Raw genomic sequence first — 72089 nt, forward strand, 5'->3', positions numbered from 1 at the left:
TATATTAATCTGTCATATATCTTTTTTATTTAAGTTTTTGTCCCATGCGTTTGCTGCATTTAACCTTTTCTAACTTTCCCCTTTTTGTCCTCTTTTTACAATTGATGGCCGTGCGCATCGCTCCTGGCATCAGCGGCTCCACCTTGCAGCCGGCATCTATATGTACTGTGCTCACATCTGGGCTAATGCCCGGCGCGTGTGCTCTCATACATGATGCCTGTACTGCTCTGTAGGACCTGCTGTTGCGGGGGCGCATGCGTCGAGGGCGCCACTGTCATTGATTTATTCCGGTCACATGACCGGGCTCAGGGGCTATTTCAAGGTCCTGTGTGGACCTTTCTATTAGACTCCTCTTGATAAAGCAGCCTGAGGCACTGTGAAACGTGCGTCAGGGGTGGCATGACCTGGTTCTCCTTCTCCTCCCTGCTCCAGTAAGCTCCATTGTGGTCAATCTTGATATTGCCTTGCCACTGCTCGCGGCCGGTTATTACATTATAAAGGCGCTCCTTTTCACTGCCTTTGTGGCATTTGACTCTGTATTTTGTCACATATAAATTACCTGTAGTACTTTTTTCTAAATAAAGTTTTGATAATTTTATATGCAAATTACCGCATGCTCTCATGTTTTTTCCTGGATTCTACAGTATATTTTTGAGCTTGTGCATTTGGCGTTGGTGTTTGGGATGCTCTTCCCCATCTCCATTGCGCCATATTATGCTTAAGGGGTTTCTATTGTCCATGTCTGGTATGCTGCATGACTCTCCAGCACATTCCATGTCTAGTCTCAAGGTTCTGCCTTGACCTGGCTCTGGCCTTCGGCCTACGCTCCGCTGCTAGCCCTGTACTCTCTCTGACCAGGCTCTGTGCTTCTGCCTATGTTCCGCTCCTTGTTCTGTACCTTGTCTAGCCTTGCCTTGTTTCTTGCCTTGCCTTGTTTCTTCATGTGCCCTTTGCACGCGCCTGGCCTTCCTAACCTCCTGTCTGTGCCTCAGCTGGGCCCGCCCTAGCTGTGACCACCTGCTTGTGCCTCAGCCGTGCTCATCGGTCAGTGACTTAGCTGTGTCGCCTGTTATGCCTCATCCGGGTTCGCCTCAGTCTTGCCAGTCTGTCTGTGCCTCAGCCCGACCAGCTAGCCAGTGCCACAGCCGTGCTCTCTGTGCTTCCTTTTGCACCCATGCTGTCTCTGCACTGTGCTTTGCGTGCCTTCTTAGCATGCACAGGCCATAGCCTGCTTCTTGACATACCTCCCCATGCTTCTCTAAAGTACGCGCAGGTCTTGCCATGTACCCTGTTGTTCCCTCTTGCATGCACATGTCCTAGCCTGAACCCTGTCGTGCCCCCTTGCATGCACAGGCCCTAGCCTTAGCCTGATCCCTGGCGTGCCCTCGGCACGTGCAGGACCTTAGCCTGAACCCTGGCGGCTCCTCTAGCATGCCCAGAACCTTGTACCTTGAACCCTAGCATGTCCCTACACACGCACTGTGTTTTGTACTTTTAACTTTGAACCAGGCGTGTCCCCTACACATGCACCTTGCCCTGGACCCTGGTGTGCCCCTAGCACGCACCCTGCCTGGAACCTTGCCTTGAACCTTGGCGTGTTCCCTAACATGCACCATGTCTTGAGATCTGTCATGCCTCCTTTCCTGAACCCTGGTTTGCCTGCCGGATGCCCGCAACCTGCCGATCGCTGCCAGTGATTGTAAGCCTGATGACTGCGGCCTGATATCCGGAGCTGATGTCCGCAGCCTGATGCCCTGATCCTGTCAATCGTTGCCAGCTGTCCAGAGTCTGATGCCATCGAGTCCTTGCCGGTACCCAGGCGTGCCTCCTGGCGCATACCATGCCATGGACCTTGGCGTGCCCTCGCACGCACCTTGCTGTGTTTTCTCTGTTATCACGTCTTGCACCTGATGTTACCCTGAGTTTGCCTTAATGAAGATACCTTGAATTCACGTCTTGTCTTGTCTTGTTTCCTGCATGTCCTTTGTCGTCAGAGACTCGTACTTAGTGTCTACCTGAGACGGTCGTCTTGTTCCAGCAGTTGTGGTGGCTCACCCCCTTGGTCTTGCCCCTGACACTCCCTGTATAGGGGGTGGTTCCTCACAAGGTCAGCTCGCCCTAGGTGGGTGGGTGCCACGACCCAGAGGGTCCACTCTAAAGAAAACGACTCAGCGTAAGCTGACTTCATCACAGTTTCAATTGTCCTGTAGCCCATCGCAGCCTTGTGCTGGTCTGTAATTTTGTCTGTGGAGTCCTAAGACAGCAATTTGGTTCTGGCCATGGTGTAGAGATTGGAGTGTGATTGACTGAGTGTGTGGACAGGTGTCTTTTACATAGGTAACGAGTTCAAACAAGTGCAATTTATACAGGTATTGAGTGCAGAATTCTTGCTGGTTGGTAGGTGATCAAATATTATTTCATGCAATAAAATGCAATTTAATTATTTAAAAATCATAGAATGTGATTTTCTGGATTTTATTTTTAGACTTTTCCTCTTATAGTTGAAGTGGACTACGATAAAAATTACAGACCTTACCATTCTTCGTAGATGGGAAAATGTGCAAAATCGGCAGTTTATCAAATACAAATTTTCCCAACTGTATGTAGTGCCTTGTGGGTGAGAGTGAAAAGCTTATTTTGTACTCTGTAGCGCAGGGTTCCCCAACTCCAGTCCTCAAGGCCCACCAACAGATCATGTTTTCAGGATTTCCTTAGTATTGCTAAGGTGATAATTGCTTCACCTGTGCAATACAAAGGAAATCCTGAAAACATGATCTGCTGTTGGGCCTTGAGGACTGGAGTTTGGGAACCCTGCTGTAGTGGACAGGTAACCACTGCGAAGACTGGCACAAGGTGCAAGCATCAATGTAGCTGCTGGACAGATATACAGTATGATCCTGGCCGTCGCATTGAGGACAGATGGAAGTGGAGAACGTTTAGTAAGACTTACACATCTTCTCATCATTCTAGAGTCTGTAGTCTAGAACAGTGAAATGTGGATGTTGAAGAAGGCACCAGCCAAATTAATTTAAATTACCGTATTCCTACCAAAAAAAATTGCAAAAAAGATTATTTTTAACCAGGAAGACATGCATATGAGTAAAAGTTACATTTTAAATTGACCTTTTTATAAGATATAGCTTTAGCTGTTCTATAATTGGTCATTAAAATTAATAATATTCATAAAGTAACAGAAAAAATTTTATGCCAAAATTGATACAAATAATTTTAATTATACTACTTTTTGATTTCTTAGGCATGTTCTGTTACATACTGTTATTTTCTTATGAATCTACAGTAAGCCAATATTGTTATTGTGGACAGTAGCAGAAGACCTCTCACTGAGGCCAGATGCATATACTCTCTCTAGAGGTTCTTTGATTAATTGGGGTGATCCACCCTGTATAAGAGGGTCAGCACACACAAGCTTTCATTATTTTCTTCATTTACATCAATTAGAATTACGGTATGCCTGGGGCTACTCCTGACTTCTAAAAACATGATCTACTTCTATGTGATGTTTAAATAGAACACTAAAGGGCTATGACATATTTCATTAGCAAATATAGCTCTGTTACAAATGCTAACCTACAAAGATTTATCTTTAAATGCATTAATTAGGCATTAACATAAATCAGTTAAAGTCTGACCAAACAAATTTTGAACCAACTGCATACAAAAACAATTTATTCCAAAGTACAGCATTCTATTCCAGCATATAACTTTATGACAATGGAACACTTATTGAATTAATGTAATTACTTTATTCAAAGTAGTTTTTTATTTCCAGAATATTCTCTAATCAATATACATGTTACTCACAGCAGTTTGAAGTGCATACAGTGGGGGAAATAAATATTTGATCCCTTGCTGATTTTGTAAGTTTGCCCACTGACAAAGACATGAACAGTCTATAATTTTAAGGGTAGGTTAATTTTAACATTGAGAGATAGAATATGAAAAATAAAATCCAAAAAAATCGCATTGTATTAACTGTATAAATTTATTTGCATTTTGCAGTGAGAAATAAGTATTTGATCCCTCTGGCAAACAAGACTTAATACTTGGTGGCAAAGCCCTTGTTGGCAAGCACAGCAGTCAGACATTTTTTGTAGTTGATGACGAGGTTTGCGCACATGTCAGGAGGAATTTTGGTCCATTCCTCTTTTCAGATCATCTCTAAATCATTGAGATTTTGAGGCTGTCGATTGGCAACTCGAAGCTTCAACTCCCTCCATAAGTTTTCTATGGGATTAAGGTCTGGAGACTAGCTAGGCCACTCCATGACCTTAATGTGCTTCTTATTGAGCCACTCCTTTGTTGCTTTGGCTGCATGTTTTGGGTCATTGTCTTGCTGGAAGACCCAGGCACAACCCATTTTTTTTACGTCCTTGCGGAGGGTAGGAGGTTGTCACTCAGGATTTCACGGTACATGGCTCCATCCATTCTCCCATCATTGAGGTGAAGTCGTCCTGTGCCCTTAGCAGAGAAACACCCCCAAAACATAATGTTTCCACCTCCATGCTTGACAGTGGGATGGTGTTCTTTGGGTCATAGGCAGCATTTCTCTTCCTCCAAGCATGGTGAGTTGAGTTAATGCCAAGGAGCTCAATTTTTGTCTCATCTGACAACAGCACCTTTTCCAAATCACTCACAAAATCATCTAGGTGTTCATTGGCAAACTTCAGAAGGGCCTACATATGTGCTTTCTTGAGCAGGGGGACCTTGTGGGCACTGAAGGATTTTATACCTTTAAGGAGTACTGTGCTACCAATGGTTTTCTTGGTGACTGTGATCCCAACTGCCTTGAGATCATTAAAATGTTCCCCCCGTGTAGTTTTAGACTGATCTCTCACCTTTCTCATGATCAAGGATAGCCCACGAGGTGAGATTTTGCATGGTACCCCAGATTGATGTCGATTGACAGTTATTTTGTATTTCTTCCATTTTCTTACTATTGCAACAACAGTTGTCTCCTTCTCACCCAAATTCTTACTTATGGATTTGTAGCCCATTCCAGCTTTGAACAGGTCTATGATCTTGTCCCTGACATCCTTATAAAGCTCTTTGACCTTGCAATTGTTGTAGAGGTTAAGGTATGACTGAATAATTGAGTCTGTGGACAGGAGTCTTTTACAAAGGTGACTATGTAAGACAACTGTCTTTAATGCAGGTAACAAGTTGATTGGAAGTGTCTAGCTTGCCTGTAGGAGCCAGAACTCTTAATGGTTGGTAGGGGATTGAATACTTATTTCTCTCTGCAAAATGCAAATAAATTTATATAATTTATGCAATGCAATTTTCTGGATTTTATTTTTGATATTCTGTCAATGTTAAAATTAACTTACCCTTAAAATTATAGACTGTTCATGTCCTTGTCAGTGGGCAAACTTACATCATCAACAAGGGATCAAATACTTATTTCCGCCACTGTACATTTTGCATATGAACACTAAAATGTAGTTAATACTGTATATAGCTATGTTTGTTTAAAAGAATTTAGGAAATAACATGTCTCATATTTCATTTTTGGACATAACTGTGTCGACTGATATTCATTTTTTTACGCGTGGTACAGATTTGTGAGCAGAAAAGCTGCAAAACATTATAGTATGAACAAATTGGATGAGATCTTATTAGAGATGAGCAAAAAGTTTGAAATTTGAATTTGCTAATTTCACTTAATTTTCCTCAAAATGTCCTCAAATTTCAACTCTGGAAAGCTTGTAATTGCTATTAAAATACAGTACATAAGGGTCAAGAGGAGAGACACAGCCTCACAGAATGTAAGATCTTAAATTTTACAGCTGAGAGCTAGAGAGGACCCTACTTATCATAAGAGCTAACACTCTACAGTAGAGAGAAGACTCTGCTACCCATTAGAGTTTACACTTTACAAATGAGACAGAGAGATCCAATGACCATAAGCACTTACACTCTACAGTAGAGAGAGAGTCTAGAAATGGAAAATTACTTTGCCGTACAAACTGTGCTCCACTAGAAATCAGTGATCTCAGATGACAAAGTACTGACCACTACTGTACAAGGTATGATAATCTGTAAGATGTCTTCGATGCAAGACATTATGTGGTGGCCCATGCGGCAATGCAGAATAATGTTTGCTGCTCTCTAATGCTTTAACAGTGGGAAAGTTGGGTAAGTTTTTTTTTAGAACTTCAAATCAAATCTCAAAATGTTTGAATTTGCTTTAAACTACGAAATTTGGGACTCAAACTCATTCCTCTTCGAATTGATCGTTATACTTCTTGATTTTGCTACCTATCTAACCCACTTGTTACAGAAAAAGATCTGCAGAGAAAAGTGGCTTTTTGTGAGTATTTTAAGACCACACTGTAGAGTACATATTAATTTTGCCCCTTAATAGATTTCTTTTATTTTTGATAATTTGTCACATTAAAATTTTTTAGATCACGGGCGGGTGTGTCCGGATGCTGAGGTGAGAGGATGCATTGCTGCAGAGCTTCCGCCAGGCACTGGATATCATCGGCTGCAGAGCCCTGCACAGGAACTTTATCCTATCCACTGATGGGTCACAGGAAGGGAAGAAACACGATGCTTACCAGAGCACCGCTGACCGGCTCCGCGACTGCCCTGGATGCCTTTCTCCAGCAGTAGTGGGAAACTGCTGTGTTGTGGGAGCCATCTTGCCGAGAGGGGAAGGTGGCTAAGTGGCATGAGGAAGCCACAGTGTCCAGAGCTGGAGGTGAGGAAGAGCTGCACCCGGGTCCAGCACACGCTGGGTCTCAAGGGTTAAGGACATGGAAGCAGAAGGAGGTGAAACCCAGGGAATGTCTGATACTGTGGATCTTGTACAAACTCTGACTCAGTAAACGCACCATAATGCTGCTAATACTTGCCCTCAGCAGGCAGGAGATGGAGGCCATTTTCCCCTCTCTTGATCCAGACTAGTTTACAGAGATTGTGTTATATCAAAATCAGACAATGACCCTTATAGGGAGGAAAAGTGGAATGGAGAAAACAGGGGTAGTAAATTACCAAAAATCCCCTCCCAGAATAACCCCTAGTGTCTCCCATGAGGAAGACGGGAGCGATTATCTAGAGGGGTCTTCCGAAGAGGAAAAAGAGCATTTACATGAGCACTTTCCTCCGCAATGGTTAAAGTTTTTTTCTTGTTTCCACTCAAAAGAAGACTTTAAACCACTTATAACAGAGGTTAAAGACGTATGCAGGTAAGAAATTGCATGTATGAGGTTGGATTTGTAGCTTTTGACAGGCAGAATTGACTCCCTGGAAGGAGAACGTGATGCAACCAGGTCTCACATGTCTAAGCTGCACCAGTCATCTAATATGCAGCGGAAAATGCTTAAAGGTCTTCAAGTTCAACTAAATGACTTGGACAATAGAGGTAAGAGATGTAACATTAGGCCAGGGTCACACTAACCAATGTGAAATGCGGTCTGTATTTTACGGACGTAATATGGAGAAATGTTCCCGAAATAGTGATCCGTATGTCATCCGTAATCAAAGTGTGGTCGCTTTTTTTGCGCATGGAAGTATCCGTATGTTATCCGTATGGCGAGATTTTCTCTCCACGTTGCAAAATGGACATTTAACGGTTTTGAGGCCTGCAAATTATTTAAATCATCAGCCTCCAGCCTATGTATTGGCTCTGTAACAGGTGCCTGCCTCCAATCTGTTCATTTTTGACCTTGCCTTGTCTTGGTGTGTTGGTGTTGTTTGGCCAAAATGACAGACACACTTAGTTTCAACCCAACTGAGCAGGTTCTCTTCAACTGGGTTTTGTCACGCCGCTTTGGGCACCCATACCCAGTGATTGTGGATACGAGGAGGAGGAGACGAATGTGGGTCCATCTGCTTTTGAGGCAACTCCTCACAAAACGTCTTTTCCATAATATCTATTCTTCTCTGCGGACTCATCCAGAAAAATTCTTCCAATATTGTCACATGAGCCTTGCCACCTCTGATCTACTGTTGGGAACATTGTGCCCTGGGATCACCTTTCAGGACACCAGGATGTGCAAATCTGTATCTGCAGAGGAGTGACTTCTACTCACATTACGGTATGTATTCCTCAACCACATTCTCTATGTTCATGATGTCGCGCCCAAAGTATGTCTCTTTTCTTCTTTGTATAACATTTGTTGGCCTCATCTTAGCTCAGATATATTTAAACTTACATACCAGAATATTATGTGTAGTATTAACTGTATATCACGTAGGCATTATTCTTTTAAAAAGGTGTGTGTTTGTAGATATTTCAAATTATACTGTGCTCTATTGCTGGAGCTGTTATTTAGCTTATTTTTTTGAAAATCATTTTCCAATTGTTTTGGTCTCCAGCTTCCTGTCCACTGGCTTGTCGTATGCCGCACTCCATCAGGACTTTGTAATTGGAAGATCTACCATTTCTGGCATAGTCGGGTGGTTCAGCCGCTCGACCCTTATTCACATTCACGCCACTTGGCAAGTGAAAAGGTTTTAAATACTAGAGTAGGGACTGTCCCACAAGGGTTGCCGTGACGTGGCGGGATGGCTTGTACATTATTTTGATCAAAATTATGTTTACTAAATACTCTTATTATTATTATTACCTTTATGCATTATTTGCAGTATATTTTTTACTTTTAGTTCAGGATATTTGTGTTTTTTGCTTTTTGTTTTCATGTAGTGAAATCTGGTCAAGACTACATCAAGTCGTCATGCCCGAGCCCAGGATGGAAGACTGGTTGAGGATCTCAAGGGACTTTGATGAGCAATGCCAGTTTCCAAATTGTATTGGTGCCCTGGATGGGAAACATATCCGTGTGCGTAAGCTTCCGAACTCAGGCTCCCAATTCTACAATTATAAACATTACTTTTCTGTTTTGTTGGTTCTGGCCGACAGTCAATACAAGTTTATAATTGTAGACATTGGGGCCTATGGAAGAACGGGAGACTTTAGAGTCTTCAATACTTCCATTATGGGTTGGCGGCTAAGCAACAATCAGTTGGATATACCCTCACCACACCAGCTACCAGGCTCTAATCAAGAATCTGTCCCTTATGTCCTTGTGGCAGAAGAGGCCTTTCAATTAACGTGCCATGTAATGAGGCTATATCCCCGTCGCAACCTGGACCACCGGCGTAGAATATTTAACTTGCGCCTAACATGTGCGCGGCGACTTGTGGAGTGTGCCTTTGACATTCTTTGTGCCAAATGGCGGGTTCTCTAGTCAGCCATTCAGGTGAGTGAACAAAACGTCAATGAGGTTATCAAAGCATGTGTGGTCCTACAGAACTTCACCAGGATTCATGATTGCTCAGCCTCTGATGGTGTGGTGCGTGTGACGGACAATGCGCGTAGGGTGAGACCACATGTCAACCCTCACCATCATCCGCTCTCTGGTCTCAAAGTGCGTGATATTTACACTAATTATTTTATGTCACGTGAGGGGGAAACTTCATGGCAAGAGAATGCTGAGTCTATGTTGTAATTGTGTTTTTTTTGTTCTTTGAAAATATATATACATATTTCAACCCCTTATGTTTTTATCTTTTTGTAATTCCATTGGTAAGCATATGTCAGCATGTCGTGATGTAAGTGCATCATTGAGAAAGAGATGAAAAATTTAATTTGTTAACTTTTTATGTTGCCAAATGTTTTTATGTTTGGTTGTAAAACCATATTCTTGGCATACAGTTTTTGGCTAAATGGCCCAAAGTGGCCTTTTTACAAAAAAATAACTATAAGTGTCACATTTTTGTATTACACAAACAAACTTCAAGAACGAAAATAACAAAACATTCATGCAAAATTATAAATTGTGGTATGTAAGCTGTGATATTCAGTGGGCCTCACACAATCCAAAAGTGTCCAGTGTCCACAAGTGTGTGCAGAAATTCAAAATCTCCGTTATCCTCTAGTAACATTTTTCACACCTGCGACATCGAGCCTGTGACATAGCGCTGTGATATTCAGTGGGCCTCACACAATCTAAAAGTGTCCAGTGTACACAAGTGTGTGCAGAAATTCAAAATCTCCGTTATCCTCTAGTGACATTTTTCACACCTGGGACATCGAGCCTGTGACATAGCGCTGTGATATTCAGTGGGCCTCACACAATCCAAAAGTGTCCAGTGTCCACAAGTGTGTGCAGAAATTCAAAATCTCTGTTATCCTCTAGTGACATTTTTCACACCCGCGACATCGAGCCTGTGACATAGCGCTGTGATATTCAGTGGGCCTCACACAATCCAAAAGTGTCCAGTGTCCACAAGTGTGTGCAGAAATTCAAAATCTCCGTTATCCTCTAGTCACATTTTTCACACCTGCGACATCGAGCCTGTGACATAGCGCTGTGATATTCAGTGGGCCTCACACAATCCAAAAGTGTCCAGTGTCCACAAGTGTGTGCAGAAATTCAAAATCTCCATTATCCTCTAGTGACATTTTTCACACCTGCGACATCGAGCCTGTGACATAGCGCTGTGATATTCAGTGGGCCTCACACAATCCAAAAGTGTCCAGTGTCCACAAGTGTGTGCAGAAATTCAAAATCTCCCCTGTCCTATAGACACCTTGTACCTTGTTTTACATTGCTATATAGTTTGTTGGATTTCATCTACATTTCTACCAAAAATGAGGAAGGCTGGTGGAAGAGGCCGTGGAATTGGGCGGGGGTTGGCAGCTGGTAATGATGGTGTTGGTGGTGGATCTGATGGTAGTGGCAAAAGGAAAATAGGACCGAATGCAGGAGGTGTTGAGCCTGCGTCATCGTCTGGCTCCACAAGGCCTCGAAGGCTTAGTTTTCTAGGAGTTGGCAAACCGCTTTTAAAGCCAGAGCTTCAGGAAAAAGTTTTGGCTTACATTGCTGACTCAGCCTCCAGCTCTATCGCCTCCTCTTCTGAAGTTGTAAAAAATAAAAGCACTGCGTCATCATTGGAGGCTCATGTTCATGAACCACACCTTTCCTTGTGTCCTTCAACCCATCCAAGATTGAAGGATGACGCAGGCCATACTACTGATTACTCCATGGAGTTGTTTTCACATGCCATGCCTGGATTATCAAGTGAAATGGTGAATTACCCAGGCCAAGATGAATCTGACATGGAGTGCACTGATGCACAGTCACTGATAGATGATTCTGCTGGTACATTCACTCAGAGCACTACATTGTCCTCGCAGTGTACAGAGCCAGATTCTGACCCTGATGAGACTCAGGTGCCCCTTCCCGCACACTATACCACCATACACGGTGACACAGAGGAAGGTGCACATGACATTGAAGAGGAGGTGATGGATGACCCAGTTGTTGACCCAGATTGGCATCCATTGGGGGAAGAGGGTGCTGCTTCCAATAGCTCAGATGAGGAGGAGGAGCATCCACAGCAGACATCGACATCGCAACAGCTGTTATCTGGCAGGCCCGGAGCACTCCAAAGACAGGTTCCAAAAATCAAAAGAGTTGCTGGACAGCTTGTCCAGAGGGTCAAAATATCACAGCGTGCTAGGCCGCAAAATGTCTGCCAAAGTAGGAAGAGTGCAGTGTGGCACTTTTTTGAACAAAATCCTCATGATCAGGCCAAGGTTATCTGTAAGAAGTGCGCAAAGACCTTTAGCCGATGGAAAAATCTGAAAAATTTGAATACCAGTTGCATGCTTAGACATTTAACCAGCATGCACTTGCAAGCGTGGACACAACACCAAACCTCAAGTACCACATGTGCAACTGATCACAAAGAAGGTAGTCAGCAACGCTACATTGTTTCCCCCACTGTAAGCCCACCGGCTAGCACAGCAGCAAATGTTGAGGTGTTGATGCAAGGCCACAGCAGTCAGGGAATCCCACTGTTATATCAACGAAAGACTGAATCTAGGCCATCAGAAAGAACACCAACTCCATCAACATCATCAACCCTCTCTCAGTCCGCCCTGTCCACCGCTACTTCCACCATATGCAGCTCTCAAGTCCAGCTCACCCTCCCAGACACTATGAGTAGGTCAAGAAAGTACTCAGTCTCTCATTCGCGTACACTGGGTTTGAATGCCCACATTGCCAAACTAATCTCGTTAGAGATGATGCCCTATCGGTTGGTGGAAAGCGCAGCTTTCCGCGAACTCATGGCCTATGCAGTACCACGCTATGACCTACCCAGTCGTCACTTCTTCTCTCGCAAAGCCATCCCAGCCCTCCACCATCATGTGAAAGACCGAATTGTCCATGCACTCAAGCAGTCAGTGAGTGGAAAGGTGCACCTCACAACTGATGCATGGTCCAGTCGGCATGGCCAGGGCCGTTACGTGTCCATCACTGCGCACTGGGTTAATGTGGTGGATGCAGGGTCCACAGGGGACAGCGGTGGTGGGACAGTGCTGCCTAACCCACGGTATAGGAAACAGTTGGCTGCAGGCGTTCGACCCTCCTCCTCCTCCAGAAGCGAAAGCTCGTCCACAGAGCGCAGTCGTACGAGCACTCCATCTGCAGCTGCCACTGTTGCACACGAGGTGTCCCCCTATCGAGCAGCTAGTGGAAAGCGTCAGCAGGCTGTGTTGCAGATGATGTGTTTGGGCGACAGACACACCGCCGAGGTGCTGGCTGAGTACTTTCAGCGACAAACTGCGTCATGGCTGGGCAGTGTACATCTTGAGGCAGGCAAGGTAGTTAGTGATAACGGCCGTAATTTTGTGGCAGACATAGCCCTTTCACAACTCAGCCACCTTGCTTGGGTCACACCTTGAACCTGGTGGTGCAGTGCTTCCTCAATAATTATCCGGAGTTAACAGCCCTGCTCCAGAAGGTGCGAAGACTGCGCGCACATCCGCCGGTCGCCTGTACACTCCATTCGTATGCAGAAGCTGCAGCGATTGCTCCACCTTCCCAACCACCGCCTCATTATCGACATTGCAACAAGGTGGAACTCCACCCTGCACATGGTTGAGCGGCTGTGCGAGCAGAGAGGCAGGCCATAATGCATTTGTGGGAGGATACACGGCCAGGCACTTTGAGAGCAGACGTGGAGTTGACAGGTGTGCAGTGGTCGAAGCTGAAAGACCTCTGTAAAGTCCTTCAGTGTTTTGAGGAATGCACACGGCTGGTAAGCGCAGACGATGCCATCCTAAGCATGAGCATCCCACTTATGCGTCTGCTCATCCAAACTTTGACGCACCTTAAGGAGCAGGCGTCTGCAGCCATTGTTGACGAGGAGGAAGAGGTGGAGGGAATCCTTGATGACATTCAGCCATTGTCTGCTCAGGGACCTCTCCTGGATGAGGTGGAGGAAGAAGAGGAGGATGATTACTTAGGGGAGGAAGATGCATCTCGTGGGGCAAGTGAAAATGTTGGCGTGGCAAGGTCTGGTACAGGGTTTGTGCGTGACTGGAGGGATGTGGATTTGCCAGAAAGTGCTCCTCCACCCAGCACTCGCAGTGCATCATTGACACCGGGAACATTGGCCCACATGTCAGATTATGCCTTGCAGATCCTAAAAAGGGACCCCCGCATTGCCAAAATGATGAACGATGACGACTACTGGTTGGCCAGCATCCTGGATCCACGCTATAAAGGCAAATTACAAAACATCATGCCACAGGAGAACCTTGACCTAATATTGGCTACTAAACAAGCAACTCTGGTTAACCGGTTGGTTGAGGCATTTCCAGCACACAGCAGCGGTGATGGTTCTCACACGAGCCGTACGGGCCGTGGGCAGCTTGGCAGAGGTGTTCGTTGTGCACACAGCAGAAGTGGCGTTGGAGACAGGGGGTTCATGACAATGTTGTGGACTGACTTTTCACGGACCGCTCACACAACTGGTAATACTGCATCGATGGAAAGTGACAGGAGACAGCAGTTGTCAACTATGGTTAACAACTGCTTTTCCTCCCATATCGATGTTCTCCCGCACAGGTTATTCCCCTTTGACTATTAGGCCGCTAAACTGGACACCTGGCCTGAATTTGCACAATATGCCTTACAGGAGCTCACTTGCCCAGCTGCAAGTGTGCTATCGGAAAGAGTCTTCAGTGCAGCTGGATCAATCCTGACAGAAAAAAGGACCCGTCTGTCAACCCAAAATGTGGGTGATCTAACCTTCATTAAAATGAACCATGCATGGGTTTCCAAGGATTTTGTCCCACCGTCCCTTGATGACACATAGGTTGCCAGAAAAATGGCTTGCTTTGGTCCTCCTATTCCGCGAACTTGACCTATTTCACCTTTTGCAGCAGCTGAATGACCCACATCTACATATGCCACTTTGTAAACCTCCCTAAGTGGGCGGCCCCCACCATGGCCGGGGTCACCACCTAGCGCACAAAACCGTGCGAGTGCCGTTGCCCTGGACAGGTGGGTAGGCCGACTCTTGGGCGCGGGCACTGGCATAGGGTTCCTCATAGTGCAAACAAGTGTCTCTGACAATGGTGGTGCACACCCGCCGTCAGACACACCGCCGTACTATGAGGGGCCCAGTGCCAGTACCGACGCCAACAAGTGTGCCCCCCTTGCTTGGGCAGGGCCCCAGCATTTGCAATGTTTACCTCTCCCTGCTCCTCCGCTGTGTAGTCTGGCCTGTCAAATCCTTCACTGGGAATGCCACTACAAATTGATTGAACTGAAAGATGATGGTTAAGATGTAGCTATGCCCTGTCCTGCTGGCCGGGCTCTTGCTCCAGATGATCAGTGGCTTCCATTTCTTATGGACGTCGACTCACAATTACATGCAGTGGTTTTTTATCATCAGCTTTCACAGTTTTCCTACTCACAAACGTGTGACATTCCGGCGCACATTTCAAAATGTGCCCTCTCATGCCAATCAAATAGAATCGCCTATGGCCTGTGGCTTCTGTCTTTTGCACTCCAAAGTTAGGTGACAGATCATGATAGCCAGTGAGCACCATGTTTACATCGCTCCCTGTGATAAAAATTGGATTGAGATGAGTAACAGTGATGGAATCAACGGAAGTGCGATACAGCAAGACTTTATTCACAAAAAAATGTTTTCACTGTCTCAACACACAAATTAATTGAGGGTCAGCATCGCCTATGAGAATTGTGACGGAAGTTTTTCCCGTGAATAATAATTCCTAGATTTCTGCAATCAATAGCCTTTATGTCACTAATTGTATGCATCTCATTTCCTATTGTGGAGAGGCTGGACTGTATTACTGAGACAGAAATATATATGAAGATTTAAAAATAATACCAAAACTATATAGTTGTGTACGCCTCAAATGCATTTCCTTTTTCCACTTTTTAGATTGCTGTGTAATCCATACTGAGAACACGGAGATTTTACATGTTTAAACTATGCTATATATACCTGCTATCCAGTGATAAAGTACCCTTTCTCAACTTTGTACAATCTGGTCAAATCCATACTGGGCCTGAGAACATCTGAGTCTGCCTCCTGATCTATAGACATATATTTTTAATGTGTAATCTAGGCTACATATATACGTGTTATCCGGTGAAACTGTACCCTTTATCAACTTTCTACAATGTTGTTGAATCCATACTGGACCTGAGAACGGCTGCCGAGCTGTTAAGCAAGCTACAGCACCTGTGGTTTGGACACGGAATTTTTTCAGGAATGACGGTTAGGCCTAACTCCGGAATTGCGGTTGACCTGAACTTACTGGGAAATCATCGTTCTCGGGGAATAATCTGAATCCCAGATCCCCATCACTAACGGAGTTCAGCAGGTTATCTGCACCTGTAAGCGACAAAAGCTGGTCCTTTCAGTGTAGCGTGCATGCAGCCCCGGACATGTACTGGAATGCTAGACCTGTTATTGCTCGATCTCACGTGCCACAGCCTCGCGTATCCCTCTAGTAAGCTTGACGCGTACCGCGGGGCCATGCCGGAGTCTCGGTCGTTAACGGAATAAAGCTGAGAAATCGCTAGCACAACTACAAACGGACATACCACACCGCACACAGAATCAACAAAGCTTGCAATCTGTCCATCTTTTCTGTAGCTTGTATGGTAGTGGTTTCCCGGGTGCTGTCCAATTAAGCCACAGGCTCCACTCCTGGTGGTACCCTTTTGGACATTCCTTTAAGGTTCAGCTTTGCAATCATACTGCCCCCGGAAACCAAAAACTTTGCCTTCAGGGACGCTGTTTGGAGGTTCGTGGGAATAACGACGCCCGATCAGCAGTCGGCATATGGGTCGCCCTCCCAGGGTTGTGGGGTACTCGGTACCGGGCCGGTGTCAGTGGGATGTGTCACAGCAGCGGTGACCCGGACGGTGGCTCTGGGCGCCCATGTAAATGGCGTGGTATAATGGTAAAGAGTTTATATAGATAGTTTGACGTCACCTGTGGTGTTCGGCAACATAGATGTTAGGCCGACGCTGCATGCAGATCCTCTGGGACTGATGGTGTTGTGCAGCAAAGATGGTGGAGCTCCCCACAGGTGGAGCTGGAGTCCCAGGGAAGTGTAGATGTAGTGATGGGGGAAAGGCACAGGCGGTGTAGGTGCTGGTACCCAGATGTAGCGGTGCTGGAATAACTGTAGGACACCAGAGCGTGCAGTTCCAAAGCTTTACTCACAGTCTGCAGGTTACACAGATGCCTGCCTCCATGCTGTGTCCTCTGGGTCAGGACCTCTGCCAACCTCCGCGACCAGAATGGAAAGCTCCCTTCCAACACTCCAACAACAGTACCTTCCTGTACGTCTCCTTTCTAGCGCTTGTGGGGGAAGCACTCACAGGACCGTGGTTCACTGAAACGCCTCCTGTCTAACAGATGTTCCTCAGACTTTACTTGTATGGCAGACAGCTGTAGCCTTTTCCTTCTGCCTCGCACACGTCGATGCAGGGGCCTCTGAGCCTTAGTTGGGTACAGAGCATTTATAGCTGCTACTTCCCCTGGTTTCTGCTGCAGGAACGTCAGTGTCCCTACAAACTCGGAGACCGGAATCTGGACCATGCTCTCCAGCTAGGAGTGAGCCTTAACTCTGCTCATCCTCCAGCTCCCCTTCTCACGTCCACACACTTCCCCTTCCCTGCACAGAGTGCCCTAACTTACCTCCTCCCGACCACAGAGAGCAGCTCCTCAGCAGTCAGGTTCAGAGGTCTCCCTGCTGGCCTGGAGTGGGAAATGTGTTGTGTGTTGGTTTCACTGCTAGAGAGATTGACAACACACTCCCTAGGAGGAAGGCAATGCCACAGTGGCAACCGTACTCTTGGGGACGCCACAAGTGCACTGAGGCCCAGCCACTGCTGGATGATGCTGCTGGTACATTGACCCAGACCACTACATTCCCCTCGCACTCTACACAGCCAGAATCTGACCCAGAGGAAACTCAGGTTCCCCTTCCCACATACTATACCACCTTACACGGTGACAAAGAGGAAGGTGCAGATGAAAGTGCAGGTTCCTTGAGCAGGTGGGGGGGCATACTCATGGGCAATGGCACTGGCACAGGGCACCGCATAGTACGCAAAAGTGTCTCTGCCGGTGGGAGGGCCTAAACAGCCAAGTGCAGTGAGATGGAAGATGGGGACGACAAGGAGTTTCAGAGTAGTGCAGGGATTCCCTAGCAAGGAGACTTATGTAATTGTTTTCAATGTTGGGACAGCAATTTTTGGGGAGCACTATACTCTGGTGAATGATATATGGGGCCCACCATACACTGGAGCATTCCAAAGGTGGACATCAGACACTGGAGCAGCATTTACAGGGCCCATTATACACTAGAGCAGTAGAAATGGGGCCCATTATATATGGAGCATTATTTGGGCCCATAAGACAGTGGAGCTTCATCCATTGGTACCAACATATACTGTAGCATTATGTGGAGCTCATCATATACGGTTTGAAACATTATATGGGAATAATGATTCCATATGGAGAAATATATGGGCCTCATTACTCTGTATAGCGCACTAGGCACTGGTCATAATACTGTATGGAGTTATATACTGTCCGTTTTTGGAGGTATTGGAGAATTTAAAATGGATATCAGTCATGAGATGTAAGAAGTGAAGTATTTTTCATTGTACTATACTGCTATTTCTCTGCCATATCGGAGCATCATGAGTTGTGGTATGTGTTAAAGGGGCGCTCTTTGGCCCTGGGCCCACGAAAACCTGGAGCCAGCCCTCCCCCCCACAACTGTAGCCAAATAACCACCATTTTTCAGTGCGTAACTAGTATTATAAAGTTAATTAAGGTTGACAAGCTTCAGTAACAAGAATTTATGCTTTTGGCATTCAAATGGGCACTGTTGGTGTGCTTCCTGTCCTCTTCTCACTGCCGACTTTAATTCTCCATTGACTTACATTGGGTTTCGTGTTTCGGGACGACCCCGACTTTTCCCTATAGTCGGCCGATTTTGCTAGACCCGACTTTTGGAAAAGTCGGGTTTCATGAAACGAAACTTGACCCTAAAAAAACAAAAGTTGCTCAACACTAGCCATGTCATCACCAACCAGGTTGGGACAAGCCTCCAACACTGGGTGGGAACAAGTGGCCATAATGGTGAGGTGGGTTATACTCAGACATTTGTAGCTGATGTTGCCAAGGTTGGGTAGGGAGGGAAGGGGGTGAGATGTAGGTCCACATGTAGGAGGATCCTCAGACCCTGATTGAGCAAGCAATTGGGGGTGGGGGTTAAGATGCATAAGATTCCTGGGTGACAGCTGCCACCTCTCCAGAAAATAAAATAACTCATATGGGTTATTTGGGGGTGTAATCACGTCAATGAGGATCTTAATGGATCCTCGCACAAGTAGCCTCACCTCATGGGGAAGAGAACAAAGATGAAGGGCCAGGCTGCATGAGTACACCTCCTCCCCATCATCATTGGCAACTCGTAAAAGATAATTTAGTATCCCTGTGTCCACATTGGGCAGGTAACTGTGGCAGGGATCTGGCGCCTTCGTCTACCTCGCCGGGATGGCACAGCAGGCTGGTTGAGCCCTCTAGGTGGACAGTTGGGCTGCTGCTGTTGACCTGTTCATCCTGGATGGCAGGTGGTGCTGCAGCTGACGGTCCTGGTTGTGGCTCTTGTCCTGGTGGTGGTGGTTCTGGTGCAGGTCCTGATACTAGAGCAGGCTCAGGTCGAGCAGTAGAAGTCACTTGGGCCATGCTCCTTGGAGGGTCACAAGATGGGCCAGCCACCTCATCCCCTCTCCCCACAGGATCTATGATGGCCTCAGAATCTGACCCAGTCTCCCTTTCAGTGAGGTTGCACTGAGTTCTGTTATGAAATATAAAATGCAGAAAACCGAAAATTGGTATCGGGCCCTCTAAAGCATATGTGTAATGTGGTGTGAGTTTTATACTTATGATCTGAGATCCAAAATTGGAGCGAGGAAAGAGAGGCGGTCATAATAGACATATTTGCGCTTGGTGTGGGCCGCATCACCACTTCTTGCACGCTGCTGGCGCTCACGGTGATACTGGTCGTGGATGCTGCGCCAGCATCTCATCACATCTTCAACTGCAATGTGACATAAAATAAACATAAATACAAATTATGATCAAACAAGTTTTTGATAAAGTATCATAGTCATGTGGCCTACTACGGTGTCAGTTCTACCCAGGGTGGCATATATAATTGGTGCAACCAGGCCAGATGCACAGGGTCACACTAGCTCAGGGGCAAGTACCAACTCTTAAACTGGTTTGCCTAGGCATTATGAGGAGCTTGTGGACAGGGTCCAGTTCTGTCTCGGTCAAACAGTGGGTCCAAACAGAATCTACAGGCCACAAGAGGCCAATATCACAAGCAAAGGATGGAGGGGGCTACTTGGAAAATCATTTCTTGATGGCAGGTAATTTTCTAGACATAATTTATTTGCACTTACTCATTTGCTGCTGGTCCCCATGTGGCCGATCACCAAAATCGTGAAACATTTGGCGACATATGCGCCTCCATGCCGCCTCCTTTCTGGACCGGTCTGCATAATGTGGATCCTGTTGGTCCCATAATTCTGGGCGCTCCTACACAAGCACAATTAGCATCTCCACATTAATGTAGGGTGCCATGATGTTGGACTCTGTGGAGGCGTTCTTCCGGGATGTCTGGAGCGCTTTTTGAGCTAATTATCATGTCTAAACTTCCTGATAATTGCTTGGACCATTTCCTGTCACCTGCCAAAGTCGTGCATATTTCTCACAAGTCACACATCCGGTCCATGTGTAATGCCTATTTTTAGCGCACCCATAGACTTGCATTGGCATATTTCGGCTGAGGTACGCTGACAATCGCAGCATGCTGTGATTGTCTCGGCCCTTAAAATACCCGAGAAATATAAGGCTGTTGAGAGCTGCCCCATAGAGAATCATTGGTCCGTGTGCAATGCGTTGTTTTAACACCTCTCACTCGTCCGTATTTCACTCTAGTGTGACCCTGGCCTTAGAGTGAGAGGAGTCCCAGAATCAAAAGAACAGGAAAACACTAAGCTAATCCTGCAGGAAATTTTTACCTCCATACTAGGGGATACAGTCTCTACTTCCCTTAAATTTGATTGAGCACACCAGGCCCTGCAGCCTAAGGGAACTACACCATTTCCAAGAGACATTATTTGCTGCTTACATGATTTTGAAACCAAAGAAAGAATAATAATAACAATAATAATAATAAATTTTATTTTTTAGCGCCGACATATTCCGCAGCACTTTACATTTCAGAGGGGACTTGTACTGACGATAGACATTAACAATAATCACATAGATCATAACAGATACCAAGAGGAATGAGGGCCCTGCTCGCAAGCTTACAATCTAAGAATTATGGTGAAGGCCAGGTCCTTGGGGGAAATCAAGTTTTAGGATGCTACCTTTCAGTTATTCCCAGTCTTATCTTGCAAAAAAGGTGGCTCATCAAGCCCTTGCTATCTGTCCTGAATAGAGTTGAGCGATACCGTCCGATACTTCAAAATATCGGATCGGAATGGATTGGCCGATCTTTAAAAAAAGTATCGGTATCGCCGATGCCGATACCGGAAGTCCCATTCAAGTCTATGAGACTTCCGGTATCGGAATTGGAAAAACCCTTTCCTGCCCTTGTACAGCCTCTCGGGGGTCTGTACGGGCCTTCCGGGGGTCTCTGCCGGCCTGCCGGGGGGCTGTGCCGGCCTGCCGGTGGGCTGTGCGGACTGCCCGGGGTCTGTACCGGCCTGCCGGGGGGCTGTGCTGGCCTGCCGGTGGTCTGTGCACCCTGTGAGGGTCTGTACCGGCCTGCCGGGGGGCTGTGCACCCTGTGGGGGTCTGTACCGGCCTGCCGGGGAGCTGTGCCGGCCTGCCGGGGGGCTGTGCTGATGTCCGGGGGTCTGTGCAGGCAGCGTCCGATGGGACTACAAGTCCCATCGGGCTATGCCTGCTACCATGACAGTGATTGACACATTAGCACACACCGCGCATCATGATGACGTCATTTCGGCTGTCAATCAACTTTGAACTTCCGATTCCGATGCCCGATATTGAAAAAATATCGGATGTCAGTATCGGAATTCCGATACAGCAAGTATCGGCCGATACCCGATACTTGCGGTATCGGAATGCTCAACACTAGTCCTGAAGGATCTCAAAATCCCTTATAGGTAGGGGTTCCTCTTTGCCCTAACAGCCCGGAGAGAGAGTGTTTTGGTGACCTTGCGCTCCCTTGAGGATCTCCCAGCCTTTTGTAAAAAATTAAAACTCCAGGTCCCTAAGATAACAAATTGGGATGGACCTATCCTCGTGGATCCGCCACCACCTCCGGTTTGGACCCAGAAATGAAGAAAGGAGCATTTGAGTGGCAAGGATGGAAAGAGAGGAACAACAGGCCTTAGCTGACATTCCAGATTGAACTCAATAATGTTGTCCCTTTTCTCTCTATTTCATCTTGCAAAACTTAATTTTTGAAAAGTTGCATAAGTATACTAATAAGTATTAGCTGGTGCAGGCTAATCTTTATAACATTTCATAATTGTCTGTCTGTAGGTGGAAAATCCCGCAAAACGCTAATGTTATGTGCCTGGGGGAGCCCTGGATTGTTTTGTGACAGGGGATACTTTTACTTTTGTTGTTTTTCCTTTGTGCAGACTGGGTGCTGGGCTTCATCCCCCTGAAAACCTTCTCTGTGGCTACGGTTATTTTTTAATTTTTTGGGGCTTTTTCCTGGTGGGCTTGATATATTCCACAGGTTTTGCCACAGACCAAGGCTCTCTATTCCTGGAAATTATGGTGCTTCATTTCTTGAAATTTTATATTTTTATTTGTTGTCCTTGTCTTTCCCCTTTCCTAATGTTTCTTTCCTTTCCACTTATCCGGGTGAATCAACAAGATCAACAAATGCGGATTATCCCAGAGGAGATGATTCATTAAGGACCCGTCACACACAGCGAACTCACTAGTGAGATCGATGATTTTGTGACGCCACAGCAATCTCGCCAGCGAGATCGCTGTGTGACGGGGATCAGCGACCGGCCCCCCTGCCGACCCCTGCTCTATCGGCCTGGGCCATTTTTTCATCGCTGGTCTCCCACTGGCGAGCACACATCGCTGTGCGTGGCAGCGAGAGACCAGTGATCAGCGACGCTGGACGCTGGTTTCCAAGGTAAACATCGGGTATCCAAGAGCCGCGGCTCCTGGATACCCGATGTTTACATTAGAAACCAGCTTGCTCACTGGTCCTGATCGCTGGAGGGGCTATCTACGTAACAGCTTACCAGCGATCAGCCTAACGATGTCCCAGCGATACCATCCATGTCGGATCGTTGGTGGGATCGCTGGGACATAGCTATGTGTCACGGGGCCTTTACTCTATCCTAGAAAAACTGAAAAGGGTGATAGCCTCTGGTGGTCATATGTGTGTGAGTAAACTAAATAATGCAAAATTACATGCTTAACCCCTTAGTGACAGAGCCAGTGGGCAGCTTAATGACCAGGCAAATCTTTACAATTCTGACCACTGTCAATTTATGAGGTTATAACTCTGGAACACTTTAATGGATCCCACTGATTCTGAGATTATTTTTTCGTGACATATTGTAATTCATATTAATGGTAAAATTTCTTCGATATGTCTTGTGTTTATTTATGAAAAAAACGGAAATATGGCGAAAATTTTGCAATTTTAAAACTTTACATTTTTATGCTCTTAAATCACAGAGATGTGTCACACAAATTTCTTAATAAATAACATTTCCCACATGTCTACTTTACATCGGCACAATTTTGGAAGCAAATTTTTTTTGTTAGGAAGTTATAAGGGTTAAAATTTTACCAGCGATTTCTCATTTTTGCAACAAAATTTACAAAACCATTTTTTTAGGGATCACATCATATTTAAAGTCATTTTAAAGGGTGTACATGACAGAAAATACCCAAAAGTGACACCATTCTAAAAACTAGACCCCTCAAGGTGCTCAAAAGCACATTCAAGAAGTTAATTAACCCTTTACGTGCTTCACAGGAACTAAAGCAATGTGGAAGGAAGAAATTAATATTTAACTTTTTTTTGCAAAAAATTTACTTCAGAACCAATTTTTTTATTTTCACAAGTGTTAAAAGAGAACATGAACAACAAAATTTGTTGTGCAATTTCTCCTGAATACACCGATACCCCATATGTGGGGGTAAACCACTTTTTAAGTGCACGGCAGAGCTCGCAAGGGAAGGAGCACCGTTTGACTTTTTCAACGCAGAATTGGCTGGAATTGAGATCGGATGCCATGTTGCGTTTGGAGAGCCCCTGATGTTCCTAAACAGTGAAAACCCCCAACAAGTGACCCCATTTTGGAAACTAGACCCCTTAAGGAACTTATCTAGATTTGTGGTGAGCATTTTGAACCTTCAAGTGCTTCACAGAAGTTTATAACGTAGAGCCGTGAAAATTAAAAATAATTTTTTTTCCTCAAAAATGGTTCTTTAGCCTGCTATTTTTTATTTTCCTAAGAGTAACAGGAGAAATTGGACCACAAAAGGTTTTGTGCAATTTGTCCTGAGTACGCTGATACCCCATATGTGGGGGGAACCACTGTTTGGGTGCATGGGAGAGCTTGGAAGGAAAGGAGTGCCATTTTGGAATGCAGACTTTGATGGAATGGTCTGCGGGTGTCATGTTGCATTTACAGAGCCCCTGATGTGACTAAACAGTATAAACCCCCACAAGTGACCCCCATCTTGGAAACTAGACAACCGAAGGAGCTTATTTAGATATGTGGTGAGCACTTTGAACCCCCAAGTGCTTCACAGAAGTTTATAAACGCAGAGCCGTGAAAATAAAAAATAATTTTTTTCTCAAAAATGATTTTTTAGCCCACTATTTTTTATTTTCCTAAGGGTAACAGGAGAAATTGGACCACAAAAGTTGTTGTGCAATTTGTCCTGAGTACGCTGAAACCCCATATGTGGAGGGAACCACTGTTTGGGTGCATGGGAGATCTTCGAAGGGAAGGAGTGCCATTTTGGAATGCAGACTTTGAAGGAATGGTCTGCGGGAGTCATGTTGCACTTGCAGAGCCCCTGATGTACGTAAACAGTGGAAACCCCCACAAGTGACCCCATTTTGGAAACTAGATCCCCCAAGGAGCTTATCTAGATGATGGTGAGCAATTTGAACCCCAAGTGCTTCACAGAAGTTTATAACGCAGAGCCGTGAAAATAAAGTCTTTTTTTATTTCCACAAAAGTGATTTTTTTAGCCCCCAATTTTTAGACCCCAAAAGTTGGTAAATAGTGGAAACCCCTCAATTCTTGCTCCAACCCTAACCCAACAAACCCCTAACCCTAATCCCAACCCTAACCCTAATTCCAACCCTAATCCTAATTCGCCCTAACCCTAATTCTAACCCTAATTAAAATCCTAGCCCTAAACCTAGCCCTAGCCCTAGCCCTAACCCTATCCCTAGCCCTAACCCTAACCCTAGCCCTAACCCTAAACCCATCCCTAACCCTAGCCCTAACCATAACCCTAATGGAAAAATGAAAAAAAAAAATTTCTTTATTTCATTATGTTTGCCTAACTAAGGCGGTGATAAACAGGGGGGTTATTTACTATTTTTTTTTATTTTGATCACTATGATAGTTTATCATAGTGATCAAAATGAATGAATGGAATCTGCCAGCCGGAGCCTGTAGATTCCCGACGGGCGCACTGAGCATGCGCCCGCCATTTTCTTCTGGATCCAAGATGGTGGCGCACACTGAAGGATGCCGGCATGATGCAGGACCAGCGGAAGGGGACCCTGGACCACAGAGAGGTATTGGGGGAGTGGGGACCCTATTTCTCTCTCCTCTGATGTGCGATCACATCAGAGGAAAGAGAAATTAAATGCAAAATCGCGGCTTTTTTGCAGTTGCTGTTATGGAGTTAATAACGGTGATCGCAAAAGTGGGGTCGGTACAAACCGACCTGATTCATGTTCTCTGGGGTCTCGGCTACCCCCCTGCAGCCAAGACCATGGAGAAAATCCGAGACTGGGGGCCGAAATTTACTTACTCCACAGCGCTGTGAATTCACGGCGCTGTGGTTTAAGTACCATTAATTACCGCCGTTAAAAGGCATATTGGCAGTTGTTAAAGGGTTAATATCTTTGAATGTGAAGGGGCTTAACTCCCCTAGAAAAAAAAGGGCTTACCCTCCAGAAGCTGAAGTCCCAGAGGGCCGACATTGCCTTCCTTCAAGAGACACATTACGATGGGTCAGGTATTTTCAGGATTGCCCTCAAATCTTTCCCTGTCTCTTATTCTGCTTTTACCACTCATAAAAGAGGGGGAGTGGCAATCTTGATTGCAACAGATTGCCCTTTACAAGTTAATAAATTATACATTGGTCCTGGGGGTAAATGTCATTTTGGAGACTTCTTTGAAGGGCAGATCCATAATCCTATGCAAATTATAAGCCCCAAATTTTTGTCAGATCAAGTTTGTGAGAAAGGTTTTTTCCCTGATTCATAAACTTCCTCTGGCAGCTTCAGGGTGTGTGCACATGCTGTGGATTCTGCTGCAAATCCACAGCAGTTTTGGCCCTGCGGATCCACAGCAGATGTTGTATAGTACCATTAAAATCAATGAAAAGCAAAAAACGCTGTGCATATGCTGCAGATTTTTCCGCGCTGATTTACTGCGATTATAAATCCACAGCATGTCAATTCTTTGTGCGGAATCCACAGCGGTTTTACACCTGCTCCATTGTACAGGTGTCAAACCGCAGGGCAAATCCGCAGGCTAATCCGCAGATAAACCTTGATGTGTGTGTCTTATCTCTTTGTCTGTCATAAGAGGTTGTATTCATGATACTACTGTTGGGGGAATGTTGTGGATTTATAATACTTAACTTTGCTCACTATATTGAATACCCATTGGCTCAGCTTACAGTTTGCATCTGAGCATTCAATTAATTTAGGGAGCTCCTCCCTATATTGCTTTCCGCATTGCCCTGTCATTGTAATACCTCTTACAATTGTGGGCCAAAAGTATTGACACCCCTGCAATTCTGTCAGATAATACTCAGTTTCTTCCTGAAAATGATTGCAAACACAAATTCTTTGGTATTATTACCTTCATTTAATTTGTCTTAAATGAAAAAACACAAAAGAGAATGAAGCAAAAAGCAATACATTGATCATTTGACACAAAACTCAAAAAATGGGCTATACAAAAGTATTGGCACCCTCAGCCTAATATTTGGTTGCACAACCTTTAGCCAAAATAACTGCGACCAACTGCTTCCGGTAACCATCAATGAGTTTCTTACAATGCTCTGCTGGAATTTTATACCATTCTTCTTTGGCAAACTGCTCCAGGTCCCTGATATTAGAAGGGAGCCTTCTCCAAACTGCCATTTTTAGATCTCTCCACAGGTGTTCTATGGGATTCAGGTCTGGACTCATTGCTGGCCACCTTTGAAGTCTCCAGTGCTTTCTCTCAAACCATTTTCTAGTGCTTTTTGAAGTGTGTTTTGGGTCATTGTCCTGCTGGAAGACCCATGACCTCTGAGGGAGACGCAGCTTTCTCACACTTAGCCCTACGTTATGCTGCAAAATTTGTTGGTAGTCTTCTGACTTCATAATGCCATGCACACGGTCAAGCAGTACAGTGCCAGAGGCAGCAAAGCAACCCCAAAACATCAGGGAACCTCCGCCATGTTTGACTGTAGGGACCATGTTCTTTTCTTTGAATGCCTCTTTTTTTCTCCTGTAAACTCTATGTTGATGCCTTTGCCCAAAAAGCTCTGCTTTTGTCTCATCTGACCAGAGAACATTCTTCCAAAACGTTTTAGGCTTTTTCAGGTAAGTTTTGGCATACTCCAGCCTGGCTTTTTTATGTCTTGGGGTAAGAAGTGGGGTCTTCCTGGGTCTCCTACCATACAGTCCCTTTTCATTCAGATGCCAACGGATAGTACGGGTTGACACTGTTATACCCTCGGACTGCAGGGCAGCTCGAACTTGTTTGGATGTTAGTCGAGGTTCTTTATCCAACATCCGCACAATCTTGCATTGAAATCTCTTGTCAATTTTTCTTTTCCTACCACATCTAGGTAGGTTAGCCACAGTGCCATGGGCTTTAAACTTCTTGATGACACTGCGCCCGGTAGACACAGGAACATTCAGGTCTTTGGAGATGGACTTGTAGCCTTGAGATTTCTCATGCTTCCTCACAATTTGGTTTCTCAAGTCCTCAGACAGTTCTTTGGTCTTCTTTCTTTTCTCCATGCTCAATGTGGTACACACAAGGACACAGGACAAAGGTTGAGTCAACTTTAATCCATGTCAACTGGCTGCAAGTGTGATTTAGTTATTGCCAACACCTGTTAGGTGCCACAGGTAAGTTATACGTGCTGTTAATTACACAAATTAGAGAAGCATCACATGATTTTTCGAACAGTGCCAATACTTTTGTCCAACCTTTTTTTATGCTTGGTGTGGAATTATATCCAATTTGGCTTTAGAACAATTCTTTTTGTGTTTTTTCATTTTCGTTTTTTCAGACAAATTAAATGAAGATAATAATACCAAAGAATTTGTGTTTGCAATCATTTTCAGGAAGAAACTGAGTATTATCTGACAGAATTGCAGGGGTGTCAATACTTTTGGCCACAACTGTATTTCTTACGACTCTGAATGTAAATGTTTGTCTGGATTTAATGGCACTTGCTAAAATTTGTTAAATCTTAATAAAAATTTACAGTTTAAAAAAAACATTTTTTATCACATCACTAATTTTAATCTAATATATAAAGCTGAATGTGTGTATGTATGTATTTGTGTGTGTTTGGCACAGTAACACGTCTGGACCCCAAGAGTGTCCTAGGCTATGTTGTGAGGTGAAATTTTAACCCTGCGTGTTCCAATTCACCAAACAATTTACATAATGGGGAAAAAGTGTGTCTGTATCAAGCCCAGCCCCTCATTATGATGTCATAATGGTTGCCATGGCGACGCTGATGTCATCATAGGTTGCAAGCCCCGCCGCTCATTATGATGTCATAATGGTTGACTATGGGATGGAGGATGTGTGATGGGTATATGGGCACTGGACTATGGCATGGAGGATGTGTGATGGGTATATGGGGACTCAACTATGGGATGGAAGATATGTATGACGGGTATAATGGCACTGGACTATGGGATGGCAGATATCTATGATGGGTATATGGGCACGGGACTATGGGATGGAGGATATGTATGATGGGTATATGGGCATGGGACTCTGGGATGGCAAATATGTATGATGGGTATATGGGCACGGGACTATGGGATGGAGGATGTGTGATGGGTATATGGGCACTCGACTATGGGATGGAGGATATGTATGATGGGTATATGGGCACAGGCCTATGGGATGGTGGTTATGTATGATGGGTATATGGGCACGGGACTATGGGATGGAGGATAATTGTAATTTGTTATAACTAACCACAGTTAGTAACTATGCCCGGGCAGCGCCGGGCTCTTCAGCTAGTATATGATAAAAGCAAATGAGTAAACACAAAGTGCAGTTTTTAAATGATCACGTAACCCCTTCCCAACCTTCGACGCCTATGTAGGCATCATGAAAATTCATACCATTCCGACCTATAACACCTACATAGGCGTCATGGCAGAAATCGCGCTCCTGCGGGTTGGGTGACCGGGGTCACTGAAAGGTCACCTGACCCACAGATACAAGAGGACTTGTACTTCACCCCAGGGGGGGTGTCTTTGCCCCCCCCTGGCTATGACCGCTCTGATTGGCTGTTGAATGTGAAACAGCCAATCAGAGCAATTGTAATATTTCACCAATGAAACTTGGTGAAACATTACAATCCAGCCATGGCCGATGCTGCAATATCATCGGCCATGGCTGGACATCGCAATCTTTCCCCTCCACGTCAGTATTTGCTCCCCTCTCCTCTTCTTCTCTCTGCTCCCCCCGCTGTCCAATTCCCCTCCAGTACCTCCCGAGTCCCGATGTCCCTCCCGGTGTCCCTCCATCTTCCCTCATGGGCGCCACTATCTTCCAAAATGGCGGGCGCATGCACAGTGCACCCATCGAGATCTGCAGGCCAACACCCGGCAGATTAATTCATTTTGATCACTGTGATAGATCCTATCACAGTGATCAAAATAAAAAAAATAGTAACTAAACCCCCCCTTTTATCACCCCCTTAGGTAGGGAAAAATAATAAAATAAAGAAAATATACTTATTTTTATTTTTCCATTAGGGTTAGGGTTAGAATTAGGATTAGAGTTGGAATTAGGGTTAGGGTTGAAATTAGGGTTGAGGTTGGAATTAGGGTTAGGGTTGGAATTAGGGCTAGGGTTGGAGTTAGGGTTGGGGTTGGAGTTAGGGTTTGGGTTGGAATTAGAGTTAAGATTAGGGTTAGGGGTGTGTTGGGGTTAGGGTTGTGATTAGGGTTAGGCTTGTGGTTAGGGTTATGTTTAGGGTAGAGAATAGGGTTAGGGGTGTGTTGGGATTACAGTTGTGGTTAAGGTTAGGGTTGTGTTGGGGTTAGATTTGGAGTTAGAATTGAGAGGTTTCCACTGTTGAGGCACATCAGGGCATCTCCAAATGCAACATGGCGCCACCATTGATTCCAGTCAGTTTTGCGTTCAAAAAGTCAATCGGTGCTCCATCCCTCCGAGCCCCGACATGTGCCAAAACAGTGGCTCCCCCCATATGGGGCATCAGTGTACTCAGGAAAAATTGCACAACAGCGTTGGGGGTCTAATTTCTCCTATTACCCTAGGGAAAAAAATTGGGGCTAAAAAATTATTTTTGTAGAAAAATATGATTTTTTATTTTCACGGCTCTGCATTATAAACTTCTGTGAAGCACTTGGGAGTTCAAAGTGCTCAGCACACATCTAGATAAGTTCCTTGAGGGGTCTAGTTTCGAAAATGGAGTCACTTGGGGGGTTTCTACTGTTTAGGCAAATCAGGAGCTCTGCAAATGTAACATGATGCCCACAGAGCATTCCATCAAAGTCTGCATTCCAAAACATCATTACTTCCCTTCCGAGCCCCGACGTGTGTCCAAACAGTGGTTCCCTCCCACATATGGGGTACCAGCATACTCAGGACAAACTGGACAACAACTTTTGGAGTCCAATTTCTCCTGTTACCCTTGTGAAAATAAAAAATTGCGGGCTAAAAAAAATCATTTTTTGAGCAAAAAAAATTATTTTTTATTTTCACGGCTCTGCGTTATAAACTTCTGTGAAGCACTTGGGGTTCAAAGTGCTCACCACACATCTAGATAGGTTCCTAGGGGGGTCTAGTTTCCAAAATGGGGTCACTTGTGGGGGGTTTCTACTGCTTAGTAGAGATGAGCGACTTTTCCTTTTTTCGGGTCGAGTCGGGTTTCATGAAACACGACTTTCTAAAAAGTCGGGTCGAACGAAATCGGCCGACTATAGGGAAAAGTCGGGGTCCGACTGAAACACGAAACCCAATGCAAGTCAATGGGGAAGCAAGGTCAGCAGGAAGTGGAGGACAGTAAACACACCTTCAGTGCCCATTTCAATGCCAACGACATCAATTCTTATTACTTAAGCTTGTCAACCTTAATTTACTTTATAATAATAGTTCCGCATTGAAAACTGGGGGTTATTTGGCTAAAGTTGTGGGGGGTAGGGCTGGCGCCAGATTTTCGTGTGCCCTGGGCCAAAGAGTGTCAGTGAGTCCTTTTAACACACGCCACAAATCATAATGCTGCGATACGGCACAGAAATATAGGTAAAATACAATGAAAAATACTTCACTGCTTACATGACATGACTGATATCTATTTTAAATTCTACAATAGCTCAAAAAATGGGCAGTATATTACTCCATACAGTATTATGGCCACCACCTAGTGCGCCATACAGAATAATGAGCCCCATATATTTCTCCATACAGAATAATTGGTCCCATATAATGTTCCATACAGTATATGATGAGCTCCACATAATGCTACAGTATATGTTGGTCCCCATGGATGATGCTCCACTGTCTTTAGGCCCAAATAATGCTCCATATATAATGGGCCCCATTTCTAATGCTCCAGTATATAATGTGCCCCGTAAATGCTGCTCCAGTGTCTGATGTCCCCCATTTGGAAAGCTCCAGTATATGTTGGTCCCCATGGACGATGCTCCAGTGTGCTATGGGTCCAAATAATGCGCCATATATAGTGGGCCCCATTTCTAATGCTCCAGTGTATAATGGGCCCCGTAAATGCTGCTCCAGTGTCTGATGTCCCCCATTTGGAATGCTCCAGTATATGATGGGCCAAATGGATGATGCTCCAGTATTTGATGGGCCCTATATATCATTCTCCAGTGTATATTGCTCCCCAAAAATGCTCCCAACATTTAAAAAATAAATACCTCTCCTCGCTGGGCACTGCTCTACTCTGGACTCCTCAGCATTGTCATTTTAAAGCTCTCCGCACTTGTACTGTTTCGGTAGAGGGCATACAAACGTGATGTCATCGCGCTCTGTAACCTGAATGTCACTGTCAGGAAAGGCGGAAGACGTCACGGCGGTGGAGCAGGGAGAGGTAAGCATTGCAAGTGCTGTGGCCCTGAGCAAGCATGGGGGGCCCATTCGTGGGTGGCAGCACTGGCACAGGGCCTCTCATAGTACGACGGTATGTCTGACGGCGAGTGGGCCCTCCCACCGGCACAGACACTTTTGCATACTATGAGGGGCCCTGTGCCACTGCCGTCGCCCACGAGTAGGACCCCCCACCTGCTCAGGGAATCGGCACATTCATCTGCACCTTCCTCTGTGTCACCGTGTAAGGTGGTATAGTATTGTGTTACTAATGTCATGCAGTAGGGGAGATCTAATTTTCATATTGTTTTGAGCATATCTTCATTGTCAAACAGGCCTCATCCACACTCAAACAATTCTTTCTTCTGTGACACGATTCAGCATGCCATATTTTACCTTGTCATTTACTGCCGCTGAAATTCAGCTGTTTGCAGAGATAGTGCAGAGTTTAAAATCTAATTTTTGTTGCTAATACTGTGCTCCTTCCACACTATCTGAGCAGCATGACTGGTAAAATGTGAGACAGTGGTGGAAGGGGAATTAGACTTGGTGTTCAAGGTGTGCATGGGATAGATGGTAATGATTGCGAAAGCACTAGTGAACTAACAATGTCACATCCTATGCAAAGACAACTGATAACTTCTGTTATTGAATGGGCTACTTCACTACCTGTCTTTGGCAGACATACAGCAGTATGCCTTGTTGATGAGGCCCAGAAAGAGCATGTCCTCGAGTGGATGGCAAGCGCAGCTTCAAGTGGCCTCTCCTCCTCTTCCTCCACCTCAACATCACCCCCAGTAGAGTCCACAGAGGTGGCACCCAAGTAACACTTACTTCCCTCCAAGTGACAACTCTTCAACCATACAACTGACTGTAGGGAATCTCAGATGGGTGAGTCTGAAGAGATGTTCACACATTCTATGCCATGGTCTTTAGAAGTGTACTCAAAAGCTTCAGAGTGAAGAGGAAGAAATCTGCACTAATGTCAAAACTTTTTTAGCTTGGATCCAGGGCAGGACGAATTAGGGTCCGACAAGTATCCTGACCCTTGTGACGTTAACACCTAGGGGAGGTGATCCTGATGAGACTCAGGTATCTGATGCTGACATGGACTATACTGTGCTGTCAGGGCAGGAAGAGGAGGAGGGCTACTCAAAGGGCAAGGAATGTGATAACACAGAGGATGATGATGATGAGGTGTTAGATCCCAGTTGGCATGAACATAGAGGCACACAGCTGAGTAGGTCATCTGAGGAGGAAGATGAGGTGGTTACATTGCACCATACATCACAGACACATAGTGATGCAGCTACAATGAGCAAGCCATCCTCAGCCACTACTGCGGCTGTGACCAGCAGCGTTTGTGGGTCTGCAGCTCACAGGGGTGGCAAGGATTGCCTATCCCGGGCCTTTTTTGACACAGCAAAGGATGAGACAACTCACATAATCAGGTAACTTTGCAAAAAAAACTGAGTAGAGGGAAAAAGTGCATTACAGTAATTTAATGTATGAACCTTCACATGTACAATCAATATGTGGTACTCTGGGAATCCCACTGTGCTAAAATGCAGACCAGCGGACCTCAACAACTATCAGCTGCCCCATCAGTTGCATCTGCTTCTTCTTCCTCCTCCTCCTCTGTTACCATGCCAAATATTGTAACGCGGGTCTCCAACCACAGAACCTCAGGTTCTTTACCTGCTCTAATCATGCTGAGTGAGAGCCTGCCATCAGCTGAAACGGAAGTGTACATGCCTGCTGTTTTTGACCGATCTCAGAGAATGAGCACACCACACTTTCTCAATCCAACATAACATCTCCTCCAGGACCTCCCTTACGGTCCAGAAGTTTGTCCAGTTCACCGTACTCCACCCTCTCTCAGAACTACAGCCAGCCCACTGTCAAATAGTTGTCGTCATGTAAAAGATTGTTTCCTCATACACATGGCAAAGCTAAGAGGTTGAACTCCACCATTTCCAATCTGTTGGCCACGGAAATGCTGCCTTTCCACCTGGTAGATACAAATGGTTTCATGTGGTACAAATGGTTCTCCAAGTTGTCTGTTGGAGAAGAATTTAGTGTAGAATGGTTTGTGTGCTCTATACACAGAGTCTTTAAGTGCCAGAATAGCAAAATCCCCTCTCTAGTGTCCTCTGTTGTGAGTTCATTTTCCCCTTCACCATTGAGGTCTGATGAACTCCCTCTTCTGGTGAAGGAAGGTAGTGAGGCTGATTGCCAAACACCTGAGCTGGTGGAGGATGACTGGGTGATGGGAGTTGCTGACTGGATATAAGGCAGCCGACGCCCTTCTGCCTCGCTGGTGATTTCTCTGAGGGATTCTAGGAGACCAGTCTGATTCCTGCTCCTCAAAAGCTAAGTTTTCTGCCTTGCTTTTTGCATTTGTATTTTGGTTTTATTTTGCCTTGCTTTCTGGATTCTGCCATTCCAAGCTGGGGTGAGCTGAATTCCTTTGTGTCTTTTTGCTCTGTCTTCAGAAAATTCCTGAGTACTGACATAGTCTTTTTGAAGCCTAGCATCTTCAGGGACTTTTTCCCGGTCAGTCTGTTGGCTCTTGTTTTGATAGGGTTTTGGCGGATTACAGACAGCAGCTTTTCTATCCTGTCCTATGTAGTTAGCTTGGGCCCCATCATTTGCTCAGTCTATCTTTCTATCTGTGTTAGTGTGTTTTCTTCTTGCTTCACCGTCATTATATGTTGGGGGCTGCCTATTGCTTTGGGGTCTGCTCTGGGGCAGTTTAGATTTCCCTTTCTGCCTTTAGGCTATGTAGTTCTCCAGCTGTGATCGAGGGGTCTAGGGCACCGTAGGAACCCCTCACGTCTACTACTAGTTGTTGTTGATAGGTTCAGGGGTCTGCAATCCGATAGCTGCCAACTTCTCTGATTTTCTGGACTTAGCTAGCATTTCTGTTTTTGCCTCCTATGGTGACTCGTTCATAACAGTCCTCATTGGAATTACACCCCTCTAGGAATTTATCTCAATGTGTATTGATGATTTTGACTCCATGCGTGGTTTCAAGAAACAAGCAGCAGTGGATTTTGCAGAGTCAATATTTCAAATCTGCCAGTGTAGGGCTGAATACATTGCCTCATTACAGAGCATGTTCCACAGGGGCTTTTGTCTGAATTACGCATTTCAGAGATTTACACGGAAACCCCAGTGTAAGCCCTCAGCGCAAAGCACAGGAGGAATGTGCCAAGCCTTACTACAATCTTTGTGAGGCGGAATGGAAAAATAACCAGCAGGTCAAGAATTGTCTTTATTTTTTATGCCATTCATCATGCATTATAAAAGATATTGTGGCTTTAATGTTCGGGTTACTGCGACTACAGTGATAACCGTTTTACATTTTTTTGTGTTTTGCTGCTATCACACACTAAAAGACCTTTTTTTTTGCAAAAATAAAGTCTTTGCATCACCATATTTTGAAAACTATAATTTTTCTACAGAGTCATGTGAGGGCCTTTTTTTTGTGGGATGAGTTGACATTTTTATTGGTATCATTTTTGGGTATATTTTGGAGGTAAAATCAAAGATTGTATGTCACGTTTATTTTTTTTATTGAACTCATTGAAGGGGTTAAATGACAGTTTAATAGGTCGGGCCTCCACGATACCAAATATGTGTTTCTATTTTATTTATTTTTTATATAAACATACCCATATTTTGGTCTAATATTTTTCTTTTTATGTTTATTTATTTTTGTATTTTTTACAAATATTTTTTACATTTTGCTTTCCTTTTTTATTTACCTCTTTTCTTAGTCCCTCAATGGGACTTTAATTTTTATTAGTCTGATCTCTGGTACAACGCACTATACCAGTAAGTCCTTCACTGACAGAAACCTCTTAAGGCCCCTTTACATTTAGCGATGCACCAGCGATCCGACCAGCGATCCGACCTGGTCAGGATCGCTGGTGCATCGCTAAATGTTCGCTAGTGAGCTGTCACACAGGCAGACCTCATAGCGATGCAGCAGCAATGCAGCAGCGACGCAGCGCACGATGCTCACCTTTCACACACAGCGATCCTGACGTCCTCCCGCCGGCCTCCATGCATCGCTCGTCGGCGCCAGCAGGAAGCGCCCGACGAGAAATGGAGCCGGACATTCTCGCGAGATCAGCGATGGACAGCGGGGGAGCCGGTCGGAGGTAAGTATCACACATAGCGATATCGCTAGCAATATCGCTGTAACGTCACAAAATCGGTGATGTTATAGCGATATCGCTAGCAATATCGATATGTGTAAAACCCCATTTAGACCATGCTCTCAGCATGAATCATAGAATCATAGAATCATAGAATGGTAGAGTTGGAAGGGACCTCCTGGGCCATCTGGTCCAACCCCCTGCTCAAAGCAGGATTCGCTAAATCATCCCAGTCAGATGTCTATCCAGCCTCTGTTTGAAGACTTCCATTGAAGGAGAACTCACCACTTCTCGTGGCAGCATGGTTTGACAAGCTCCTGGAGCTGGCTAACCTGGAGGTTGTGGCAACCATCAGGCTTTTTCGATGGTGCCACCCCCTCCCTCTCCCAACCTTTTAAATGCTTCGATCATTATTGATTGTGGCATTTAGGGAATTTAATGGCCCAGGGTGGCGCAGTAGCTATTATTTACGCCGAGCTCCCAGCGGCATTCTTCATTTTGCAGGAACCCTTTCTCACCCATGACATAAACTTTTGTCAAATGTTGTGTCGGGGTTAAAACAGCATGTTTGGTTTATTTCAATAATTGTGCCATAGGTGTCTCAGAATGCTTTTAGAGAGAGTGGAACCCATGGCAAGGACAGAATCAATTATCTTTTTGTTTTTAAGAAAAATGCTTTTCTCTTTGATCCTTGTGAGTATATGTGTTAGAGATTGCGGATTGCACTAAATATAAATAATGATAAAGTGCTATAGCAACCCGGGGTTCACCGTGCAGAGTTGTTAAACCGCAGCTAGTGAACAATAACAGAGCGAGGCTGAGAGGAAGCACTTTAAACACACAGAGTTAAACGTCACTCAATGTGAACAGAGCGCAAAGTATCTAGCTCTGTTACTCCACAGAGCGGTACTGTACAACAGATCTCTTAGGCTACTTTCACACATCAGGTTTTCGGCGTCAGGCGCGAGCCGGCGTCGTGCCGGAATGCCGGATCCGGCAAATGTTTTGTAAAACCTGATGTGCCGGATCCGGTTTTCTGCCGGATCCGTCTTGTTCTTGACAGACAAAACCGGATCCGTCTCATCCGGTTCATCCGTTTTTCTATCCGTTTTTCGACAGATTACGCCGGATCAGGTTTTTAAAATTGACCCTTGTGGCCTTCCGAACGGGATTGGCTACTGGAAAACTATATATAGCATGTTCCTACAGCCCTTCTTTGACAAGTTGTAGAGGAGAAAGTGCAGGTTGGAGAGAAGAGCAAGTTACTGGCGAAGATGGATGTTGTCATTGGAAATATTACCACTAGATGTTCTGTGACGGTTTCAGTAATGAGGGACAATTTTGCACTATACTTTATGTCACCTCAAGGCAGAGTACACTGGCAGGATGACAGAGTGTGAAAGATTTGTGCCCTAACCAAACTTGTGTACCTTCTGGACCAACAGTATATACCTTTGCCAACCAAAGTTGGCTATCTTGTCATGGTCTCTATTTTTAGGTTTAGGCCACAGGTGTGTACCTGGTTGTGTTTTATGCAAAGTATTTCACCTTTTAACAAAAGTTGTGTACATTGTTAGGAAATCACCAACAATAAACACAACTTTTCAGGTGAAATACTTTGCTTCAAACACAACCAGGAACACAACTGTGGCAAAAAGCTAAAATTTACCCACAGTTATATACCTGGTTTTGAATACCTTTTTACCTTTTAAATACCCTGTATTTAACCTTTTTTTTAAACATATTTCGCCGCAGAAAGAAATGACAGACAACCAGTGTAAACAATAATTTAACTTTTATTTAAATTTTTTTTTTTGTGTAAACTGTTTTTAAAGTTAAAAAAACTTTTTTAATAAAGGTTTGAAACCAACCAAATGGGCATTTTTATTACAAAAATAACATTATAACTCGGTGTAGTGTGGGGTGGAAATACTGCTGGAGGGGCTGCGGGATACTTCGACAATGGGAGTGTGGAGAGAGGACTGGGATCGTGGTGGGGAAGGAACAGTTAGAGGTGATGGTGTGGAAAAAGCTACAGAATGGGTGGACATGTGGGAGGCAGAAGAGGTGGTGGGCAGTGGAGTGGAGGGTTGGGCAGGGACTGTAGGAGCAGATGATGTTGATGGAAAGTTGTATGGGGAAGGAGTTTGGTACGGGGAAGGAGTTTGGTACGGGGCAGGTTGCTGGAAGTGGGGAGATGTCTGGTACTGGGGAGGTTGCTGGTACTGGGAAGGTTGCTGGTACTGGTGAGGTTGCTGGTATGTAATAGGAGGGGGAGGATGGAAAGTGGCTGGAGGGGGTGCAGATGTAATAGGAGGGGGAGGATGGAAAGTGGCTGGAGGGGGTGCAGATGTAATAGGAGGGGGAGGATGGAAAGTGGCTGGAGGGGGTGCAGGTGGAGGAACTACAGTGGTGGGAGGTGGAGGTTGGGAGGTAACCTGCTGTAGAGCACCGTGGCACGAATGCATTACATGCATCTGCTGGGTAGGAGATAGTGTTGCCATGCGCTCCACAACAGACCTGAAAAAGGTGTGGTTTGGCGAAGATCTTGCTTCTGAATGCATGGTTTGCAGAAGTGTCTTCACCTCCAGAATGCTGGAGTTGATCTGCTGAAAGCCTGCGGAGATTTGCTCTGACAAGACTTTTAGACAGTTCTGGAAAGATGCATTCAGATGCAAGAACTGTGGCGCATAACTCTTTTCCTGACCCCTCTGCCGCTGCCACCCAGTACCCGCAGGTGTACTAGAGGTGGCAGGGGCAGAAGGGTGGGGTAAAGGGAAAGCGATCTCCTCACCAGCAGCTTCATGTAATGTAGGCGGCCACGATGCTCCTGTGCTGGTGGATGGGACAGATGGGTCGAATGTGTGGGAAGGCTGGGAAGGTGCAGATGTACCGGGGCGGTCGAAGTGTCCCTCGGTGCCGGTCTCCTCAGGGATCGCCTCAGAAGGGTCCAATCGTGCAGGCTCCCGAGTGCTGCTCACCGTGCTGTGGAATAAAGAGAAAAAAAAACAATTAAAATACTGACATGGTATGGCCCTGGCTGAAAAAAAAAAGTTACATCTAACATTTTTTTTCACATGTGGTGTGTAATATTTACCTTCTAGTGACCATTGTTTCCCGGAGGAACGACAGGGCTTGTGCGTACTTGTACTTGCTCCTGCGTCCTCCAGATCCACTCGGGGCCCGCATCTCTTTATTGAACTCCTTCTTGAAACGATCCCTCACAGACCGCCACCGATTCACAATTCTGTTCCCTGAAACGAGAAAGGAGTGGTTAGTATACAACATCAGTGTTTCACAAACTCCAGTCCTCATGGTCCCCAGGGGTCATGTTTTCAGGATTTCCATAGTAAATAGAAATCCTGAACACATGATCCGTGGGGACCACGAGGACTGGAGTTCGGGAAACACTGGTTTACATCAAGCAACCGGTACTGTATATACTTACGCTCTTTAATCTGGGCCCGAACATCGAGGTCCTCCCAGCGGCCCACAAGGAGCGAACAGATTTCCTCCCAGAGTCGTCGGGTAACGATAAGGTCAGAGTGGCGGCGGTCAGCCATATTCCAGAGCGGCTCCCTTTCTCTGACGAGATCGATGAGGTGGTCCACATCGAGTCCTCCATCCTCACCGTCAGAGTCGGGAGCACGCTGTGAAGGCTGTTAAAGAAAAAGACAAAAATAACATAATTAGCCTCCACAAAAGAAATGAAATAAAAAGTGCAAAAAAACAAAGCAAAAATATTTATACTTACACGCTGGTGACCGCCGCGTTGCTGTCGCCGACGACCCTGGGAGGCACTGCGAGGACCTCTTGGCCGAGCACCAGATTGGGAAGACTAGAGAAGAAAACAAAAAATGTTATGTCTTTGGATGTAGGCATTTGTTTGCTGTGTGTGGTCTGCAGAACATTGTTTTCTATGTGTTGTGTGTAGTGTGATGTTGTGTTTCTGCGTTTGATGCAAAAAACTTACCAATTGTGAGCCCACTCCAAGTGTCTGTCCACCCCTTCCTTCTTCTTCTGGGAGCTCCTCTTCATCTTGTGAATCCTGTTTTGAAATAAAAGGCAATGAATAGACATATATTACAGAGATGATGGATTTTGGAAATAAAAACTTACCGTCAAACGCTGACGATGCGAGGGAGGGCTCCCAGAAAAAGATGTGCTGTCCTGTTGATGGCCAGACTCCATGGCTGTGGGTATTGCTGCTGCTGTTGCTGCTGCCAGTGATGCCATTTCTGCTGCTGCTGCTGCTGCATCTCTTGGGCGGCTGTTGAATAAAGAGAAACAAAGGGCCAATGAATATCTTGATATTCAATAGCCCTAGTTTGGAGGAATGGGGGATTTGATAATTACCGTCTCTCATCTGCTGCTGGCCTCCCCTCCTCAGCATGTTCCATTTGCTGCTCCATTTGGGGTGGTGGTGGTGCTGATGGTGCTGCAGTGGTCTCCTGCCTTCTCCTGCTGCGCTTGGTTGCTTTCTTGGGTGGCATGTTGGGTGTGGCTGTGGGTCCCACTGTCTTGCTTTTATATATGTCTTGTGGGCAGAGCTACTGAGCATGCTCAGACCAAAAAAACGGATCCGGCCACCGGATCCGGCTTTCGCCGGATCAGGCGCATTGCGGCGCTCATAGGCTTTCATTGTGTGAAAAAGCCGGACGTGCCGGATCCGGCGTGTCCGGCTTTTTCGCCGGAGACAAAAAACGTTACAGTAGCCGTTTTTTACAGACGCCGGATCGCGACACATTGCCGGATCCGGCGAAAACCGGATGAAACGCATGGCCATCCGGCGCGATCCGGCGCAAATGCAAGTCAATGGGTGGGAAACCGGATCCGGCATTGCATTTCGCCGGATCCGGTTTCTGTCAAAAGCGCCGGATCGCGCCTGACGGCGAAAACCTGATGTGTGAAAGAGGCCTTAGAGCTATTCCCAGTTAGACAACCAAGGAGTAGCGCAATGATGACCCTAATTGGGGTGCCTATCGCTACCCCCCCAGGGAAGTCTAAGCTGGTGGTTGTGCTTGCTCTGAAACTCAGCTGTGCTAACCGCACACACGACTGGAGTCAAATGCTAAGCCAAGTGGGAGTTCCCACCCTACAATGCCTGCCTAGACACTCAATCGCCATTATAGTAGTGGCACGCGTGCACACAGAGTGGTAGCATGTCCACTCAAACACACAACACAAATGACACTAGCACGCCGGCGTGTGCCTCTGAGAACTTTTATACGTAAAGCTCATGTCCAGTTGAACAGGACCTTGCTTGTGGGACAATCCGGAGCTGCCACATAACCAGAGCAGCTGACAACCGACCACCAAAGAGACGCCGCCACATCACGAACATGCTTAGTAGGGTGATTTCTGGACTTAGCCTCCAGAGCATCTGTTTGCCGCTGCCTATCACTGGTTACAAAAGACTTGGCTGGAACATCAGCAGTAACCAAGCGAACAGCACAAATGTCAGGAACACCGCACTGCACTTGCTCACTGAGCCAGTGCGCGTGTCCTGAGTACAAAAACATTGCTCAAAGATACCTGTGGAGCAGGGCAGCAGCGGTGACGATGCGTGCTTCAGACTATCAGGATCTGAAGCACGTGACTGCTGGGGACGTGACCTAAGCTCCACAGTGCTAGGAGCTGCAGGGAAACTCCTAGAAAAGTAACTACGGGATAAGTTACCAAGGGGCATAGACAGAGACGTAAAACAGATCAAGCCGGGTCAAATCACGAGAAAGCAGGACAGTACCAAAGGGTTAGACAGAGCGAATAGTCAGGACGTAGCAATAGATCAGAAAACCAGAACGGGCAATGGACGGTACAATAGGGACAAACTGTAACGGAGTAACAATAGCCAAGCCAGGAGGTCAGAACCAGAGAAGACAATAATACCAAAACGTGAGACAGAGAACTGAGTGAGGGGACAGACTGGGTCATACACGGGAATCAAACAAGCAACGCAGTATCCACGCACACCAGGGGGGTCAGACACACAGCCAGAATAACAGTATAGCTGACAGGGAATCCTAGTCTGGAGTGAGTATAAATACCTCTCCCAGATCCAAAGAGAAGCCGGCAAAAGTTAACCTTGTGAGAACAGGACATTAACCATGTCCTAACCATGACAGTACCCCCCTCTTAATGTGGGGCCACTGGACCCCAGATTTCTCAGGGTTTCTGACATGAAATGCCCGCACCAGTCAATCACCGTGCACTGAACTGGCCGGAACCCATGACCGATCCTCAACGGAATATCCCTTCCAATGAATAAGGTACTGAAGTCTCTGGCGCACCCACCGTGAATCAATGATGTGCCTCGTACTTCAGTTGACCCTCTACCAACACTGGTGGAGCCACAGATGAGGGATCTTCTCTAGCTGTCGTCACAGGTTTTAATAGGGACCTATGGAAGACGTTAGATATTTTGAAGGAGGTGGGAAACTGTAATCTGTATGCCACCGGGTTGTTCACCTCTACAATCTTGTATGGGCCAATAAATTCGGGGCCCAACTTCATAGAGGGTATTTTAAGTTTGATGTTACGGGTGGACAACCAGACTTTTTCCCCCACTGTTAACGCAGGACCCAACCCCCTCCTCCTGTCTGCAAAATGTTTTTACTTCTTCTGGGCTTTGGAGATGTTCCCCTGCACCCCCCTCCAGAGGGTTTTTAACTGTTGTACCATCCCCTCGGCACCAGGGCAATCTGAATCCATACGGGAAAATTACCCAAACTGCAGAACAAACCCATAATTGACCAGAAAGGGAGACTTTCCGGTAGACAGATTAATATGACAGTTGAATGCAAATTCTGCCATGGGCAATACATCACAACAGTCTTCCTGTCTGGAGGAGGCCAGGCATCTCAGAATCTGCTCCAACGACTGGTTAGTGCGTTTAGTCTGTCCATTGGATTCCGGGTGATAGGCAGAGGAGAATGACAACGTGACTCCCAACTTCATACAAAATGCTCTCCAAAACCTGGCCAAAACCTGGCCACAAATTGCACACCCCTGTCCGCCACCACATTCACGGGCACTCCATGTAATAGAACAATGTGCTGTATAAACAAGCGGGCCAAGGTTTCAGCAGATGGTAACGCAGGTGGGCTTGCTTACAAAATCTATCAACCACTACCCATACCACTGAGTTGCCCTTGGAAGATGGAAGATTAGTGATAATCATGGACAGGTGTGTCCATGGTTTATCCGGAATTGGCAACGGCACCAATTCCCCGGCCGGCAGGACCTAAGAGTTTTTAGAGCGCGCGCACACCCCACAAGTATTTACAAACTTTTTATATCAGTACCCATAGAGGGCCACCAAAAACCCCTAGCTACTGCCCCCCGGGTAGCTGCGATACCAGGGTGAGCACTTAACACATAATCATGAAATTCTTGAAGGAGTGTGAGACGGAATTGTTCGGGTACAAACAATTTACCTGGGGTTTATTCCTGGGAGCTTGTGCTTCCAGAATCTGTCTTTGTAACTCAGAGGAGATTTCGGCTACAACCACTCCCGGTTGAAGAATGGAGGAAGGAGGTTTTGGAGGGGACACAGAATCAAAACTTCGGGATAAGGCATCCGCCTTTACATTTTTAGACCCTGGTCAAAACGTGATGGTAAAATGAAATCGAGAAAAAAAAAGTGCCCACCGAGCCTGTCCGGCGGTCAATCTCTTAGCAGACTCGATATAGGCCAGGTTTTTATGATCAGTGATGACCGTAATGGAATGAGCAGCCCCCTCCAAAAAATGCCTCCATTCATCGAAGGCCAATTTAACTGCTAACAATTCCCTGTTACCGACATCATAGTTTCTCTCGGCCGAAGAGGACTTCTTAGAGAAAAAGGCACAGGGTTTGAGGTTAGTCAGGGTAGAGGGGCCCTGTGACAATACTGCCCCCACCCCCACCTCCGAAGTGTCGACGTCAACGATAAAAGGTCTTGACGAATCAGGTGGTACCAACAAAGGGGCTGTGGTAAAACACTTCTTTAATGTAAGGAAGGAATTTTTTGCGGCCTCGGACCAATTTTTTACATCTGCCCCTTTAAGAGTGAGGTCCATCAAGGGTTTCACCACCTGCGAGAACCCTTTAATGAACTTCCAATAATAATTAGCGAAGCCCAGAAATCGCTGCAACCCCTTCAGGTCATGAGGCTGCACCCAATCGGTAATGGCCTGAACCTTCCCTGGATCCATGCGGAATCCCTCCCCGGATACAATTACACCCAGAAAAGACAGTTCTTGCATAAAAAATGAGCACTTCTCCAGCTTAGCATACAAATGGTTCTCCCGGAGTCTCATAAGAACCGTACGTAAATGGTGTAAGTGTGACTGACTGTCCTCAGAGTATATCAAGATGTCATCCAAGTAGATGACTACATAACACCCAATCAAGTCAGAAAAAATAACATTAATGAAGTTCTGAAAAACAGCAGGAGCGTTAGTGAGGCCGAAGGGCATAACCTGGTTTTCAAACAGCCCCTCAGTTGTCAGGAATGCTGTTTTCCATTTGTCCCCCTCCCGGATCCTTATAAGGTTATAAGCCCCCCGTGGATCGAGCTTAGAAAACCATTTGGCCCCCGTGAGTTGGTTGCATAGATCAGGAATCAATGGGAGAGGGTACGTGCTCTTAACAATAATTTTGGTCAGTTCCCGAAAGTCGAGGCACGGTCGCAACCCACCATCTTTTTTCTTTACAAAGAAAAACCCCGCTGGCAATGGTTAGACCGAGGGCCAAATATGCCCCTTGCGAAGGCTCTCTTTGATGTACTCTTTCATAGCTTGGCGCTCAGGCCCGGACAAATTAAACAAATGAGCCTTGGGTAATTTGGCTGCAGGTACTAAATCGATAGCACAATCAAATGGTCTATGTGGTGGGAGCGCCTTAGCCTCACTTTCGGAAAACACATCTTCAAAGTCTCTCAGGTACTCCGGAATACCCTCCAGACCGACAGACGACACAGATACAGATCTTATCGGATTGATAACAGGAACCGGGTTACAACACAGACCATTATCAATACATCCCCATCGGATGATCTCCCCCTTCACCAAATCAATGAGAGGATTGTGGCGTTGCAACCAGGGCATCCCCAATACCAGTCCTGCAGGCAGATTATTCATAATGAAACAACTTAACTTTTCCACATGAGTGGAACCCATATTCATTGAAAAAACTTCAGACATAAACCAAATTCCATCCCGGGTAAGAGGGGATGAATCCACAGCCACAATTTTAACAGGGTCTTTTAACCTGACTGTCCCTATCTTATGAAGAGTTGCAACTTGGGCATCAATCAGATTAATGGAGGAACCACAGTCAACAAACAGGACTGCCAGCAAGTTCCAATTCAGCCTGCAGCACCATCTTTGTACATGAGAAAAAATGTACCTTGGAGTCTGGACAACCTCCTCGATTGTTGCCCAGACTCAGTCATTTCTCTGATGGTTTCTCTGAAGAAGGGCAGGAGGGGCAATTCCTTTTCCAACATCCAGAGGCTCCACAGTAAAAGCATAGTAACATAGTAACATTGTAACATAGTTATTAAGGTTGAAGGGAGACTTTAAGTCCATCTAGTTCAACCCATATCCTATCCTAACTTGCCCTAACATGTTGATCCAGAGGAAGGCAAAAAAAACCCATGTGGCAACAGTAAGCTTCACATTGGGGAAAAAAATTCCTTCCCGACTCCACATACGGCAATCAGACTAGCTCCATGGATCAATGCAATATTAAGGAGACTAGTGTATATACCCTGTAATATTATACTTTTCAAGAAAGGCATCCAGTCCCTTCTTAAATTTTAGTAGTGAATCACTCATTACAACATCATATGGCAGAGAGTTCCATAGTCTCACTGCTCTTACAGTAAAGAATCCGCGTCTGTGAGTATGCTTAAACCTTCTTTCCTCCAGACGTAGAGGATGCCCCCTTGTCCCCGTCACAGGTCTAAGAGTAAAAAGATCATTAGAAAGGTCTTTGTATTGTCCCCACATATATTTATACATTGTAATAAGATCACCCCTAAGCCTTCGATTCTCCAAACTAAATAACCCCAAGTGTAATAACCTGTCTTGGTATTGCAGACCCCCTAGTTCCCTAATAACCTTGGTCGCTCTTCTCTGCACCCGCTCCAGTTCAGCTATGTCTTTCTTATACACCGGAGACCAGAACTGTACACAGTATTCTAAGTGTGGTCGCACTAGTGACTTATATAGAGGTAAAATTATGTTCTCCTCATGAGCATCTATGCCTCTTTTAATGCATCCCATTATTTTATTTGCCTTTGCAGCAGCTGTTTGACTCTGGCCACTAAATGTGAGTTTGTCGTCCACCCATACACCCAGGTCTTTTTCAGTGACTGTTTTGCCCAGTGTTTTACAATTAAGCACATAATTATACAACTTGTTCGTTCTACCCAAGTGCATGACCTTACATTTATCCCCATTAAAGCTCATTTGCCATTTATCAGCCCAAGCTTCTAGTTTACATAAATCCTCCTGTAATATAAAATTGTCCTCCTCTGTATTAATTACCCTGCAGAGTTTAGTGTCATCTGCAAATATTGAAATTCTACTCTCTATGCCCCCTACAAGGTCATTAATAAATATGTTAAAAAGAAGCGGGCCCAAAACTGACCCCTGTGGTACCCCACTGCTAACCGTGACCCAGTCCGAGTGTGCTCCATTAATAATCACCCTTTGTTTCCTATCCCTGAGCCAGCTCTTAACCCACCTACACATATTTTCCCCTATCCCCATTGTTCTCATTTTATGTATCAACCTTTTGTGTGGCACCGTATCAAAAGCTTTTGAAAAGTCCATGTACACCACGTCCACTGCATTCCCTTGGTCCAGTCCGGAACTTACCTCTTCATAAAAGCTTATGAGATTAGTCTGACAGGAACGGTCTCTTGTAAACCCATGTTGATATTGGGTCATAAGGTTATTCTTCTCCAGATACTCCAGTATAGTATCTCTTAGAAAACCCTCCAGGATTTTACCCACAGTTGAGGTTAAACTTACTGGCCTATAATTTCCAAGTTCAGTTTTTGTCCCCTTTTTGAATATTGGCACCACATTTGCTATACGCCAGTCCTGTGGTACAGACCCTGTTATTATGGAATCTTTAAAGATTAAAAATAGTGGTCTATCTATGACTGTGCTTAATTCCTGCAGTACTCGGGGGTGTATCCCATCCGGGCCCGGGGATTTGTCAATTTTAGTGATTTGTAGATGCCGCTGTACTTCCTGCTGGGTTAAGCAGGTGACATTTAATGGAGAATTTTTATCCCTGATCATGTTATCCGTCATGGGATTTTCTTGTGTAAATACTGTTGAAAAAAAGTCATTTAGCATATTGGCTTTTTCCTCATCCTCATCCACCATTTCACCCAGACTATTTTTAAGGGGACCAACACTATCATTTTTTAGCTTCTTACTATTTATGTAGTAAAAGAATATTTTGGGATTTTTTTTACTTTCTCTGGCAATGAGTCTCTCTGTCTCAATCTTTGCTGTCTTGATTTGCTTTTTACAGAATTTATTTAATCTTCTGTATTTATTTAATGCCTCATCACTACCTACTTGCTTTAATTCTCTAAATGCTTTATTTTTATCTCTTTTTGCGCCCCTTACAGCTCTATTTAGCCATAGTGGTTTCCTCCTATTTCTCGCATGTTTATTCCCATACGGTATATATTGTGCACAGGTCCTATTCAGGATGCTAATAAACGTCTCCCATTTTCTTTGTGTATTTTTATGTCTCAGGATATCGTCCCAGTTAATTGCACCAAGATCATCTCTCATCCGTTGGAAATTTGCCTTCCTGAAGTTTACTGTCCTTGTAACCCCTCTACTACACATCTTATTAAAGGATACATGAAAACTTATTAATTTGTGATCACTATTACCCAAGTGACCCTCAACCCTTACATTTGATATGCGGTCTGGCCTGTTGGTTAATATTAGGTCTAGCAGTGCCCCCCCCTCTTGTTGGGTCCTGAACTAGTTGTGAAAGGTAATTGTCTCTCATCGTTGTCAGAAACCTATTACCCTTGCTGGAACTGCAGGTTTCGGTTCCCCAATGTATTTCAGGGTAGTTGAAGTCCCCCATAATAATGACTTCTCCTTGAGTCGCTGCTTCATCTATTTGCTTAATAGGTTGTCTCTACGGTGCCTTCTCTCTTTCTCCTTAACCGAGACTGACCCAACCTCCATGGGCTCAGATACAGGTGCGGTGTCACACAATTTAGGGTACAAGGGAGACTCTGGTTGCATCATTCCTCCAGCACGGAGTTTCCGGTCCATACGGACCGCCTGCATCATGGCATCCTCCAGAGTATCAGGAGGAGGATGTAATGCCAGAGCGTCCTGAAGATGGTCAGACAGGCCTCTGCGGAACAACCCCCTCAGGGTGGCATCATTCCAGTATACTTCAGCGGTCCAATGTCTAAACTCTGAGCAGAACCATTCAGCAGAGTTCCTTCCCTGTGTCACACTCATCACCATATCCTCTGCCAGACGCACTCTATCAGGCTCATCATAAATGTGCCCCAGAGCCTCAAAGAACAAATTCATAGACATACGTTCAGGAGCAGATTAAGAGAGAGAGAAAGCCCATGCCTGTGGAGCCCCCCGAAGTAGGGAAATGATGACCCCCACCCTCTGGAACTCATCCCCGGAGGAGCGGGGCCTCATAGAAAAAAAAAGCTTGCATCCTTCTCTGAATGACCTGAACTCCCTTTCATCCCCTGAGAAAGGGTCTGGCAATTTGACCGGAGATTCAGGGGATTCCAATGACACACCTCTATCCCCAGCACTAGGAGCCCCTGCAGTGACAGCCCCCTGCACAGTAACCACCAACTGTTGCTGGGTATGGGCCATTGTGCGCTGTTCCACATTAAGTTTGTGGAACATTTGGGTCAGGTGCTTGACCTGATCAGCCAAAGCTTGTATGGGATCCATGAGGGTAGCACACTTTTTTTTTTTCCTTCAGAGGAAAAAAAAACTGAAATGGTCAGCTATAATGTCAGGAACACCGCACTGCACTTGCTCACTGAGCCAGTGTGCGTGTACTGAGTACAAAAACAGTGCTCAAAGATACCTGTGGAGCAGGGCAGCAGCAGTGACGATGCATGCTTCAGACTATCAGGACCTGAAGCACGTGACTGCTGGGGGCGTGACCTAAGCTCCACAGAGCTAGGAGCTGCAGGGAAACTCCTAGAAAAGTAACTACGGGACAAGTTACCAAGGGGCATAGACAGAGACGTAAAACAGATCAAGCCAGGTCAAAGCTCGAGATAGCAGGACAGTACCAAAGGGTTAGACAGAGCGAATAGTGAGGACGTAGCAATAGATCAGAAAACCAGAACGAGCAATGGACGGTACAATAGGGACAAACTGTAACAGAGTAACAATAGCCAAGCCAGGAGGTCAGAATCGGAGAAGACAATAATACCAAAACATGAGACAGAGAACTGAGTGAGGGGCAGACCGGGTCACACACGGGAATCAAACAAGCAATGCAGTATCCACGCACACCAGGGGGGTCAGACACGCAGCCAGAATAACAGGGAATCCTAGTCTGGAGTGAGTATAAATACCCCTCACAGATCCAAAGAGAGGCCGACAAAAGTTAACCCTGTGAGAACAGGACATTAACCATGTCCTAACCATGACACAAGCCTGAGCAAGAGGCTGGAGCCGACTTCTCTTCTCAGCAGCACCCACTGCAGCTTAAGCAGAATTGGAGACCGCAGAGGCAGACCAGGCTTGGAATTTACCCTGTGCAGCGGTAGAATCCCAGTGGCTAACAATACTAGTTTGCCATTTTGATGGTGGAAGATTCTAAAATGAGTGAGAGTAGGTCAATAATGTTTTCACAGTTCTATAAATGAACAAAATTTAAGGGTAACGAGAAAAATCCTTTAACATGAAACAATAAACCTAACACAAACATTGCGGCGATCGAATGCAGGAGTCAGCTGTATGTGACAGCTGACACCCCGCAGCAATGCCCACAATCGATGCTAGCACCGATAGCGGGCATTTAACCCCTCTGATTCCACTGTCAGTAGTGACTGCGGCGTAGAGAAGCATCGTGAAGGGAGGGGGCTCTCTGAGCACTTCCCTCAGAACAACTCGATGCAATTGTGGCACCAAGATGGCCACGAGGTCAGGTGCCTGCAAGCCTGCTTCCCTGCCTGTCAGATCGCTGATCTGATACTAACAGTGCAAAGTGTAAGATCAGCGATCTGACATTATTTATGTAAATAAAAAAAGCAATAAAAGTACACATATTTGGTAACGCTGCATCCGTAACGACTCGCTCTATAAAACTATCCGACTAGTTAACCCCTTCAGTGAACACCATAAAAAAGAGGCAAAAAACAATACATTATCATCATACCGTTGAACAAAAAGTGCAATAAAGCGCGATCCAAAAGACGGATGCAAATAAAAATGGTACCGCTGAAAATGTCATCTTGCCCGCAAAAAAAGCCACCATACACCTCCATCAGCATAAAAATAAAACAGCTATAGCTCTCAGAATAAAGCAATGCAAAAGTTATTTGTTTCGAAAATAGTTTTATTTGTGTAAAAGCGCCAAAACATAAAAAATATAAAAGAGGTATCGCTGTAATCGTACAGACCCGAAGAATAAAGCTGCCTTACCAATTTTACCACACATGGAACAGTATAAAATAAACAAAAAGGAATTCATGAATCTCTGGTTTTTGATCATTCTGTCCCCTGAAAATCAGAATAGAAAGCGATCAAAAAATGTCATGTGCCCAAAAATCGTACCAATAAAAATGTCAGTTTGTCCTGCAAAAATCGAGCCATCACATGACTCTGTTGACCGAAATATGAAAAAATTATAGCTCTCAAAATATGGTGATGCAAAAAACTAGTTTTCCAAATAAAAAGCATTTTTTAGTGTGTGACAGCTGTCAAACATAAAAACCCGGTATAAATCTAGTATCGCTGTAACCGCACCGACAGGAAGAGTAAAAAATAATAAAACCAATTCTTCACATGCTGTTGATTTTTTCATTCTGCCTCCCAAGGCAGGATTGGCGCACATTTATCCTGCACTCTGTACTGAGAGCTTACACCGGGGTTTCCATGTAAATCTCTGAAATGTGTGTTTCAGACAGAACCCCCAGCAGAAAATTCCCTATAATGTGGCAGATGGAGTCACTGTGGACACCATATAATCCGTGATCGGCAATGTCCGTGTTTTTAGGATTGCACAGTTTTGTGCACTTCTGAAAGGGACACAGCTGAACAGAGGCCAGACAGAGGCCAGACAGAGTCCAGAGTAAATCTGCTGTCTCATTATAGTGAATGCATCTCTTTGGGGTTTCATCCGTCACGTCACTCAGAGATTTAGATGGAAATCCCAAAGTAAGTGATCGGCATAGAGCGCCAGATAAATCTGATCCCAAACGTTATGTAAAATGTTCCCAATAAAAGCTTCAAATCAATCCACAAAAAAAAAGGTTCCCATTCAGATCTGTCATCTGTTAATGGAAATATAGGGGGCTTCCACGTTACTGGTAGCATTAAGGCTCTGGAAAACTACAACAGCAGTTCACAATTTTCACTCAGCAACTGCTGCCTGTTTCTGGAAAACCCCCATGGTGTCAAAATCGTCACTACATTTGTAGATAAATTTCCAAAGGGTTATAATTTCCAAAATGGGGTCACTTGTGGGGGTTTCCACTGTTTAGGCACCTCAAGCAGCTCTCCAAACACAACATGGCAGCCGCTATTTATGCCAGCATATTTTAGATTCAAAAAGTCCAGTGGCGCTCTTTCCCTTCCAAACCCTGTTTTGCGCCCAAACAGTAGTATTCCCACACATATTGGGTACCTGCAAACTCAGGAGAAATTGCACAACAAATTGTATGGAGCAATTTCTCTTGTTACCCTTATGAAAATGCAAAATTTGGAGCTAAAAGATTTATCTGGGAGAAATGCAATTTTTTTTCACAGCTTATTGTTATAAACTTCTGTGAAGCACCTGGGAGTTCAAGGTGCTCAATACACATCTAGATAAGTTCCATAAGGTGTCTAGTTTAGAAAATGGTGTCACTTGTTGGGGGTTTCCTCTATTTAGGCACATCAGGGGCTCTCCAAATATGACATGGCAACCGCTAATTATTCCAGCAAATTTTACATTTAAAAAGTGAAATGGCACTCCTTCCCTTCTGAGCCAGGCCGTGCGCCCAAACAATAGATTTCCCCCACTTATGGGGTGTCTGCATGCTCAGGAGAAATTGAGCAGCAAAATGTATAGTCCATTTTCTCCTGTTACTTTTGTGAAAGTAAAAAAAATTAGGTGTAAAGGAAAGAAAATGTTTATTTTTTTCCTTCCACTTTCCAAAAATTCATGTGAAGCACCTGAAGGATTAATAAACTTCTTGAATGTGGTTTTGAGTACCTTGAGGGGTGAAGTTTTTATAATGGTGTCATTTTGGGGTATTTTCTGTCATATAGGACCCTCAAAGTAATTTCAAATGTGATATGCTCCCTAAAAAAATGGTTTTGCACATTTTGTTTTAAAAATGAGAAATTGCTGGTCAACTTTTAACCCTTATAACTTCCAGACAAACAAAACTATGTTTCCAAAATTGTGCTGATACAAAGTAGACTTGTGGGAAATGTTATTTATTAACTAATTTGTGTGACATATCTCTCTGATTTAAGGTTATAAAAATTAAAACTTTGAAAATTGCAAAATTTTCAAAATTTTTGCCAAATTTCGTTTTTTTTTTTTAACAAATAAACACAAGTCATTTCAAATAAATGTTACAACTATCATAAAGTACAATATGTCTTGAGAAAACAGTCTCAGAATCAGCAGGATCTGTTGAGGTGTTCTAGAGTTATGACCTCATAAAGTGACAGTGGTCAGGATTGTAAAAATTGGCCTGGTCAGGAAGGTGAAAACAGGCTTCAGGGTGAAGGGCTTAATACAAACTATATTTTCTGTAATTATTTAACCTGTAAACAAATTCTTAAAATGGGCAAACCCTTTTAAAAAATAATCAAACTAAATATATGAAGTACTTCCCTTTCTTAATAAATCCCCTCAATTCCAGTTTTACATTGTAGCAAAAACCATCACTAATAACGGCATAATAAATATATTTATATCCATTCTTTTAGTGAATGATCTGTAAAGTAAACAGAATGAACTCCAATGATAAAAGCATTAATTTCTGAAAGCTTTATTTCCTTTTCAATCAATTAATTGTACTTAAAGTCATTTGCGGTATGTCAAATGTTTATTAATGTTAACATTGAAGTGTGCAGAGCATTAAGGGGATTAAATTCTTAAATCTTTTGAATGCTAAGCCTTAGTACAAACATGGCTGAGATAGAGAATCTTTTAAGTGATTGTTTCAGAGTAGTTTTTTATTTTACTTTTTCAATTGTGAATGTTCTTTTCTTTGAAATTATTATTGGACATCTGTTCCATCTGATATCCTGTGCTAAACTATCTTTTATGAGGTTGAAAGGTTTTTTTTCTCCTCACAGTGGCAGTGCATCCAAGACCCTCAGCTAATATTACAAAAAATGGCTCTTGTAATTTTGCTCTCTTTATATATTAGATCAGATAGGTATGATGGTGACAGTAAGTTGGAACATATGTTTCTTTCTCTAGAAATTGACAGCATGTGATTATTTCCTGTATAATAACAGTTTCAATTTCCTGTTCACCATTTTACCAGTTCCTGGTGAGACAATCATGAGATATCATCTTTGGGATGGAGCAGAGTTTGATTTCTAAAGATAGCTATTAACTTAATATATTCTACACACAGAAATGACCCCTAACTAATTATAATTCTAAGGCATTACACTGTCTGTGTTTCTTCATTGCCATATATCAAAGAGCTATTTATTAAAATATCAGCCTTTCAAACTGACATTATATAAGGGTGGCAAAATCAATTTTTCAACCCAAATTGGATTACATGATGGTTCATATCTTTATCATAGATGCTGTAAAATTATGAGTGCATAGTTGGTGTAGTCAATAGCTATTGAAATGATTCTTTAACTAAATCACAATATCCCATGTGCAAATATTTTATGACTGTTTTTGTAATAAACAGCCCAATCCAATGAATATACATCTTTTGGCATACATGTGCAAATAGCAGATCTGGCAAAATTCAAAGTCACTCGTTCGCCCAATTTTTCCTGAAAAAAAACCCCCATTAAAGTTCACAATTATGTTATGGGATAGTGGTCCTTCCAGAACCTAGAGCATAATAAATGAAAGATTCAAAAATGTTTAAAAAATCCTAACATTCACCTTACCACTCACTTCCCTGTCTCCTCCACTCCTCACTGCCACTGTTCATTGCCGCATCTCCAGATCACCGCTGCTCATGCTGACAGTGTTCTGTGCAGGTTAAGCCTGTTAGGAATGGTGGAACGCACTAAATAAAAATAATAATAAAGTGTGTTCGCCGCTCGGGGTCTACCATGCAGTAGGTGTTAAAACCGCTGCTGAGTAATGGCAGACGAGCAATATGGCGAAATAATGCGAACGGGTTCAACTTCACCCGAAGTGCGCAGAATGGGCTCTGTTCACACACAGAGGCGCTGCAACAAAAACATACAAAACGCCTGAGCCTGCTAGAGTCACAGGCCTCAGGTAAATGCACACACGGTATAAGGTCACAGGAGCAGGAACTAAGACAGAGGGGCTGCGTCCGTCTAGACCTACCGTGTGTGCAGTTTCGCTACTGCGAATGCAAAGAAGGTCTTCAACTGCAGCGCGGTGCAGGGCACTGCCGCTGGACGACACAGCTACAAAGCAGGAGCTATGTCAGATGCTAACGCAGAGGTGCGGAGTGCACAGTGGCCTATGGCTTGCCACAGACTGGTGCAGACTACTGAACTAATTCCCTAACCACATGCGTAATATCAGAGGGAAGGGGTTTCATAATAAGTCAGTCACCAGAATCATACATCCGTCACCATTCACACCTAGTAGTATAGTCTATACTAGCGCATGGAGGAACGGCCATGCGCACTTTTTATAGCTGTGCGGAACCTTCCAGATCTCCGAGATGGACCAATGAGATCTGGAACAGGACCTGGGTACATGACTCCCGATCTCTAATGGGAGATCGTCTCGTGAACATGCCCAGTAGGAGCACAGAGGGACTTAGTCTCTGGAGCGGTCTACTGCAAAGTAATCTCCTCTGCAGTAGAAAGGCAGCAGGAGACTGCAGAATGTGAGGCTCTGGATTCCTGCAGAGCAGACGCAGAAACCTGATGCCTAGCAAAGGCACATGCCATGACATCATTGACGCCAAGATTTTTCTCAAGCTTGGGCAGAATCCCAGGGTTTTTAGCAGGAGCGGTAGCAATCTGAAGATGGAATCAGGATCAATTGGCTAACATTTAGTGGCCAGAGAGGTGAGCAATAAGTGGAGTATAAGGATTTTTTTTTCATTATTTATCCCTTTGATGACCTTTTACAGGTCAGAAAAATAGTGACCAGCAGCCGCCATTTTGTTAAATCCAAGTAGAAGCAAATAACAAAAAAATCTGGTGAATGTGGAGTTTTGTAAAATGTAGAATTTATTTTCCCATGTCTGCTTGCTAATCCAGCTTGCAAAATAGGCATAAATTATTTAAATCACTTGACAAGACAAATGAGATAGAGGATTAACTGAGCCCCAATGCAAATCAGCAACAAGACCTGTCATCTACAATACTGTAGATTTTTGTGAGGCAATGGGGTCATCGGTCTCCCTCAGGCACCAGGGCTTTGGTACAACATTACACCCTATAAATGTACCCCTGAATGTCAAATGGATTATTTCATGTGTAACTTCTTAGGACATCAGAGTACTTGAGCTGCGGAATAGGCAACATTGACACTTTGGAACTGTTTAAGAAGACTTGATTAAGAGTAATGGTAAACAATAGTACATTGGAGATGGTATGGCATAAAACTACTGAAGCTGAGGTACACTGGCTGCTACAGAAACATCAATGAAGGTTTACTAATTTTTACTTGCACTAATTTTATATTGAGAAAGAAAATCCAGCAACCAGAGAAAAAAGTTGAAAAAATGTTAAATCATTACATTTATTTGGACCATTAAATCCAAGGATATGAATAAAAACACATGAAAAAGGAAAAAAGAAACACCAGATCTGCGCGTTTTGAGCTACCAGATCTCAGTCCTCCATTTCTTTCTCATGATTTCCTTTGCCTATGAACCGGCCTGAAGATTCCTTGCACGGTACCCTAATTCTTGTATTTCCTATACCACTGTGATCATGTCAGGTTGTCTTTTTTTGCTAACTAATTTTATAATATTAAGATTAAGCCCTTGAATTTTTGTGTGGCTAATACCAATATTTTATTCAGTAGATTGTAATATGTATCATGAATGTGAATCATTTGTTCTTTGTCGGGAATATTACTTATCAAATCAAATCTTCATATTTTTTTTTTACAATACCTGAATCCATCTATATTATATATGTATTTAAGATATTTCAAGGAACAGTAAATTGTACATTGTTTATATGCTGCAAGAACATTTTTAAGTGCACTACAAACCACAATGATTTTTTATTTCTTTATGGCTGAAAAGAAATGACACAACAATAAATACAAAGTTCTATTTGTGAAGAATACTTTACATTTCCTAATATGGCTGAATAACAATGCAAAGACCTGTTGTTTATGTGATGCAGAACAATGAAGCCATTTTCAGTAGAGTTGTTTAATTCCTCATGGGTTAGACAGACACTAACGGATAATTGTATCAATTTGTAGAGAAGTTAACACTGAGTTACTGCTATTCTTATACAAGTCATCGACTAGTAAACATTTTGGAGAAGGCAGCACTATGGGATATATGTTTGTCTCCGCTTTCTCCACAAATCTATTTGACACAACCCAGCGGTATTGTGCTGCTAATCCTCAGTGCCTTGCCAGGGGTTACCTTATTGGTGTTATTACACTAGAAAATACATGAGATGACAATGTTGCTATACAAGGACTGCAAGATTTCCAGATAAACTGCTGTCACAGGAAAAAAAGAATCCTTTAGATGTGAGCACACGATGTGCAATCCCGTAGAAGACGAGGATGTATTGAGAATACAATAGAATTCATAGACAGATATAACTAAGTTATCCTTATACCTGCCTGTCTGTTCTATCTGCTTTTATCAGGCGCTGGTGGTAATACAGTATACTTTACTCTTTCATTGTTTGACCTCACAAATCCATAAGCAGTTCTGTCTTTTTTAATATCTGGCTGTCATTTAAAGCCTAGATATAATTCCATTAGCGAATCAACTTCAGTTTATTTTCTTTTTTTAATCATGTTTCTTTCCCCAGCTCCTTTGCTTTTTATTCCACTCAAATGTTCTTTTATTGTTTAGTCTCAGATTTTCCGCTCAGTCTCAAGGACATATGAGTTTGCTGATTGATGATGATTATTATAACACAACCATTGAGTTCAGATAGAATAAAACTGCAAAGTACTTTAAAAAAAAACATTTAATACTTAAGTCTGAAAGCAGAGGGACCTATTTTCTTTAAGTTCATGATCTACTGAATATTTGCCATGGCAATACAATATTTAAGGATGCCTCTATTTTATTATGAGCAAACTATAGACCATTGCAATAAAAATCAAAGATTTAATAGTGAATAAATTTCATTAAATTACTTTTAAAGTGAACCAGTTATGCAACAAAATCTACTAACCTGCAGACTCCATTGGCACCCTGAAATCATGATCGTGTGGTCCTGATGGCTGCCATGGCAATTCATGGCCAAATAAAGGCCTTAAAATCTGACGGCTATAGCAGCCTGTTCAGAAGTTAGCAACATTTGCATTCATTCCTGAAAAGCACCTGAAGGGTTAATGAACTACTTAAAAGCAATTTTAAATACATTGGGCTGTTCGGTTTTTAAAATGCTATCACTTCTGGGTGGTTCTAATATATTGGACCCCCAAAGTTACTTCAAAACTGAATAGGCCCTCATTAAAATAAGTTTTGTAAGTTTCCTTGACAAAAATGAAAAATGACTGGTACATTACTAAACCTTCCAAAATGCTAACAAAGTAAAACAGCATTTTATAAAAGGTGCTGTTATAAAGCAGACATGAGGGAAATGTTGTATATTATTGTTTTGTGTGGTGTGACTATCTTGATTAACGGGATAATCATTCAAAGTTTGAACATTGCAATTTAAAAAAAAATTGTTACATTTATGAATTTTTTTAAATAAATAAATACAAAACATATAGACCTAAATTTACCATTGCCATAACCTATAATATGTCACCAAAAAACATTCTCAAAATCAAAAGGAGAAATTGAAGCATTACAGAGTTATTGCTCCATAAAGTGACACATGTCAGGCTTAAAAAAAAAGTAGCCTGGTTATTAAAGGGTTAACCACATATCTGCACGTTAATAGCATTTCAGGACATGATAGGTTTCCTTTAATGACTGAAGATTAGTGTTGAGCGATACCTTCTGATATCGGGAAATATCGGATCGGATTGGATCTGACCGATACCCCAAAAATATTGGGTATCGCCGATTCCGATACCGGAAACCAATGCAAGTCAATGGGACACAAATATCGGAATGAAAATAAACCCTTTCTTTCCTTGCACATCCAGTTCGGGAGGAGGGAAGAGTGTGGGTGGCGCGTGGGCGGAGACTGTGCTTGTGTGTGCGTTCAGGGTCTGTACGGGACTCTCAGGGGTCTGTGCGGGCCTGCCGGGGGTCTGTGCGGGCTGCCGGGGGTCTGTGTGGGCCTGCCAGAGGTCAGTGCGGGCCTGCCAGGGGTCTGTGCGGGCCTGTCGGGGGTCTGTGCGGGCTGCCAGGAGTCTGTGTGGGCCTGGCGGGGGTCTGTGTGGGCTGACGGGGGTCTGTGCGGGCCTGCCGGGGGTCTGTGCGGGCTGCTGGGGGTCTGTGCGGGCCTGCTGGAGGTCTGTGCGGGCCTGCCGGGGGTCTGTGCGGGCTGCTGGGGGTCTGTGCGGGCCTGCCGGGGGTTGTGTGTGTGTGCAGGCATCGTCCGATGGGACTACAAGTCCCATTGGGCTAGGCCTGCTACAATGACAGTGATTGACACATTAGCCAATGATGGGACAGTAGTATTCCCATCATCCGGCTAATGTGTTGAATGTAAAAAAAAGCAAACATACATACTACATACATACTACATATATACAACATTCATACAACATACATATATACTACATAATGCATACATATTACATATATACTACATTCATACAACATACATACATACTACATATTACATAAATACTACATATACAGTATACTACATTCATACAACATACTACTTACATACTACATACATACTACATACATGCATTCATACATTCATACAATACATACATATATACATACAGTAGATATAACATAGAGTATATACTCACCATCACTTGTCACTTTGATCCCCGAAGCCAGTGTCATCTGTAAAAAATAATAAAATAGCAAACAACCAATATACTCCCTGATCCGCAGAAATCCACGAGTGTCCCACGACGATCTCCCGTGGAGAATAGCAGCATCAGCTGATGCGAGCGCTCTCTAGGGGCTCCAGGAATACAATGACGGGAGGTAGGTATCCTTCTGCACTTTATTCCTCCGCCACTGTAAAAAAATAGACCCTAGTCACACTTTTGGCATTGCTGTGTGAGAAAGTTCCCATGCAGCTTTTGCCATAAAGTGAGACCAGTGAACTATAGTAACCTCTCAGTGATGCACTGTAGGAGACCGTCGTGGGACACACGTGGATTTCTGCGGATCAGGGAATATATTGGTTGTTTGTTATTTTAATATTTTTTACAGATGACACTGGCTTCGGGGATCAAAGTGACAAGTGATTATGAGTATGTACTCTATGTTATATGTACTGTATGTCTATATGTATGTATTGTATGAATGTATTGTATATAGTATGTATGTAGTATGTATATAGTATGTATGTTGTATGAATGTAGTATATATGTAGGATGTATGTTGTATGAATGTAGTATATATGTAGTATGTATGTAGTATGTATGTAGTATGCATGTATGTTGTATGAATGTAGTATATATGTAGTATGTATGTATTATGTAGTATGTATGTATGTTGTATGAATGTAGTATTTATGTAGTATGTATGTATTATGTAGTATGTATGTATGTTGTATGAATGTAGTATATATGTAGTATGTATGTTTTATTTTTTTCATTCAACACATTAGCCGGATGATGGGACTACTACTGTCTCATCATTGGCTAATGTGTCAATCACTGTCATTGTAGCAGGCATTGCCCGATGGGACTTGTAGTCCCATCGGACGATGCCTGCACGCACACACAACCCACGGCAGGCCCGCACAGACCACCGGCAGGCCCACACAGACCCCCGGCAGGCGTGCACAGACCCCAGGCAGCCACGCACAGACCCCCGGCAGCCCGCACAGACCCCCGACAGGCCCGCACAGACCTCTGGCAGGCCCGCACAGACCCCCAGCAGGTCCGCACAGACCCCCAGCAGCCCGCACAGACCTTCGGCAGGCCCGCACAGACCACTCATCATGATGACATCATTTCAGCAGTCAATCACAGCCATGCCATTAGTTAACATGGCTAACATGCCTAACAGGATGTGCCCACACTTCTTAGGATCCTCAACTGGCTCATTGCATTTTGGGAACTTCTGATTCCGGTGTTCGATATTGTAAAAATATCGGAACTCAGTATCAGAACTCCGATACAGCGAATATCGGCCGATACCCGATATTTGCAGTGTCGGAATGCTCAACACTACTGAAGATATACAAATATATTAGATGTGTGGTTATATAATTTTGAAGAATTATTAGCATGGCAGTATAGTTCAAAGACAGACATAGTCCATATTTGCAATTTCATATTTTATTATGTAAAAGTTATAGCTGATAGTATCCAGATATACAAAGGCCAAGGCTAGCTTGGTCCAGGAGGAATTAATGAGTGCAAATACAGTATAACCCTATGAATAGCACTGCTTCTGTATATCGGCAAAACTTGAATATGCAAAAATGTATAGATTTCTATCACTTTGTGGACACCTCTTACAGCGACATTAAATTATCATTGCATTAGCATCTCATATTACTTTTATCTTTAAAAATTGCATTAAATCAGTGCAACTAGAACATCAGCAAAAATGTGCACACGTACCATGATACATATAAGGCCTGCATTAGGTGTCTGCAAAAATTAAGGGGACATGTCTGTTTTTCCTCCAAGTCATGGATCAAACTTCACCATGAAATGAAATGAAAAAAGCATATACAGAATGAGAGGAATAGGGCTAAGCAACAGCACATGTGAAAAAGACTTGGGTATACTAATAGATCACAGACTGAATATGAGTCAACAGTGTGATGCAGCAGTAAAAAAGGCAAATGCAATTCTAGGATGTATTAACAGAAGCATACAGTCTAGATCACGTGAAGTCATTATTTCCCTCTACTCCTCTTGGGTCAGACCTCATCTGGAATATTGTGCCCAGTTTTGGGCACCACATTTTAAAAAAGACATCAACAAACTGGAGCAAGTTCAGAAAAGAGCGACCAGAATGGTGACTGGTCTGCAAACCCTGTCTTATGAGGAAAGGTTGCATGATTTAGGAATGTCTAGCTTGCAAAAGAGAAGACTGAGAGGAGACTTAATAACTGTCTACAAATATCTCAAGGGCTGTCACATTGCAGAAGGATCATCTTTATTCTCATTTGCACAAGTAAAGACTAGAAGCAATGGGATGAAACTGAATGGGAGGAGACACAGATTAGATATTAGAAAAAACTTTTTGACAGTTAGAGTGATCAATGAGTGGAACAGGCTGCCATGAGAGGTGGTGAGTTCTCCTTCAATAGAAGTCTTCAAACAGAGACTGGACAGTCATCTGTCTGGGATGATTTAGCGAATCCTGCTTTGAGCAGGGGGTTGGACCAGATGGCCCAGGAGGTCCCTTCCAACTCTACGATTCTATGATTCATTCAAGTCTATGGTTCTGTGAGTGTCACTGACAACACATTTCCGTCAGTGTGCAGTCCATGTCCTGTCCATGAGTAGCAGTGTAATTATTAGAAGACGCTATGCAATTGATATATTTTTTTCATATTTGAGAATCACTGATGGTGAAAAGTGACATACAGAGCAAACACCGATGAAACTCAGATCTAAAACACTGATGAACAACAATCCTTGTTTTTATGTACAAGAAAAAGCAAGGATGTCTAAATGAGGTCTTAAGCCCATTATCAGTGTGGAACTTTAGCTATCCATTAAAAAGGAATGTGGAATCCAAAAATGACAGACTGGTATGTATAAAAAAACAATACTAATAAAATATTATTTGAATCACTTTGTCTTTTTTATTACATCAATAATAGTCACAGTATTCTTATATTTTCTAATAATAATAATGTAAAACTCACATACAACAAATGTAAGAAAACTACACAGTGAGCTAAATAACATTTAATTAAATTATTAAAACATTATTATTATTTTTCCTTATTAGTAGAGTTGAGCGACTTTTGGTTTTTTAGGGTCGAGTTTCGTTTCGTGAAACCCGACTTTTCCAAAAGTCGGGTCGAGCAAGATCGTCCGATTATAGGGAAAAGTCGGAGTCGTCCCGAAACACGAAACCCAATGTAAGTCAATGGGGAATAAAAGTCGGCAGTGAGAGGAGGACAGGAAACACACCTACAGTGCCCATTTGAATGCCAAAAGCATCAATTCTTTTTACTTAAGCTTGTCAACCTTAATTAACTTCATAATACAAGTTACGCACTGAAAAATGGGGGTTATTTGGCTAAAGTTGTGGGGGGGAGGGCTGGCTCCAGGTTTTCATGTGCCCTGGGCGAAAGAGCGCCCCTTTAACACATACCACAACTCATCATGCTCCGATACGGCAGAGAAATAGCGGTATAGTACAATGAAAAATACCACACTTTTTACATCTCATGACGAGGCCCATCTATTTCTCCATACAGAATCATTGGTCCCATATAATGTTTGAAACAGTATATGATGAGCTCCACATAATGCTACAGTATATGTTGGTCCCCATGGATGAAGCTCCACTGTCTTATGGGCCCAAATAATGCTCCAAACATAATGGGCCCCATTTCTAATGCTCTAGTGTATAATGGGCCCTGTAAATGCTGCTCCAGTGTCTGATGTCCACCTTTGGAATGTTCCAGTGTATGGTGGGCCCCATCTATCATTCTCCAGAGTATAGTGCTCCCCAAAAATTGCTGTCCCAACATTGAAAACAATCAAATAAGTCTCCTCGCTAGGGAATCCCTGTACTAGTCTGGACTCCTCGTCGTCCCCATCTTCCATCTCACTGCACAGTATTTCAACCTTGCAAGTGCTGTGATCCTGAGCAAGCAGGGGGGGCCCACTCGTTGGCGACGGCACTGGCACAGGGCCCCTGATAGTACGGTGGTGTGTCTGATGGCGGGTGGGCCGAACCTGCACTTTCATCTGCAGCTTCCTCTTTGTCACCGTGTAAGATGGAACTGTATATGGGAAGGGTAACCTGAGTTTCATCATGGTCAGATTCAGGCCGTGTAGCGTGCGAGGGGAATGTAGTGGTCTGGGTCAATGTACCAGCAGATTCATCGAGCAGTGGCTGGGCATCAGTGCACTTGTGTCGCCCCCAGGAGTACGGTCGCCACAGTGGCATTACCTTCCTCCTAGGGAGTGTGATGTCATGCTTGGGAGCAATGAAGGATCTCTCTAGCAGGTTAACTGATTGGGCGGCGTTATTCCCACGAGTCATGACCCTCCAAACAGCGTTCATGAAGGCAAAGTGTTTGTTTTACGTGGGCAGTATGGTTGCAAAGCTGAACCTTAAAGGAATGTCCAGAAGGGCACCACCAGGAGTGGAGCCTACGGTTTAATTCGACTCCACCTGGGAAACCTCAACCATGCAAGCTACAGAAAAGATGAACAGATTGCAAGCTTAATTCCGTTAACGAACGAGACTCCGTCATGCCCCGCGGTCCGAGTCCGGCTTACTAGAGGGACACGTGAGGCTCTGGCACATGAGATTGGCCAATAACTGGTGTGTCATGCCCTTACATGTCCGTGGCTGCATGTGCGCTACACTGAAAAGGCCAGCGTTTGTCGCTTATAGGTGAAGATAACCCGCTGAACAACGTTAGTGATGGGGATCTGTGATTACAATTATTACCCGCGAACGCTGATTTCCCAGTAAGTGCAGGTCAACCGCAGTTCCGGAATTAGGCCTAACCATCATTCCTGAAAAAATGAAAAACTTATGTGTGCAAACCACAGGTGCTGTAGCTTGCTTAACAGCTCGCCAGCCGTTCGCAGGCCCAGTATGGATTACACGTGATTGCACAAAGGTGAGAAAGGGTAGCGTATCCCCGGATAACATGTATGGATAGCGTACACATTCAAAATATATGTCTATACATCAGGAGGCAGGCTCAGATGGTGTTAGGCCCAGTATGGCTTGCAGGTGATTGCACAAAGGTGAGAAAGGGTACCGTATCCCCGGATAACATGTATAGATAGCGTACACATTCAAAATATATGTCTATACATCAGGAGGCAGGCTCAGACGGTGTTAGGTCCAGTATGGCTTGCAGGTGATTGCACAAAGGTGAGAAAGGGTACCGTATCCCCGGATAACATGTATGGATAGCGTACACATTCAAAATATATGTCTATACATCAGGAGGCAGGCTCAGACGGTGTTAGGCCCAGTATGGATTGCAGGTGATTGCACAAAGGTGAGAAAGGGTACCGTATCCCCGGATAACATGTATGGATAGCGTACACATTCAAAATATATGTCTATACATCAGGAGGCAGGCTCAGACGGTGTCAGGCACAGTATGGATTTGACGGCCCAGATTACACAGCGGAGGAGCAGGGAGAGGTAAAGATTGCAAATGCTGGGGCCCTGCCCAAGCAAGGGGGGCCCACTCGTGGGCGTAGCTACTGGCACTGGGCCCCTCATAGTACAGCGGTGTGTCTGACGGCGGGTGAGCACCACCACCGTCAGAGACACTTGATTGCACTATGAGGGACCCGGTGCCAGTGCCCGTGCCCAAGAGTCGGCCTACCCACCTGTCCAGGGCAACGGCACTCGCACGGTGTCGTGCGCTAGGTGGTGACCCCGGCCATGGGGGGAGGCAGCACAGTTAGGGAGTTTTAGAAAGTGGCATATGTTGATGTTGGACATTCAGCTGATGCAAAAGGCGAAATAGGTGAAGTCCCAGGAAGAGGTGGACCAAAGCAAGCCATTTTTCTGTCACCCTATGTGTCATCAGGGGAAGGTGGGACAAAATCCTTGGAAACCCATGCATGGTTCATTTTAATGAAGGTTAGATCATCCACATTTTGGGTTGACAGACGGGTCCTTTTTTCTGTCAGGATTGATCCAGCTGCACTGAAGACTCTTTCCGATAGCACACTTGCAGCTGGGCAAGCGAGCTCCTGTAAGGCATATTGGGCCAATTCAGGCCAGGTGTCCAGTTTAGCGGCCCAATAGTCAAAGGGGAATGACCTGTGTGGGAGAACATCGATATGGGAGGAAAAGTAGTTTGTAACCATAGTTGACAACTGCTGTCTCCTGTCACTTTCCATCGATGCAGTATTACCAGTTGTGTGAGCGGTATTTGAAAAATCAGTCCACAACATTGTCATGAAACCCCTGTCTCCAACGCCACTTCTGCTGTGTGCACCACGAACACCTCTGACAAGCTGCCCCCGGCCCGTACGGCTCGTGTGAGAACCATCACCGCTGCTGTGTGCTGGGAATGCCTCAAGCAACCGATTTACCAGAGTTGCTTGTTTATTAGCCAATATTAAGTCAAGGTTCTCCTGTGGCATGATGTTTTGTAATTTGCCTTTATAGCGTGGATCCAGGATGCTGGCCAACCAGTAGTCGTCATCGTTCATCATTTTGGCAATGCGGGGGTCCCTTTTTAGGATATGCAAGGCATAATCTGACATGTGGGCCAATGTTCCCGGTGTCAATGATGCACTGCGAGTGCTGGTTGGAGGAGCACTTTCTGGCAAATCCACATCCCTCCAGTCACGCACAAACCCTGTACCAGACCTTGCCACGCCAACATTTTCACTTGCCCCACGAGATGCATCCTCCTCCCCTAAGTAATCATCCCCATTATCCTCCTCCTCTTTTTCCTCCACCTCGTCCAGGAGAGGTCCCTGAGCAGACAATGGCTGAATGTCATCAAGGATTCCCTCCTCCTCTTCCTCCTCATCAACATTGGCTGCAGACGCCTGCTCCTTAAGGTGCGTCAAAGTTTGCATGAGCAGACGCATAAGTGGGATGCTCATGCTTAGGATGGCGTCGTCTGCACTTACCAGTTGTGTGCATTCCTCAAAACACTGAAGGACTTTACAGAGGTCTTTCAGCTTCGACCACTGCACACCTGTCAACTCCATGTCTGCTCTCAAAGTGCCTGGCCGTGTATCCTCCCACAAATGCATTATGGCCTGCCTCTGCTCGCACAGCCGCTCCACCATGTGCAGGGTGGAGTTCCACCTTGTTGCAATGTCGATAATGAGGCGGTGGTTGGGAAGGTGGAGCAATCGCTGCAGCTTCTGCATACGAACGGAGTGTACAGGCGACCGGCGGATGTGCGCGCACAGTCTTCGCACCTTCTGGAGCAGGGCTGTTAACTCCGGATAATTTTTGAGGAAGCACTGCACCACCAGGTTCAAGGTATGAGCCAAGCAAGGTATGTGGCTGAGTTTTGAAAGGGCTATGGCTGCCACAAAATTACGGCTGTTATCACTAACTACCTTGCCTGCCTCAAGATGTACACTGCCCAGCCATGACTCAGTTTGTCGCTGAAAGTACTCGGCCAGCACCTCGGCGGTGTGTCTGTCGCCCAAACACATCATCTGCAACACAGCCTGCTGACGCTTTCCACTAGCTGCTCGATAGGGGGACACATTGTGTGCAACAGTGGCAGCTGCAGATGGAGTGCTCGTACGACTGCGCTCTGTGGACGAGCTTTTGCTTCTGGAGGAGGAGGAGGAGGGTCGAACGCCTACAGCCAACTGTTTCCTATACCGTGGGCTAGGCAGCACTGTCCCACCACCGCTGTCCCCTGTGGACCCTGCATCCACCACATTAACCCAGTGCGCAGTGATGGACATGTAACGGCCCTGGCCATGCCGACTGGACCATGCATCAGTTGTGAGGTGCACCTTTCCGCTCACTGACTGCTTGAGTGCATGGACAATGCGGTCTTTCACATGATGGTGGAGGGCTGGGATGGCTTTGCGAGAGAAGAAGTGGCGACTGGGTAGGTCATAGCGTGGTACTGCATAGGCCATGAGTTCGCGGAAAGCTGTGCTTTCCACCAACCGAAAGGGCATCATCGCAAACGAGATTAGTTTGGCAATGTGGGCGTTCAAACCCAGTGTATGCGGATGAGAGACTGAGTACTTTCTTGACCTACTCATAGTGTCTGGGAGGGTGAGCTGGACTTGAGAGCTGCATATGGTGGAAGTAGCGGTGGACAGGGCGGACTGAGAGAGGGTTGATGATGGTGATGGAGTTGGTGTTCTTTCTGATGGCCTAGAATCAGTCTTTCGTTGATATAACAGTGGGATTCCCTGACTGCTGTGACCTTGCAACGACACCTCAACATTTGCTGCTGTGCTAACCGGTGGGCTTACAGTGGGGGAAACAATGCAGCGTTGCTGACTACCTTCTTTGTGATCAGTTGCACATGTGGCACTTGAGGTTTGGTGTTGTGTCCACGCTTGCAAGTGCATGCTGGTTAAATGTCTAAGCATGCAACTGGTATTCAAATTTTTCAGATTTTTCCCTCGGCTAAAGGTCTTTGCGCACTTCTTACAGATAACCTTAGCCTGATCATGAGGATTTTGTTCAAAAAAGTGCCACACTGCACTCTTCCTACTTTGGCAGACATTTTGCGGCCTAGCACGCTGTGATCTTTTGACCCTCTGGACAAGCTGTCCAGCAACTCTTTTGATGTTTGGAACCTGTCTTTGGAGTGCTCCGGGCCTGCCAGATAACAGCTGTTGCGATGTCGATGTCTGCTGTGGATGCTCCTCATCTGAGCTATTGGAAGCAGCACCCTCTTCCCCCAATGGATGCCAATCTGGGTCAACAACTGGGTCATCCATCACCTCCTCTTCTATGTCATGTGCACCTTCCTCTGTGTCACCGTGTATGGTGGTATAGTGTGCGGGAAGGGGCACCTGAGTCTCATCAGGGTCAGAATCTGGCTCTGTACACTGCGAGGACAATGTAGTGCTCTGAGTGAATGTACCAGCAGAATCATCCATCAGCGGCTGTGCATCAGTGCACTCCATGTCAGATTCATCTTGGCCTGGGTAATTCACCATTTCACTTGATAATCCAGGCATGGTATGTGAAAACAGCTCCATGGAGTAATCAGTAGTATGACCTGCGTCATCCTTCAATCTTGGTTGGGGTGAAGGACACAAGGAAAGGTGTGGTTCATGAACATGAGCCTCCAATGACGACTCAGTGCTTTTACTTTTTACAACTGAAGAAGAGGAGGCGATAGAGCTGGAGGCTGAGTCAGCAATGTAAGACAAAACTTTTTCCTGATGCTCTGGCTTTAAAAGTGGTTTGCCAACTTCTAGAAAACTAAGCGTTCGAGGCCTTATTTAGCCAGACGATGATGCAGGCTCAACACCTCCTGCATTCGGTCCTATTTTGCTCTTGCCACTACCATCAGATCCACCACCAACACCATCATTACCAGCTGCCAACCCCCGCCCAATTCCACGGCCTCTTCCACCAGACTTCCTCATTTTTGGTAGAAATGTAGACAAAATCCAACAAACTATATAGTAATGTAAAACAAGGTACAAGGTGGCCTATAGGACAGGGGAGATTTTGAATTTCTGCAGACACTTGTGGACACTGGACACTTTTGGATTGTGTGAGGCCCACTGAATATCTGAGCGCTCTGTCACAGGCTCGATGGCAGAACTGTGACCAAAGTCACTAGAGGATAAGGGAGATTTTTAATTTCTGCACACACTTGTGGACACTGGACACTTATGGTTTGTGTGAGACCCACTGAATATTTGAGCGCTCTGTCACAGGCTCGATGACAGAGCTGTGACCAAAGTCACTAGAGGATAAGGGAGATTTTAAATTTCTGCACACACTTGTGGACACTGGACACTTATGGATTGTGTGAGGCCCACTGAATATCTGAGCGCTCTGTCACAGGCTCGATGGCAGAGCTGTGACCAAAGTCACTAGAGGATAAGGGAGATTTTGAATTTGTGCACACACTTGTGGACACTGGACACTTATGGATTGTGTGAGGCCCACTGAATATCTGAGCGCTCTGTCACAGGCTCGATGGCAGAGCTGTGACCAAAGTCACTAGAGGATAAGGGAGATTTTGAATTTGTGCACACACTTGTGGACACTGGACACTTATGGATTGTGTGAGGCCCACTGAATATCTGAGCGCTCTGTCACAGGCTTGATGGCAGAGCTGTGATCAAAGTCACTAGAGGATAAGGGAGATTTTTAATTTCTGCACACACTTGTGGACACTGGACACTTATGGATTGTGTGAGGCCCACTGAATATCTGAGCGCTATGTCACAGGCAGAAATTGGCTAGTGTATCACAAACTACAAGGTGTATGTAGAATTGGGCAGAATAGGAATCTCCCTAGAGTGCAGGTCTGTAAGAACGGAACATGTCCTCGACTTATTCTCACAGAGTGACACTGATAGCTTCACTGTGGCTGTGATAACAGCCGTAACACGGTACTGTGTGAGGAGCGTACACCGCTGTATGATGTGAAAAAATGCACGCTCAGTACCTCAGCAGGACAAAAAAAAAAAATTGGGATTGCTTTTAAAAAAACAGTTTGCGGAGCAGTGGGTAAACAGCAATGCAGGAATGTCAGGAAGCCTTAGAAGGCAGCCCAACAACCAACACCACTGATACACCACTATATAGCCTCCCCTTGCACTGCACAGTAACTGGTGTGTTGTACAGGCAAAATCGCTAGCAGCAGAAGCAGTTTTTTTTTCTTCTTCTCAGCAGGACAAAAAAAAAATTGGGATTGCTTTTAAAAAAGCAGTTTGCGGAGCAGTGGGTAAACAGCAATGCAGGAATGTCAGGAAGCCTTAGGAGGCAGCCCAACAACCAACACCACTGATACACCACTATATAGCCTCCCCTTGCACTGCACAGTGACTGGTGTGTTGTACAGGCAAAATCGCTAGCAGCAGAAGCAGTTTTTTTTTCTTCTTCTCAGCAGGACAAAAAAAAAAAATTGGGATTGCTTTTAAAAAAGCAGTTTGCGGAGCAGTGGGTAAACAGCAATGCAGGAATGTCAGGAAGCCTTAGAAGGCAGCCCAACAACCAACACCACTGATATACCACTATATAGCCTCCCCTTGCACTGCACAGTGACTGGTGTGTTGTACAGGCAAAATCGCTAGCAGCAGAAGCAGTTTTTGGTGTCTTCTTCCCTGCCTAACACTCTCCCTACAAAATCAGCAGCAGCAGCAGCAGCAGTTCTCTCTGTTCTGAGATCAGCATGAGTAACATGGCGGTCGGCGTGCACGCCCTTTTATACCCACTGTGACGCCCACCAAAGCAAGCCAATCACTTGCATGCCCTTCTGAAAGATGGTGGTGACCTGTGCCTATGTCATCACGTTGCCCACAGTGTCCGTGGATCCTGATTGGCTGAAAAAGAGCGCAAAAAAAACTTTTGAAACGCGACTTTGGCGCGTAAGTCGCCGACCTCGTGGCCGACCTCATCCTAGGGTCGGGATTCGTTTCATGAAACCCGACTTTGCCAAAAGTCGGCGACTTTTAAAATTTTTCGACCCGTTACGCTCAACTCTACTTATTAGTAAAATTCACTTGCTTCTTTTTTATTTTTCCACTTTTTTGTGTCCAAAAAGAAGGAATTTTGACATACAGTATATTCAGCTGCTTATAGCCCTCTAGGACACTACGTGTATTCACCAGGGAAAGTTTTTAGAGTTTAAAGTAAAGGATAACCTAAATGCTGCAAACCTATAAACATTGTTAGAAATGTCCCATCTGACAGGCTTGTTTAACAAAGAATGAATTACTAGTGTCGTATCCAGTTATTGTGTATCACATTAATATGGATTCACACATTTAATCAGGAAACCATTGTTACTAAGCCAAGATATTACCATTGTAAGGTTATTCATGTAAGACAGAACGGCTAATCTTGCCCCAAAGCCCGATAATGTTTGGCATATTTGTGTAGACAATAAATTGACCATTAGACAGTCCAAACCTGTCATTGATACCTTGTCCTCTAGGTAAAACATGCTACGTAGTTTATTAGCACAACTCATTCTTTAATTGATTTAGTGATGAAAGGAAATCTAGGTAAGAAAAAAGCTATACTGCTTTTGTTCGAAGATTTCTCAAGACATAATAAAACACCAAAGATTGTAAATGGAACGTATGCAATATTTGTTTTATTAGACAACAAATTTCTTCTGTCTTTCATACAGCTGCTCTTTTTAATTTTATTGTAATGCTCCCAGGCATTTGAGTCAGAGGTGAGCTGAACATCTGCAAACCACAGATGTCTGTCTTTCGTTTTTTTTCAAGAAGCTGTGGCATATGACACAGTAATCTTTTCTAGGCAGCTTTCAGTGTGAGAAGCACATTTACATCACTGGATGGAATAATCTGGGGTTCACCCTTGGTGGATCAACTACACATACACTATATATTAGAGACTTGCATATATACGCATATATTCATCTCTTAATTTATATTATTTATAGAATGTGTTTCCTTTACAATCTGATAAAAAGGTCAGAGGACTAAATAGAATCCAAGTTCCATG

This window comes from Dendrobates tinctorius, unplaced genomic scaffold (assembly GCF_039654945.1).
Source record: "Dendrobates tinctorius isolate UK_male_01 unplaced genomic scaffold, ASM3965494v1 ptg000102l, whole genome shotgun sequence".
NCBI lineage: Eukaryota > Metazoa > Chordata > Amphibia > Anura > Dendrobatidae > Dendrobates > Dendrobates tinctorius.